The sequence below is a fragment of the Armigeres subalbatus genome, chromosome 2 (assembly GCF_024139115.2).
Source record: "Armigeres subalbatus isolate Guangzhou_Male chromosome 2, GZ_Asu_2, whole genome shotgun sequence".
Lineage (NCBI taxonomy): Eukaryota > Metazoa > Arthropoda > Insecta > Diptera > Culicidae > Armigeres > Armigeres subalbatus.
In genome coordinates, this window is record NC_085140.1 from 447,329,209 (window position 1) to 447,401,297 (window position 72,089).

The window sequence follows — 72,089 nt, forward strand, 5'->3', positions numbered from 1 at the left end:
CGATAACGTTGGTTTCCTAGTAGCAAAGTGATACGGACATCGATACACTGACATTGCTTTGTACGACATCATGAAACATAAAACAAGGAACGGATAGTCAAGACACTGCCAACGAGTCCGGTCATCGTTTGTCATTATGTCCGTGACGATGATCAAACGACGGAGGAAAAAAAATCTGACCATCGAAAATTGAAGCTAATATCAATTCAAGCTTTAGTACCGGTCTGCAAAGCATTGGTCGCGAATTTCGTTTCGGTCGTGATGTTTTCACCATTTGCTTATGCCCCAAACCTTCGCATCCATACCACATACAGCGGTCAGAAGACCCTCCGACCTCCATTCGCTATCGCTCCATCTATGACGATGATGGTTTTGGTGATTTGTTTATTGGCAGGTTTGTGCTCCGAATGTGTGCGGAAGATTGACTGTCATGCAAACCAAACAGCATTCAATGAATAAAATTCATTCATTCGCTCATTCGCTGCCCGGTTTCGTTTTGTTTCGTCGAGAGCATGAACCAGCTACGGAGACCAACCAACCGACGCGACGATGGACCACCACAAGTTGGAAGAGCAAGGAAGCGTAAAGAGATGCTGATGTGATTTTTGATTCTCGGTACTTTCGTGGGTTGGCCTTTTGCTTTTCTCACCCATTTGGGTGGGTGCTCTGAAAGGCAATAGACTCAGTTACAACCACCTACCGAACGCACTGTGTTTCAATTATTTCATCGTTCATATTCTGTTCCAATTGAACTTTTTCGGCATAAAATGTATCTCATTTTATTGTCTCAGTCGGTTCTTTGGCTTATTTGAGGTCAACTTTCCCGAAGAACCCATATTTTTTGAAGCCTCCAAATATTGAAAAAATCGAAAACAAAAACCGAAAAGTGCTGCACGTTTGAACCGCTCTGAAAAATTCACCCGATGTTTGTTTCGATTTTTTTGTTTTAAATTAAAAAATACTCATAATTTAATTTAAATTAATACTTATTCTAAATACTACATAAAAAAATATGGGTTTTTGGGAAGATAACCTCAAATAAATTAAAGAATATATTGAGCAAATAATTTTTTTTAACGGGATTAGTTAATTCAGTTTCAGACTAGAGGACTTTTATGTACTGTTCTATTCTTATTTGTATTTAATTATTTATTAGAAAATTGTACAATTTCATAAACTTCCTTTGGTACTTTCAAATTCATTATTAAGGGTTTAATATTTCTGTAATAAAATACTTAAACACTAGAAAAGCTGATTCTAGGTCACTAGGTGGATGATTTTGGGTTTTATATTTTTTGTTGTTTATTTCTTTTAGGTGTTTTTTTTTTCACGATACTAACTAAATGCTATTAGCTCGTTCGCATACGTTCGCTCACACAGAAGAAATATAAATGGTACATGATTGGTTGGAATCAAATAAATGTCAATGTGTTATTATTCATTGGGAAGTTAACCTAAATATTTTAGGAACTCTAATCCACAGGCTGGTACAAATACGACCAAACACAGGATACTGACCTTTTTCATTATCTTATACATCCAACATTCCACGTGAAAACTGCTGACCTGACTCGAATTGATAGGATCTGCACGGGGATCGCAGTTCGCCCAAGCACACCAGCCAGCGCCTCATAATCCAAATAGAAGGAGTCGAGATTTTGTTTGATTGTTTGTCCCATGTACACACATCAAATTAAAATGTATTCAATAACATAGGAATGGAAAGAAGCATAGAGCAATAATAGTACGTACAGGGAACTTTTGCCTCACCGAACCGCTTCCTTCCCCCCTTTATCCAGCGTTGACTGCATCGGTAGTAGGGAACCAAGGATTGTTGAGTTTTTGTTTGGTGCCTGAATAAATTAAAGTGTGTCCTGTCCTTCGGCAAGCGCCACGCCGTCACCTCGACGACCGGTGAGAAATATGAGCCACTTTTGAACGAAAAGCGCTATTCAAATATTTTTTTTCCTCCCAAAAGCATTAGGCTTATAAAGACAAACTTTGCCGACGCTGGGGGTGCCGGATAGAGAAATTTTCGATTCTACCGATCTCTCTACCTGGGAAAACTGGCCATGTGAGTTACGTCGCCTTACGATAGATGGCGCTAATTAAATTATCAGATGCTTTCTGATTTGTTTGTGTTTTTGCTTTCTTCAAGTTCCATAGTAAATACATTTTCTGTCAATAAGTATTGAAATTCGAAGGAAATTAATGACTTCGTTTTTCATCAGATTGCAACCACGGATGACCAAAACTTTCCGACGAATCCAATTCGTTCGAAAAAAATTTTCGATTGAACCATTGAAATTTATTTATTTATTTAATCAGACTAAGGCCGAAGTGGCCTGTGCGGTATATAAGAGTCTTCTCCATTCGGCTCGGTCCATGGCTACACGTCGCCAACCACGCAGTCTACGGAGGGTCCGCAAGTCATCTTCCACCTGATCGATCCACCTTGCCCGCTGTGCACCTCGCCTTCTTGTTCCCGTCGGATCGTTGTCGAGAACCATTTTCACCGGATTACTGTCCGACATTCTGGCTACGTGCCCGGCCCACCGCAGTCTTCCGATTTTCGCGGTGTGAACGATGGATGGTTCTCCCAACAGCTGATGCAATTCGTGGTTCATTCGCCTCCTCCACGTACCGTCCGCCATCTGCACCCCACCATAGATGGTACGCAGCACTTTCCTTTCGAAAACTCCAAGTGCGCGTTGGTCCTCCACGAGCATCGTCCAGGTCTCGTGTCCGTAGAGGACTACCGGTCTAATTAGCGTTTTGTAGATTGTCAGTTTGGTACGGCGGCGAACTCTATTCGATCGGAGCGGAGTCCAAAGTACGTACGATTTCCAGCCACTATGCGTCTCCGAATTTCTCTGCTGGTGTCATTTTCGGCAGTCACCAGTGAGCCCAAGTACACAAATTCTTCTACCACCTCGATTTCGTCACCACCGATGCAAACTCGCGGTGGGTGGCTCACATTGTCTTCTCTTGAACCTCTTCCTATCATGTACTTCGTCTTCGACGTGTTGATGACTAGTCCGATCCGCGTAGCTTCCCTCTTCAGTCTGATGTAGGCTTCCTCCATCTTCTCAAAGTTACGTGCCATAATATCTATGTCGTCGGCGAAACCAAATAGCTGGACGGACTTATTGAAAATTGTACCACTCGTGTTAATCCCTGCTCTTCGTATTACCCCTTCCAAAGCGATGTTGAATAGCAAACACGAAAGACCATCACCTTGCCGTAACCCTCTGCGGGTTTCGAAGGGACTCGAGAATGCCCCTGAAACTCGAACTACGCATATCACCCGATCCATCGTCGCTTTGATCAACCGTGTCAGTTTATCCGGAAAACCGTGTTCGTGCATTAGCTGCCATAGCTGGTCCCGATCGATTGTATCATATGCGGCTTTGAAGTCGATGAATAGATGATGTGTGGGCACGTTGTATTCGCGGCATTTCTGCAGTACTTGGCGAATGGCGAACACCTGGTCCGTGGTGGAGCGTTCGCCCATAAAACCCGCCTGGTACTGCCCCACGAACTCCCTTGCAGTTGGTGCTAGTCGACGGCATAAAATTTGGGAGAGTACCTTGTAGGCGGCGTTCAGCAATGTGATTGCGCGGTAGTTGCTACAATCCAGCTTATCGCCCTTTTTGTAGATGGGACACACGACACCTTCCATCCACTCCTGCGGCAAAACTTCCTCCTCCCAAATCTTGGTAATGACCCAGTGCAGCGCTCTAGCCAGTGCCTCACCACCGTGTTTAAATAGCTCTCCTGGTAGTTGGTCAACCCCAGGGGCTTTGTTGTTCTTCAGCCGGCCAATCTCCTCCTGGATTTCCTGGAGATCCGGAGCCGGTAGAATTATATCCTGCGCGCGTTCTCCCAGGTCCATCACCATACCGCCATCTTCGTCTGCCACATCGCCATTCAGGTGTTCTTCGTAGTGCTGCCGCCACCTTTGGATCACCTCACGCTCGTTCGTAAGAAGGTTCCCGTTTATGTCCTTACACATATCAGGCTGTGGCACGTGGCCCTTACGTGAACGGTTTAACTTCTCATAGAACTTTCGTGTGTTATTAGCGCGGTACAGTTGCTCCGTTTCTTCACGGTCTCGATCTTCCTGCTGGCGCTTTTCCTCCGGAAAATCGAGTTTTGTCTGTTCCGCGCCTGTTTATATCGTGCCTCGTTCGCCCTCGTGCGGTGTTGCAGCAATCTCGCCCATGCTGCATTCTTCTCTTCCACTAACTGCTCACATTCGCCGTCATACCCGTCGCTTCTCTGATCCGGGGGCACCGTGCCAAGTGCAGCGGTTGCGGTGCTACCAATGGCGGATCGAATATCTCTCCAGCCATCTTCAAGAGACGCTGCGCCTAGCTGCTCTTCCGTTGGAAGTGCCACTTCCAGCTGCTGCGCGTATTCTTGGGCTAGTCTACCATCTTGTGGCCGCCCAATGTTAAGCCGCGGCGTCCGACTTCGACGCGTGTTGTACACCGTCGAGAGTTTTGAGCGCAGGCATACTGCAACGAGGTAGTGGTCGGATTCAATATTCGCACTGCGGTAAGTGCGGACGTTCGTGATGTCGGAGAAGAATTTACCGTCGATTAGAACGTGGTCGATTTGGTTTTCCGTTTCTTGGTTAGGTGATCTCCATGTGGCCTTGTGGATATTTTTGCGGGGAAAGAAGGTGCTTCGGACTACCATTGAAATTTAGCAAAACCGAAAATGCACGAACAATCGAACGTCAACAAGAATACATGTTATAGAGCTGTAGAGTATCTATGTTAGCAACATTGACGATTCTACCACGTAATTAACAAATGGTTTCTCTTCCACATTCATCACATTTACTATTCCGTTACCGGTTTCCGTCACACCGCGCTGAAAGTAAGCATTTTCCAAACTATTCCCGTATTATTACGGTTCAATTGACAGGCCATTGTAAAACGAGGCCCCGTCAGGCAACAGTTCCATTAATTATCTCTCACTTAGATGACGACAGCGGAAAAGTCCGACCCACCTTAATGATGGTGGAAATACTTCCACAGTTCTAATTTTATTAAGCTTGTCCGGTGCCAATTTGCGATCCACCCTTTCCCAACGCCCCGCGTCCTCTCGTACATTGACAGAATATCCGGAACTGGAAAACCACCTGTTCATCGAAGATATCCGACAGTACGGACCCGTACAAAGAATCGCACATACACGGACACACACATACACTACCGACGCAGAGGGCAGAGCATTTTCCGATTTTCTCGCCCGTACCCGTCGTTGGATTGATAGGAACCCAACTCATCCCCCATTCGCGGCTGGCGGACCGGACCGAATGCGTATCCATGGGGCTGCGGAGAGGCGTTTTTCGGGGCGAGGCGGTAAAAGTACGGGAAGCAACGTAAAACCCGGTCATTTTGATGTCCACGTCCATTTTCATTATTGGCGGGATCGGTAAGGTTGTGTTTGTGCGTAAATGTGCTCCGTTTGTAGCTCGAATGGTTATTTTCAATCAATAAAGCCATTCTTCATTTATTACTAAAATAGGTAGGTTCTGTTTTCCACCTCCTCTGCTTTCCCATTTCCACACGAACGACGGGTGGCCCCGTCTGCAAAGCCGTTATTTCCCCGTTTATGCCGAACTGAGTGCGATCGATCGTTATCAGCCTCAACCCTTTTCCCGTTAAAAGCAAACAGCTTCGAAATGTGTCGTTTTAACAATCAAGTAGCCCGGAAAAGAGTGCCATGACGTTTGAAAAGTTACGGTTTTGGGTTAGTTGGGTTAGACTCAGAATCCTGTACCTAGATAGTGGCCTCAATAGAAGAACGAATGAATGGGTATCGAAGGGTATTTAATTATTAAATATAACTTATGGGTAACAGGTCAAAGCGATGTTGCACACCTTTTAATTTGAACTGCACTAAACACTTTCGATAGATCGTTACGGGGGCTAAAATACCTATCCAGTAATGACTGCGAGTGTCACCAAAGATTTGACACCATTAGAACTCATCAAGTAGCCTTCCTTTATTTTGCCCAAATTCGGACCACTGAAGATGGTCTTAATACGTATCTGTGATGATTACTTGGTGGAATTAAATGCAATACATAATAATATACTCGTCTTATGGCCGGTGAAAACATTCCACTAAAAGAGTTTAATAATTTTCTTATCATTTTTTTTTCTCGCAATAATTGTTTTAAAGGGTCGTGACTGTGCGTATGTGTGTGCACTTCTCATCAACATGGACGGTATCCTCAACAAGGAAGGACTTGGCTGATTCGAGTGTGTGTAATTCAACGTCGCTTATTGAAACCATCCATTTAGTTTTTATAGGGGAGGAGAAGACCGTCAGCTGCCATCGAGAGAAAAAGTAGAATCATTGAAATTTCACACGGTATGGTACAGGAAATGAAGTATATTTTTGTTATAAAACAAAAATTAAAGATGTTTTTCAAACAAATCTTGGAGATAGAATGTTAAAAGCACACAAAATAGACATGATATCTCGATTTTTATATGTTTTTTTTTTTTTCAAAAAGGAGTTAATGCTTATAAGATTGTTGAATTTCTAACCCCATAAACTAAAAATTGTTTGTCTAAAAAAAATTATAACGTTCCAGAGGCATTTTAATCCTCATTTCCTATATCATGCCATGTCAATATTCCATGATTCTATTTTTTCTCGAAGCTTTTCCAGGTGGCAGCACTGATGAAGGAACCGGCCCCATTGCCCACACTTGCGACTCGTCTCGTGAGGGATCTCTGACTGATTGACTCGCTGCAACTGTGTGTCTTGTGGGTTGACTGCAACGATCTGTCATGTGACGGAGAAACAGAGATTTTTAAGCGTGTTCATGTCATAGGCCTGTCATTACATAGGCCAAGCCACACATCTTCCCCCTTAAAAAAAACTAACACCTTGAAGCTTTGTGATGAAAAATTTTAAATAACAATAACAAAATAGCATGTATTATGTGGTTACACTCTCACTATATAACAAAAGCATCTTGCAGCAAACGATTACTTCCAGCATATTATTGTATTTCATGCATTTCATTTCGTAATCGAGGGACACTTTGGACACAACACTATAAATGCTGAACCTCGTCCCGTAACGCCTGGTAAATAGCTTTACGTGGTGTGTTACGGAGTAAGATTTTACCATCATAACAATTCCAAAATCAAGAATCGAGATTTTTGATAACATTCTAGACAGGGAGTATCACTCACAAATGCCTAATCTACGAATTACTCCGTAACAACGCAAAATGCCGAACCTATATATGAAAGATTACTATATATGGGCTTCGTGGCCGTGCGGTTAGCGACGTCATTCGCCTAAGCGCAAGAGCTATGGAGTGTGGATTCGATTCCCGCCCTGGTAAGGAGAAAACTTTTCGTGATCGAAAAATTCTCCACTGGTCCACTGGGTGTTATGTGTCCTGTTCGTTGTCTCATGCTAGGTGTTAAGTGTTCAGTCTGTACGACCTCTGGTCGAAGGCGGTGTTCCTGTCTTTTTAGAAATATTACTCTGGCCACTACACTACAAAGATACTCCCGTACAATGGGCGCCTTGACTCGTCATTATTCTCGTAATGAGAGTAACATTCCCAATAACCCTAACCATGTGACTTGAATTACTAATGGTGATAACTGTGGGCATCCAACCAACGTAGGGGAGTAAACTTTTGAATACGGAAGTTTAACCACGTGGGCGCAGTAGAAGGAAATCATAAATGCGGGCGTCCCATCACGCAGAATTGTGATAATTTCGTTCCACCAAACTTTTAAAACCACTATTCTTCTTGCGGGCGTCCCACCAATGTAGAGGACGATATTCTTGGATGCAGGTGTCCCGTCGTGCAGAATTGTGTTCATTCCGATCCACAATAACACTATTCTTCATGCAAGCGTCCCACTAACGCAGAGGAAGAAACTTTTGAATGCTGGCGTCCAACCACGTGAAATTGTTATCAATCCAATCCCCAATAACATTATTATTTTCTTCCTTTTTCGGATTGTTTCTCGCAAATTTTATATCTATTTGTCCTTTCCGAAACATGTGCTGTGCATATGCACAGAGGAAAAAAAATCTCAAATACGGGCGTCCCATTACGCAGAGTTGTAATCGTTCAATAGTGTCGATCCACAATAACACAATTTTTGTTTGCAATGTCTCCCTAGTGAATGCGAGCGTATAACCACGATTATTCTCATTTTCATAACAGTAGACCAGCGGTTCTCAACCTGGGGTACCTTCACTGGCCGCAGGGGTTACCTCGGACAAAAATGCCCAATGGCGGGTTTAGCCATGATTTCACGGTGTTTACGCAATAATTTCATCTGAACAATTTGTTCCTCAATCATTTGAAACAAATTTTGCCTTCATGGGTAATAAAATGTTTTACTTCGAACGTCTCAATATTTAGCTGACTTGTTGAGCTGACTGATGCATTTACTATAAATTAATGCATTTACTACATAAATTAACTGACACGGGAATACTAGTATCCGACTTAGAACTAGAAGAAAAAACCATCGCGTTTTTATAAAGCCAGGTAAGAATATGAGAGATTTTAGAAGACTGAAACTATTTAAGAAATATTTCACTGTCATGAGACGAGTTTAGTACAGTTCCATTCAATTCCACCAAATCGTATTACTATTACATATACGTATTTCGACCTTAACTGTGCTCACTTAGTTTTTATTTCTGCAGCTCGGCAAAAATCCGCACAGCCGTACGCCAACAAAATAAAAAAGCTGATATTCCGGCAAAAATGATGTTTGTTAGCTGATATTTGGCAAATCATTTGCTGATTTTCAGCACTTTTGACAGAAATCTCGGCAAAAAACATGTTTGCTGGGGCACAGCTGTGCGAATTTTGGTAAAAGTTAACCATTTTGCTGAGATCCCGGTTAAACAAATTAAGTGTGTAAGATCGTCTCATACTTGACTCTACTCACGTCGAGACACTGAAGACGACCTTACAAGTCAACAGACTTGAGTCGAGTCAAGTACGAGACACTGAAGACGACCTTACAGTTGAGGTCGAAAAACGTATATGTAAAAGTAATACGATTTGGTGGAATTCAATGGAACTGTACTAAACTCGTCTCATGACAGTGAAATATTTCTTAAATAGTTTCAGTCTTCTAAAATCTTTCATTTTCTTACCTGGTTTTATGGAAACGCGATGGTTTATCTCTTCTAGTTCTAAATCGGATACTAGTATTCCCTGTGTCAGTTAATTTATGTAGTAAATACATTAATTTATGAAGTAAATGCATCTTAGTTCAACAAGTCAGTTAAATTGTTGAGGCGTTCCGAAGTGGGGCATATATGCTCTTTCCGTCTACCGTTCTCGGAAAAGGCGGGTTTCCTCGTGTGATCTAACCTTTCCCATTTTTTTCCAAATGGAACTCGTTTTCGTACCACTGCTTGAATCGAACTGGATGATGGTTGTATAACTGACAACAAATGATGCACATTGTTGTTTAAATGTTGGTTACTAGTCTTACTAACTACTAACTAGACAAAATTGTTTCAGCACGGTATTCTATGTTACCAACTATTATCATATTTAATAAAAGCAGAATCATCATACAGAGTGTAGTTACTTGTCTGTCATAGACAATATTCACACTTTAGTATGATTAGAAGATTGAAGTGCAATAATTCTGTAATTTGAATACTGTATTGTGGGTGTATTGTCTATTTTGTCATTGACATTAGAACAATATTATGTCTAACACCCTTTGTTATTTTTATTTTTTTCTATTATTCAAAGAATAGGTTTTAGGTTATAGTTGGTTGAGGTTGCAAATTGCATATTTGATGATAATTTATTTGGATGTAATCAGGAGGAAATTCACGGTATATATGGTTGCATATTAGTGAAATATCGAACGCAAAAATCATTAAATTTGTTACTGCTATAACTTTCGATTCCCTAGATGAAATATTTTGAAATTTTCATAGCAAACGCCTGGATATTATATCTTTCGAAAGGCGAGTTCAGAATGGATGGACTTTTTTTTTTCGTTAATAACCGTCACAGGCACACCGTGAATTCCAACAAAAACTTATTGATAAAGTTTTGAAAAAAGTTATTTTTTTTGTTCGATAACCTTGTATTGTATTGTCATGACGATCATCAAAACCTAATTAATCTTGCCTACCAGCATAGTGTATCAATCATTCCCAGTGCGGCATTGGACTGAGTCAGACGCATATAGTTTACAGTTTGTATCTCTTCACGCGAATTACTCGAAAAGGGCGCTTTTGTTATTCGGCGCGGTGTGTCTTTTTTGTCGAGTTTCGCAAGGTGAAATCCTGCCGGCTAGAGGGAAGCGGGCTGCATTTGGTAAATCACCAACCGGTGATCAGTGCAGCGCCGTGAATATTTTTGGATTGGCTTCCATCATCATACGAGGACGGTCGTAGGTAGCAGCGAAGCAGCGACGAAAAGGCTAAGTACCTAAACGCTTTTCATTGTTCGCACATCATACCACGCTTCTGTTCACACAGCGTGGAGTTGGCTTCACTTTTTCTCGAACAGAAATAATCGGCCAGTGCAGAAAGAGTGGGCATTAGCCTGGTTCAAAAAATTGTTTTTTTTTTTCTTAAATAAATTTATTTAAGTTTTTTTTTCTTCGCATACATGGACGAAGCGAGTGGAGGCGATTCGCCTTCAACAGACAATGTTGTTCGCACGCGATTTTACCAGGCCACATCACCTGGTCCCTGGGTTGTTTATTTCCGGCAGAAAGCGAAAAGCCTTGATTTTCTAGGCATCAAGCGTGATTTGACGCGTCGTTTTCCGAAAACTGATTTTCATCAGATTAATCGGAACAAACTACGTGTAACCGCACCTACATATCAGGATGCAAATGCAATCGCAAAAGACCAACTGTATAATGTAGAATATTTAGTTTATGTGCCCTCGCGAGAGGTCGAAATTGAAGGTGTCATAAACGCAGCGAGCCTGACTTGCAAGGATGTACTTGCAGGAAAAGGTCGTTTAAAGAATGCCCTGCTATCTACTGTGGATATTCTGGATTGCAAGGAGTTGCATTCAGCTACCATGGTAGATGGTAAAAAGTATTTTCTAAGTCTGGTTCGCTTCGGGTGACGTTCGCCGGTTCGATTCTCCCAAAATATGTAGATATTGAAAATATGTTATTTCCGGTGCGGCTTTTGTGCCAAGGGTGTTTAATTGTACCAACTGCAAACAGTTGGGGCACACTGCCGAGTTTTTGCGACAACAAGCCCCGTTGTGGCAAATGTTTTGAGAAGCATAGGAGGAGGCCTGCCAACAACAAGCAACAAAATGTGCTTATTGTGCTTTGGATCCTCCCCATGGTTTGCAAGAATGCCCGGTGTACAGAAAGCGCACCCAAAAAGTGAAGCGCTCGTTGGTACAGCGCTCCAAGCAGTCGTATGCGGAAATGGTAAAGTCGCAAGACACATCCGCAACTGTCAACGCAACGGCTGCTGTTTCAGCCGCCGTTCAAGTTAGTGATTTTTATGATGTCATTTCCATTGACGAATCGGACTCTGACGTAGCCGATATGGTTGATTCTGCGGAGGTACACGTACCCGAAAAGAGGAAGAAACTGTCTTCCCTGGATTGCGCCGTAAGAAAACAAAATCATCCCTAGAAGCTTGCCGAAATCTGATGGTAATGGGGATTATTTAAAATTCCGAAGCAGCCTGTCTATACTGCTCCTTTTGACCCATGTTGCAGTAAGACATTCCCGCCATTGCCTAAAACTGATGTTACAAAGAAACATCAGCGAGGATTGATATCCTTTAAGGACCTTGTGGATCGTATTTTGAACTTATTCAATATTCCGAATTCATTGAGGCCAATCATTGACCTCTTTATTCCAACAGTTGAAAGTTATCTGAAGCAATTGACTGTTTCATGGCCCCTTCTTGCAGGACTTGTATCTTTCGATGGATAATACGACCATACAAGATACAATCACTGTTCTGCAGTGGAACTGTCATAGTCTGAAACATAAATTGGACGTGTTTAAGTTTTTAATTCGCAACTCCGATTGCGATATATTTGCACTCTGTGAAACATGGCTTTCTTCTGAAGATGAAATCAACTTCCACGATTTTAACATTATTCGCCAAGATCGGAATGATCATTATGGTGGCGTTCTTTTGGGAATCAAAAAATGTCACACTTTCTACAGAATTCCATTCCGACTGTTAATGGTTTAGAAATCGTCGCTTGCCAAGTAAATGTAAAGAATAAAGACCTTTGCATAGCTTCAGTGTATATTCCCCAAATGCCTCACTTAATCGTCGGCATCTTTGGAGCGCAGTCTCTCTTTATCATCCCCAGTTTTAATACTGGGGGTATGAATGCACATGGTATTGCATGGGGCGAAACTAGAGACGATAATAGAGCGCCTATTTTCTATGATTTGTGCGACGATTTCAACTTGAATATTTTGAACACAGGCGAAGTAACTCGAATAGGACCTCAAGGTCAGGAAAGTCGAATAGATCTGTCTTTATGCTCTAATTCACTATCATTAGATTGCACGTGGAAGGTAATCCAAGATCCCCATGGTAGTGACCACATGCCGATAGTCACCACAATCAAAAGTGGCTATCAACGATCAGTGCCAGTAAATGTTCCTTTCGACCTCACGAAAAACATTGACTGGCAAAAATTTGCATCGGCGGTAAAAATTGGTATTGAATCAACTGATATTCTTCCTCCACTGGATGAGTATCGATTCCTTACCGAATTGATTCATAAAAGCGCACTAGAAGCTCAGAAACGACGCGTTCCAAGTACATCTGTCATAAGAAGACCAGCCACCCCTGGATGGGATGATGAATGTACTAAGTTGTATTCCGAGAAATCTGATGCCTTCAAGGCTTTCCGTAAACACGGAAGGTCTGAGCTTTTCGAAGAGTATTTGAGGCTTGAAAGAAAGCTCAAAAATCTTCTCAAGGCTAAAAACGTAGCTACTGGCGACGTTTTGTCGAGGGACTATCACGAGAAACCTCAATGACAACACTTTGGAAAACGGCCCGCAACATGCGGAACCGCATTTCCACCAACGAGAGTGAAGAATACTCCAATCGATGGATATTCAACTTCGCAAAAAGGTCTGTCCAGATTCCGTACCAGCAGAACCGCTATTTCGAGAATCAGTAGCTGATCCCGGTTCTTTGGGTGGGCCATTTTCAATGCTGGAACTATCTATGTCTCTTCTGTCATCGAATAATTCTTCCCCGGGATGCGATAACATTAAATTCAACCTTCTGAAAAACCTCCCTGATATCGCTAAAGACGATTACTTGACCTGTACAACTGTTTCATGGAGTACAACATCGTACCCCAGAATGGCGACAGGTCAAAGTAATAGCTATTCAAAAGCCTGGGAAACCAGCGTCTAATCACAATTCATACCGACCGATTGCCATGCTATCATGCATGAGAAAATTATTGGAGAAAATGATCCTTTCAAGAATCGACCATTGGGTCGAGCAAAATGCATTACTGTCAAATACTCAGTTCGGTTTTCGAAAAGGTAAAGGAACAAATGATTGTCTAGCGTTGCTCTCTTCAGATATACAGCTGGCCTATGCGCACAAGGAGCAACTGGCTTCAGTTTTCTTGGATATTAAGGGCGCTTTTGATTCAGTTTCCATAGAAGTACTGTCGGAAAACCTGCACAGTAGTGGAATACCAGTCATTTTAAATAATTTTTGTACAATTTGTTGTCAGTTAAACATATGAATTTTACTCTCGGCACCCTGACAACTTCCAGAAATAGCTACATGGGCCTTCCCCAAGGATCATGTTTAAGTCCCTTGCTTTATAATTTCTATGTTAAAGATATTGACAATTGTTTGGAAGAACAATGCACGCTCAGACAACTTGCAGATGATGCCGTGATCTCTCTAAGAGGTCCATGTGCAGCTGTCTTGCAAGGACCATTGCAAAGTACCCTAGATAATCTGACTGTTTGGGCCAGACATTTAGGGATCGAGTTTTCACCGCAAAAAACTCAATTGGTTGTGTTTACTAGAAAGCGGAACCCAGCTCAACTGAAACTAAAGCTGTTGAATGATGACATCAACCAATCTTTATCTTCTAAATACCTTGGGGTCTGGTTTGATTCCAAATGTACCTGGAAAACCCATATTGATTATTTGATAGATAAATGCCGGAAAAGAATACATTTTCTACGTTCTATATCCGGAACGTGGTGGGGTGCTCACCCGGAAGACCTCATCAAACTCTATAGAACGATAAGAAAATTATTTTGAGCTTTTTAGTGGAATGCTTTCACCTGTCATAAGACGAGTTTAAACAATCCCATTGAATTCCACCAATTAAGTGGTGGAATTCAATGGGATTGTTTAAACTCGTCTTATGACAGGTCTATAGAACGACTATTCTCTCTGTTTTAGAGTACGGCTCTTTCTGCTTCCTCTCAGCAGCTGATTGCCACCTAATTAAATTGGAACGTATTCAATATCGTTGTTTGCGTATTGCTCTCGGCTGTATGCATTCAACGCATAACATGAGCCTGGAGGTGCTTGCTGGAGTCACTCCTTTAAAGCACCGTTACTGGGAACTCTCACTTAGAATACTGATCAAATGTGGGACAAGTAACACACTTGTCTTAGAAAACTTCGATAATATGCTTGACCTGGTTCGTCAGTCAAGATTCCTGAGGGTCTACCTCAACTACATATCGTCAGATCTTTGTCTTCCATGTTATAATCCACCTCGAGCTAACTTCATCAACGACAGTTCCTCCATTGAATACGATCTGTCCATGAAACACGCTATTCAAGGAATACCAGATCATCTTCGACAAATATCTATTCCCTCCATTTTTTCTGAAAAATATGAACATGTCAATTGCAACAACAGATATTTCACTGATGGTTCTCGCATCAACGGATCCACTGGCTTCGGTGTCTTCAATGTAAATTCAACCACCTTCCGAAAACTTCAGGAACCGTGTTCGGTTTATGTTGCTGAGCTGGCAGCAATTAACTTCGCTTTGGGGATTATTTCCGATCAGCCCGTAGACCATTATTTCATCTTCTCGGATAGTCTTAGTTCTATCGAGGCACTCCGGTCGATGAAACCAGTTAAGCACGCATCTTACTTTCTTTCAAAAATAAGAGAGCAGATGCGTAATTTGGTCGAAAGATCATTCAAGATTACCTTTGTATGGGTCCCGTCCCATTGCTTAATCTATGGCAATGAGAAGGCGGACTCGCTAGCAAAGGTGGGCGCACAGGAAGGTGAAGTTTATGATAGACAAATCTCGAATAACGAGTTTTTCCCATTAGTCCGTCAGAGTACTCTTCAAAATTGGCAAATGAATTGGTCACACAACGAACTTGGACGGTGGCTATTTTCTATAGTTCCTAAAGTTTCTGCGCGAGCGTGGTTCAGAGGTGAGGACTTGAGTCGAGGCTTCATTCGCGTGATGTCAAGGCTTATGTCCAATCACTATTCACTAAACGCACATCTCTACAGAATAAACCTTGTCGATAGCAACTTATGTAGGTGCGGAGCCGGTTACGATGACATCGATCACGTAGTTTGGTTCTGCTCGGAGAATGACGCCTCCAGAGAGCAACTATTGGATACCCTTGTGGCCCGAGGTAAACAACCCTTCAGGGAAATAAGAGGTGTTTTGGGAGATCGCGATGTGGTGTATTTGCAGTCCATCTATGCCTTTCTTTGCTCGGCTGATATCAAAGTCTAATGCCCGTGTTTATCTCTTTCTCAGTTTTTTTTCTCTTGTTCGATTCTGTTCTTCTGTCCCGTGTATCACGAAGCCCTGGCCATCCGGAAGATGTTCCCTGCTGAATTAAAATCGAGCACGACGCCATGCAAAACCGTCTTCAACGCAAACGCCCGGATGAGCAGCTGGAATAACCTAAATCCAAATCCTTACCCCGTCCATCCTGAATTAAGTAAAATATAACCTTGAGTCACCACGAGTATTATGGTCTATGTCCCTTCCCTACTAACGGTTAATGATAAGATGATACAAATTATAAAGATATCATACTTAAGAATTGCGGCTCCGCAAAGTGTCACACACGACTGAGCCTACCAAATAAATGAAATGGTTAAAAAAAAAAAATAGTGTATCAAGGGCTGTAGGACAAAAGATCAAAAACATACAAAACGACGAAAGAACAAATTTGGAAAATGTTTAATGTCAGATAGATGATGAGGACAAAAAAATGAATGGTATGATAAGAATATACTTCTGATCTAAAATCTACAATTTGAAGTTTCGGAAGGATTCGAAAGGCTTTAAGGACTTTTCTTTGAAAAACTGAGTAGCTCCGTTACAGGAGACATGGAAGCCGTAAGCCTCCTTTCAAAAGACTCGAAAGTCTCCTTTTAAGAGACTTGGAAGCCTTCTTTTAAGCGGTTAGGAAGCCATTTTTTTTTCAAAGTCTACTTTCCATTTCAATGACCAAAAAGCTTGCTGTCAAGGATGTGAACAAGATAAGATAAATAGTTTATAAATTAATTGCCTTAAGCCCAGCCAGCAATGGCTTCGAAAAGTGTAGATCTCTTTCAACCTTTTGCTTAAATCTAGGAAGGCGTGAAACTGCTATGCTGCTATAGGGCCCCATGCACGCTCTGACATGTTGTACAACTTTGACTCCGCCCCCAGGAAATTTGGTTCATTCGGAGTAAAGTCGTCTCTGTGGACAAGTTATACTGTCGACTTTATTCCGACAGAACCTGATTTCCTGGGGGCGGAGTCAAGGTTGTACAACATGTCCAACCGTGTGTGAAACCCCTAATAAGCAATAAAAACAATTATTGTTCTTCAAGGTTTCCTGCAGGAAAAAACACTTAAGCTCGTTCATTTTCGCTCGCACTAGAGGAGTAGAATTATCGCGGTTTTTGAGTTGGCCGCTAAAAAGTTAGAGGTTTTCAAAAGTGGAACGTGTGCACCTTCAAGGTAGTCGAAGGTAGATTGAGAACAGTGGTTTCAAAAAATGGAGTGTTGTGAAGTAAATCTAATGGTGTCTTCCAGATTGAGCTCGTTGTCTTTAGTGCGTCTGACGATTTCGTGATACTACTTCGTTTTCCAGAGTAATTGTTCACACTAAACTCGCGAACTATTCTTGATGACGGTGCACCAAAGTTTGGAACCCTCACAATGGGAACTTGGGGCGGACAATTCGACCGGTTTATACAAGTTTTCCAAAACGAGAAGAGAGTGTGAGCTGTACACAATAACGTACACTGACCATCGCTTGACCAATACCACTTACTGGCAGGTTAATACGATTGCGCTTCAAACCCAACTTCTGACACAAAGACTCTGACATGAAGTTTGATTGGGATCCACTGTCGAGCAAAGCTCTCGCATAGTGATCAATCCCATCAGCATCCTGTACTCGTACCACAGCTGTGGACAAGAACACCATCGCTTCCTTTGTATTGTTTGTTGGAATGGATGCCGTCGTGCAGTCGTTAGAGCAAGGAAGTGGTTCGTTTGATTCGGAACGACGGTACGATATATTCGACGACGAGAAAGGGGGGCTACTCAGGGCGAACGATTGCGGAGACGACGCAATGACCGACGACGACGACGACGAGTTTGCCTGTGGTGAAGCACACGAAGACACCACCGGTGGTGCTACCGATAACGAGAATTTCGCTTGATGAAGAGTACTTCTAGTTGCACCAATAGCTGTGCAAGTTGTTGTGGTTGTTGACTCTTCGTCCACCAAGCTTGAGGGGATGTAATAGGTGGAAGGTGGAGTAGAGTATGGTGTCGCTTCGAACAAGTTTTGCAAAGGCAGCTGCGACAGTCTTTTGCTAGATGTCCTCTACGCAGGCAGTTGATACAGAGTTGATTCCTTTTGACGAAATCCAAACGATGTTTAGGCGTCAGCTTCAAAACGATTCGCACTGAGATATAGCATGAGCCTGTTTACAGTTGGGGCATTTAACGACGTTTTCCGAAACAACGTGAGAGGAGGATCTCATTCTTACAGGTTTGGACGGAATAGCTGTGTATGGACCTTGCGAAGGTTTACACATCTGTAGTGTTCGTGATCGTTTGAGAATGTAGTTTAGCAAATCCTTGTACTGCGGAACCTGATTGTCGTCACACTGAGCTTCCCAATCCATCAACGATTTCTCATCCAACAAACTGCTGAGGCGCTCTACTAGGAACGAATTCCAATGGGCCTCGGCTGGTTCAAGCTTGTCCAGAATGCCCACATGCCGGTTGAATTCGTCGGCTAATTCTGCCAGTGCAGAAGCTGATTCCCGTTTGATGAGCAGAATTTTCAAAATTGCAGACATGTGTTGTTTAACAAGGAAATTCTTATTCTCGTACCGATCACAAATCACCTTCCATGCTAGGAGGTAATTATCCGAGGTAATTGCGAACGAGGATACCAAACGAGACGCTTCACCTTTCAGTGCACTACGTAAATAGTGAAGCTTTTGTACCGCGGAAATTTGGGGGTTAGCGTGTACTAACGATTTGAAAAGGTCACGGAACTCTATCCATTCATCCGTTCTCCCTTCAAACTCTGGAATTCTTATTTCTGGAAGCCTTACCGAAGCGACTTGACTAGCAGTAGGTGGAGTCGGCATTACCGATCGTGGGCTAGGGGACGCAGGGTTAGCCGTTGTGGAGCAAGGGAGTTTGCTAACAAGTGATGCCTTGAGTTCAAAATATAGAGTTTGAAACTCCTCTCGAGTTCCCGAGAATCCTGTTTCTTGGTCTTCCAATGCTTCGATTTCATCCTCGGTATCCTCAAATTTCTCCCACAGCCCATCCAAACGTTCGATTCGTATCGCGACTTGATTTATTTGGCTTTCGTCGAATTCTTCGTCGAACCGCTGTATTAGCTTTGCCGATCCAAGGATACTATCCCTTTTACGGTGAAGACCCTTCAAATGCAGAACATTTTTCCGCAAACTCGACTTTTTCGGCAAACTCATTCTTCCAGAATGCATACACCAACCTTCAAAGGCAGCGTCACTTACACTTCCCACGTGAATATTGTAACCTCAACTTTTGCACACCGCGCGTTCTGGAGCCAGCAATCTTCCAGAGTTCGTCTCCCGGACGATGAGTAGAGCACGTACGATGTAGAATTTGGCCGTTTTCTTGACCAACACTAGCGACAGTATGCAATCTGGGCACGTATCCGACAGAATTGCTACGACAATACACAATGTGCTCTATCACCCGCGGCGACCGATAACTCTTTCTCAACGCTCCAACGACGATTGGGAATTCCTCCCGGGTTTCGGCACCATTTACTGTTCACACTAAACTCGCGAACTATTCTTGATGACGGTGCACCAAAGTTTGGAACCCTCACAATGGGAACTTGGGGCGGACAATTCGGGCTTGTGTGACTTGTTTTCGCTGCTCACCATCAAAAACATTCCACACCACTTACAGTTAGCAGACCCCAAATTTAATGTCAGTCGTGGGGTCGACATGATAATTGGGGCCGAATTGTTTTTCTCGCTACTGGAATCGCATCAAATGGTATTAGCTGAAAATCTTCCCGTACTACAAAAGACTGTGTTGGGTTACGTGGTGTGTGGCAAGTATTCCAATTACACAATGGCAACAGTATCCTGCCATGTTGTCACTGAACAGGATTTGAACGCCCAATTGGAGAGAATGTGGGAGGTGGAAAACTTGGATGTTGGAAAAGCGTTAACCCAAGTAGAACAAGATGTCGAAAATCACTTTCTTCAGACCGTATCTCGTGATTCTACTGGCCGTTATACTGTTCGTTTGCCATTCCGTGAAGAATTGAACTGCCTGCTGAATGATTCTTATGACCAAGCATTACGGCGCTTTTTTCTTATGGAGAAAAGGTTCATTCGTGATAAGAGATTGCGTGACGAGTATGTGAAATTCATGGACGATTATCAACAATTAGGGCATATGGAAGTAGGTTCTCGCGTCGCGGGCCCACAATATTTTCTCCCTCATCATGCTGTCCACCGTCCAGAAAGCAGCACAACCAAAACACGCATTGTCTTCGATGCCAGCAGCAAGGGTTCTGGCGTCCTTTCTCTGAACGACATTCTACATACTGGTCCCACTGTCCAACCACCTCTGCTGATTCATCTAATCAATTTTCGAATGCCACAGTACGTTTTCACTGCGGACGCAGAAAAAATGTTCCGCCAAATGTGGGTGCATCCCGATGACCGCCGGTTTTTGAAGATCATCTGGCGGAGAGATCCCTCAATGCCGCTGCAAATATACAGGGGATGGACAAAATAATTAGGATAGGCAAATTTTGGGTAAAATTAGATGTGTTGAAACTATCTTAGTTATCATCCGATTTTGACAATTCAGGCATGCCCGAACTAGAAAATTAATGCAGTTTGACGGTACGTCCATGGAACCGACTATGGATTCCGGATTCCGGAGATATTCCGGGTTTTTCGGAGGTAGGTTCAAAACCGTAAATTTGAGGTGGATATTAGGAGAAGTTGTGGTTAAAAATTGAATAATATTAGTAACCACAAATGAAGTAGGGCTCTTGCTGATTGGAACCATATATTGAGATTTGGAATCGGACCAGAATCAAGTGAGATATGGCCATTTCTTTAAAATCTGTTCCGATCGATACTTATCAAAGGGGTCAGGCCACAACTTCATTTGAATCTCGCTTTTTGATAGATCGTCCACTATGATTTTATTCTAGAAGGCCTCTAATGTGTCCAGAATGAAAAACCAATTGAATAAACGGATCCGGGAGTCGCTGGGATGTCCCCGGGGAACCTGTGAACTGGACATTTTAGTTTTACCACCAAAACCAGTCGTTCGACGGCTCTTTTTTCATGGTTTTTGATCAGGAAGCGAAGCATGAATATAAAATGATCAATTTACGGTTCTGACCGCTTCCAGGACCTACGGATTGGCCCCGGGGAACCTGTGGAAGGGGACATTTTAGTTTTACCACCAGTCGTTCGACGGCTCTTTTTTCATGGTTTTCGATCAGGAAGCGAAGTATGAATATAAAATGGTCCATTGACGGCTCTGACCGCTTCCAGGATCTACGGATTGGACCCCGGGGAGTTGAAGGAGACATTTCAGTTTTACCACCAAAACCAGTCGTTCGACGGCTCTTTTTTCATGGTTTTCGATCAGGAAGCGAAGTATGAATATAAAATGGTCAATTTACGGTTCTGACAGCTTCCAGGACCTACGGATTGGCCCCAGGGAACCTGTGGAAGGGGACATTTTAGGTTTACCACCAAAACCAGTCGTTCGTCGGCTCTTTTTTCATGGTTTTCGATCAGGAAGCGAAGTATGAATATAAAATGGTCCATTGTCGGCTCTAACCGCTTTCAGGATCTACGGATTGGCCCCGGGGAACCTGTTGAAGGGGACATTTTAGTTTTACCACCAAAATCAGTCATTCGACGGCTCTTTTTTCATGGTTTTCGATCAGAAAAGAGCCGTCGAATGACCGGTTTTGGTGCTAGAAATTAAATGGACCATTCCATATTCATACTTCGCTTCCTGATCGAAAACCATGAAAAAAGAGCCGTAGAATGACTGGTTTTGGTGGTAAAACTAAAATGTTCCCTTCCATAGGTTCCCCGGGGCCAATCCGTAGATCTTAAAAGCGGTCAGGGTCGTCAATGGATTATTTTATATTCATGCTTCGCTTCCTGATCGAAAACCATGAGAAAAGAGCCTTCGAATGATTTGTTTTGGTGCTAAAACCAAAATGTCCCCTTCCCCAGGTTCCCCGGGGCCAATCCGTAGATCCTGGAAGCGGTCAGAGCCATCAATGAACCATTTTATATTCATACTTCGCTTCCTGATCGAAAACCATGAAAAAAGAGCCGTCGAATGACTGGTTTTGGTGCTTAAACTAAAATGTCCCCTTCCACAGGTTCCCCGGGGCCGATCCGTAGGTCCTGGAAGCGGTCAGAACCGTAAATTGACCATTTTATATTCATACTTTGCTTCCTGATCGAAAACCATGAAAAAAAGAGCCGTCGAATGACTGGTTTTGGTGCTAAAAATTAAATGTCCTCTTCCACAGGTTCCTCGGAGGCAACCAGTAGGCCCTGGAAGCAATCAGAGCCGTCATTGGACCATTTTATATTCATACTTCGCTTCCTGATCGAAAACCATGAAAAAAGAGCCGTCGAATGACTGGTTTTGGTGTTAAAACTAAAATGTCCCCTTCCACAGGTTCCCCGGGGCCAATCCGTAGATCCTGGAAGCGGTCAGAGCCATCAATGGACCATTTTATATTCATACTTCGCTTCCTGATCGAAAACCATGAAAAAAGAGCCGCCGAATGACTGGTTTTGGTGGTAAAACTAAAATGTCCCCTTCCACAGGTTCCCCGGGGCCAATCCGTAGGTCCTGGAAGCGGTCAGAGCCATCAATGGACCATTTTCTATTCATACTTCGCTTCCTGACCGAAAAACATGAAAAAAGAGCCGTCGAATGACTGGTTTTGGTGGTAAAGCTAAAACGTTCCCTTCCACAGGTTCCCCGGGGCCAATCCGTAGGTCTTAAAAGCGGTCAGGGCCGTCAATGGATTATTTTATATTCATGCTTCGCTTCCTGATCGAAAACCATGAGAAAAGAGCCTTCGAATGATTTGTTTTGGTGCTAAAACTAAAATGTCCCCTTCCACAGGTTCCCCGGGGCCAATCCGTAGATCCTGGAAGCGGTCAGAGCCATCAATGGACCATTTTATATTCATACTTCGCTTCCTGATCGAAAACCATAAAAAAAGAGCCGTCGAATGACTGGTTTTGGTGGTAAAACTAAAATGTCCCCTTCCACAGGTTCCCCGGGGCCAATCCGTAGATGCTGGAAGCGGTCAGAGCCATCAATGGACCATTTTATATTCATACTTCGCTTCCTGATCGAAAACCATAAAAAAAGAGCCGTCGAATGACTGGTTTTGATGGTAAAACTAAATGTTCCACAGGTTCCCCGGGGCCAATCTGTAGGTCCTGGAAGCGGTCAGAGCCGCCAATGGACAATTTTCTATTCATACTCCGCTTCCTGACCGAAAACCATGAAAAAAGAGCCGTCGAATGACTGATTTTGGTGCTAAAACTTAAATGTCCCCATTCACAGGTTCCCCGGGGACATCCCAGCGACTCCAGGATTCGTTTATTCAATTGGTTTTTCATTCTGGACACATTAGAGGCCATCTAGAATAAAATCATAGTGGACGATCTATCAAAAAGCGAGATTCAAATGAAGTTGTGGCCTGACCCCTTTGATAAGTATCGATCGAAACCGATTTTGAAGAAATGGCCATATTTCACTTGATTCTGGTCCGATTCCAAATCTCAATATATGGTTCCAATCAGCAAGAGCCCTGCTTCATTTGTGGTTACTAATATTATTCAATTTTTAACTACAACTTCTCCTAATATCCACCCCAAATTTACGGTTTTGAACCTACCTCCGAAAAACCCGGAATATCTCCGGAATCCGGGGCCATAGTCGGTTCCATGGACATACCGTCAAACTGCATTAATTTTCTAGTTCGGGCATGCCTGAATTGTCAAAATCGGATGATAACTAAGGTAGTTACAACACATCTAATTTTACCTAAAATTTGCCTATCCTAATTATTTTGTCCATCCCCTGTATCAGTTAAAAACTGTGACTTATGGATTAGCTTGCTCACCATATCAAGCAGCAAGAGTGCTCGTGAAGCTTACTGAGGACGAGGGTCACAAATACCCCCTAGCTTCGGTGGTTGTGAAGAAACGAATCTACGTAGACGACGTGTTAGCGGGAAGTGATGACCGCGATGAAGCTGCTGAAACTTGTCGTCAACTTCGAGAACTGCTTGGTGCAGGGGGATTTTCGTTACGCAAGTGGAGTAGCAATAATCCAGATGTTTTGAAATACATTCCAACCGATCTGTGGGAAAATGCTCCGAAAATGGAAATTTGTCGTTCGACGGTTACCGCCCTGGGACTTCTGTGGAATCCAACAGCCGACTACTTTGAGTTCAGGATTCCGCCAATTCCAGAGATCTCCAAGGTAACAAAACGCATTGTAGTATCTGAAACCGCGCAATTGTTTGACCCACTTGGTCTCCTCGGGTCGGTGGTTATCAGCGCCAAAACTTTCGTTCAGCGACTTTGGGCGAAAAATATACCATGGGATGAAGAACTTTCGAAGGAAGAGAACGCCTGGTGGCTCAACTTTAGAAGCGAGATAAAACTGCTACAGCAACTTTCCATTCCTCGTCGGGTTTTGTCGAACGTCGATCGCAACTATCATCTTCATTGTTTTTGTGACGCTTCTGAAAAAGGCTACGGTTGTTGTGTGTATGTAGTGGGTCCAGATACAAGCAAGCAAATCATCAGCCACCTTTTAATTACGAAGTCTCGAGTGCGGATTGTCCATACCACGACTAGAGTTGAGTGCGGCAGTATTAGGTAGCCAACTGGTACACAAATTACGAATGACATCGGACTTCACTGGATTAGTTACGTATTGGACGGATTCTACGGTAGTATTATACTGGCTTCGTGCACCACCGACCGATTGGAAGGTGTTTGTATCCAACCGCATCTCCGAAGTACAACGCCTCACTAAAGGATGTCAATGGAGACATGTTCCGTCTGAACAAAACCCAGCTGACCGAGTATCTCGAGGAGTTCGCCCCAGTCAAATTTTAAATGATAATCTATGGTGGCATGGGCCACAATTTCTCGCGAAACCAGCTTTATACTGGCCTAATTCATTCTCTAACATTGCAACAAAAAATTCGGATATGGAGAGTGAAAGGCGACAAGTCATTTCTTTAAGCTGCGTAGAAGAGGTCGACGATTCGATTTTTTCTAAATTTTCCGAATTGGGAAAATTATTGAAGGTGGTCGCCTGGTGCAAGAGGTTTTGCTTCAACGTTCGAAGTCGGGTGGAGGAACGAGTTATTGGCAAGCTAGATCATAGTGAAAAAGAAGGTGCTTTAAAATCAATCATCTACCAGGCACAAGCTAAGTACATCTTTCACCAACGAAATTCGACAACTAATGCTAAACAAGCTGCAACCGGACAAGAATGTCGTCTATGACTCCCACTCACCATTCAAGAATCTTAACGTTTTTCTCGACAACAACAGCTTGGTTCGCCTTAACAGCCGTTTGAGCAATAAAGAAGGGCCGTATGACACAAGGTTTCCCTTAGTGCTACCTGCAAAACATCGTTTGAGTTGGTTGATTGCTCGCTCTCTTCATCTGCGGACCACACACTCGGGTCCATCTTTATTATTATCAACGTTACGACAACGATTTTGGCCAATACAAGGAAGGCAACTTGTGCGTCGGATTGTTCGGGCTTGTGTGACTTGTTTTCGCTGCTCACCATCAAGTATAAATCAACAAATGGCACCTCTTCCATCAGTACGAGTAACTCCTGCTCGTGTATTCTCTAAGTCTGGGCTGGATTATTGCGGGCCGTTTAATGTGCGCCCGTTGTATGGGAGAGGGGCTAGCGTCAAAATGTACGTCGCAGTGTTTGTGTGCCTGTCGGTGAAGGCCGTACACGTTGAAATCGTTCCCGATCTATCGTCCAGTGCGTGTATAAATGCGATAAAGCGGTTCGTAGCCCGACGCGGTCGGTTAATCGAGCTCCGGTGCGACAACGCTACAGCATTCGTCGGGGCTGATCGGGAAATGCGCGAGCTCCGACGTCGGTACAAGCAGCAGTTTGATACTGCCGAATGGAACAAATACTGCCTTGATTCGGGGATCACATTCAAATTCATCCCGGCACGATCTCCACACTTCGGGGGATTGCGGGAGGCCGGGGTGAAATCATTCAAATACCACTTTCGACGAATCTTCGGTAGTTCATCGTATACGGTCGACGAGCTAACAACTGCTGCTGCACATATAGAAAGCATCCTCAACTCCCGGCCTCTCACACCCCTTACGGATCATCCTGACGACCTCTCTGTGTTAACGCCTGGACATTTTATTATCGGTGAGCCAATGTTTTCGATATCGGAGCCCGATGTATCGAATGTCACCGTATCCAGACTTTCCCGTCTCCAGGAAATGCGTCGAGCCGTCCAAAATTTTTGGAAATGCTGGTCCAGAGACTACTTGAGCTTTCTCCACCAGCGTTCAAAGTGGAGGAAAGCGACAAAAAACATCGAACCTGGAATGATCGTACTTCTTAAGCAGGAAAACTATCCTCCGTTTACTTGGCCCCTGGGACAAGTCTCTGAGACATTCATTGGGCCTGACGGATTAGTACGTGTCGTCGTGGTACGAACTTGTCGTGGTCTCTATAAGCGAGCTGTATCGAAGATCTGTCCGTTGCCAATCGAGAAGGAGCAAGATGCTATTCAGAACGGTCATGCCATCGAAGACAACGAATCGCATCAACTAGGGTAGTTGAACCCCACTGGTTCAACGTGGCCCGGAATGTTCTTAGTTAAGTTAAGTCATCTGAACTTGTAACTCCCAATTTGAATTCACAAAAAAACCAAGTTTCAAACAAATGAATTAAATGAATATATGTAAATTTGCGTTTGCTATTTCCTTTCCCCTTTTGCCACAAATACATATTTGGATAATTAAAATCATCGTTTTTTGTGAACAAACCAGTATGAATATAGAGGTCAAGGAAATCACATCGTAGTTGATTTTGGTATCCGAAATACAAGAAGTTCCGTCGCGTGTAAAATTGTATAAACCGGTCGAATTGTCCGCCCCAAGTTCCCATTGTGAGGGTTCCAAACTTTGGTGCACCGTCATCAAGAATAGTTCGCGAGTTTAGTGTGAACAGTAATTATTTTAAAAAATGGAAATTAAATAGTTTTCAATAGTGCTGCAGACTAACGTTTGCCATTTGCGTTGGACTTCCAGCGCAAAGACTATTTTTTGGACGGGCTGGAAATTCGAAAGCGACCAGCGGAGTCAATTTGGGGTTCCCTTACAATTTCATTGTGGGTCGCAGAGTGACCATTCGGGCTCGTGTGTCCGCTAAGGCCTACCTTTCGAGGTAGCTAAACGGAGAGGAGTGAAGTTCGCCAGTCATTTGAGCGAAACTCACCCTACAGTCGCAAAAAACTGTTGTAGAACCACCTGTACGCTACAACCCCCGGTGGTCATGATCTGAGTGCACGGCCCCCGTACGTCGCTTATTATCGTACGTTGGACCGAACCCGAACCGAGAGTTAGTAGCTTTCGTTTAGTCTGTGCCCGGTGAATCGGAAAGGTACGTGAAGCCGGATCTTAAGAGAAAGTGCGCTACTAGCTCGAGGGAACGGTATTCCGGATGCACTCCCTCCGCACCTTTAATTCGGCCGTTTTGCGCACGAGCTCACACCGCTATCTTGCGGAGCAGCGATCGCCCACTGGCAAGCCTCCGGTAATTCGACACTCCGATGACAACAACGTCATTAACACGGGCGAATGCTCGTCGTCCTCATCACCCTCATCACCAATACAAGGGTCACACGGGATAAGGAGGTAGAGTTTGGTTTTCGCAGTTTTGGCAGGTGGTTTGAAATATTCAGCCAGTAACCGTTCGAGGGTTTACCCTCAGGTATTGTCTCAAGAAAATCGGGTAAATCAACAGACTGTTGGTCTCACGCACGCGACAGTGGCGCTAAATCCACCAAAATTATACAAAACCTCATACGATTTTGCGAAAGTTTACAGTGATAAGTGCTTAGCGAGAAGTAAGATGTGAGAAGTTAGAAGTGAGAAGTGAGTAGTGACCAATAAGAAAAAAAGTGAAAAATAAAAAATTAAAGTGAGAAGTAAAATGTTAGAAGGGAGAAATTCGGAGTGAGAAGTGGGAAGTGAAAGAGAGAAGTGATAAATGAGAAGTTACAGCTGAGAAGTGATAAATGAGAAGTTAAAAGTAAGATCGCAGAAGTGAGTAATGAGCAATGAGCAATGAGAAGTGAGAATTGAAAAGAAGGAAGTGAAAAAAGAGTAGTGAGTAGTGATCAATGATAGAAAGGTGTGCCAAGAGAACTCCGTAAACCTATACTGGGTTCCGGGACACCGTGGCATTGAAGGTAATGAAAAGGCAGACGAGCTTGCGAAACAAGGTTCAAACATACAGTTCATTGGCCCAGAACCTTTCTGTGGTATATCATACTGTACCGTAAAAACGGAATTGAAATCCTGGGAAGCACAAAGGTTGATGACCAACTGGATGGCCGCCAAAAAGTGTGCTCAATCAAAGAGATTTATAATTCCAAATGTTTCAATAACCAACAAGCTTTTGGAGCTCAATAAGAGGGCTCTTTGTACCTTTACTGGCCTAATAACCGGACGCTGCCCGAGTAGATATCATTTGAAAAATATTGGCCAGGTTCAGAATGATATCTGACGTTTCTGTAACATGGAACATGAAACCTCGGAACATCTGCTTTGCAGTTGTTATGCATTGTACAAATGTAGATCCAAATTTCTAAATAGTGGCTTTATGCAACCAGGTGAAATTTGGAACGCAAATCCTGGAAAGGTAGTGAGTTTTATTAATTCAATTTTGCCGGACTGGGAACAGACGCGTCTTAGGTTGTTTACTTGAGAAATGGTGATCAACCTACAAGATGCGTAGTTAATAGCAAATAGGGGTATACCACAAAAGTTCAACTCAATGGACGCAGTGGTCCTACGCCCCATGCGGTAAGATGCGCGGCTACAAAGCAAGACCATGCCGAGGGTGGCTGAGTTCGATTCCCGAAGCCCGTCTTGGTAATTTTCGGCTTGGAAATTGTCTCGACTTCGCTGGGCATAAAAGTATTATCGTGTTTGCCTCATGATAATACGAATGCAGAAATCGTAATTTGGCTTAGAAACCTCGCCCTTAATAACTGTGGAAGTGCTTAATGAACACTAAGCTGCGAGGCGGTGATGTCCCAGTGGGGGATGTAATGCCAATGAAGAAGAAGAAGAAGATACCTCAGCACACACTGCTCACTTCTAAACATCTCACGTCTTACTTCCCAATTATCATCTCTCACTTCTCACCTCTTGCTACTGTTTTCTTCAACACTCACTTCCTACTTCTCCCTGCGTAACGGTTGCATCTCACTTTTCACTTCTCAATAGTTCTCATTCTTTCTTTGTTTCCACTACACATTTCTTACTGCACACATCTCACTATTCAGTACTCACTTCTCACTACTCTGTACTTACTTCAAACATCTCATTTCTCACATCTCAGTTCTCACTTTTCACTATTCACTACAAACATCTTACTTCTAACTTCAATTGACACAAAAACAATTTTAACTCTCCGCCCGAACGGCATTCGGCCAAATGACCCTTCCAGCCAAAAAGCATTCGGTCAAATGATCCTAAACCATATTTTTATATGCTAAGAAAAGTGTTTGTACAATCTTGCTACTCGTCACAATTATCGTAAAGGTTTGCATCTGGAGGTTCGTATACTCGAATCACTTCCATCCCTTTTCGCTTAGCAGTGATTTGCAACCAGATAAAGGGTTTGTTCTCTGATTGCATTAGCGAGATGTTACTTCAATTTTGGTTTTTGTTACAGTTTGAAGGAAAACGCAATTCTAATCAATTCATGCAACTCGCAAAAGTTTGAAATAATTTGTTTTCTTTTCGAGAATGGTGTCAATCTCCAGAAATGCCACTGAATATAAAGATGTACAATATTTGGATGAATTTTTCCTCAGCCTTTCTCAGCATTTCCTTAACGAAGACGTGGAGTATCTCGATGATGAAAGTGAAATCGTTCATTATTCTGATTATAATAATATATTTTCGATTAATACATCCTTTGCAAAACCAATGCATTGTGTAAATGAATCTGCGTTTATATAACAGCAATGGCATGTCAATACTGGAATTTAATTACTTTCATCGAACGCATTGCCAAATTTTCTTAAAAGCATGTGCTTATATATTTATTCTAATTCTGTAGTCAGTATTTGTTAGTGCTGCTTATCCACTAAAATGCATCCCACCTGCATTAGGAGGGATTATTCCGAGCCAATATTAACGATAACCCAATAGCAGTAATGCGAATTGACTGCCGCGGAATTTCTCGCTTATCGGAATCCAGACCAACAGACTAACGACGGTTTTGATGGATTCGTTGAATGCCTCTGCTTACCTTGTACATATGTCGTTTTGATGATGCTCTAACTCTGGTGCGCTTCTACGCTCAAACGCACCGCATCCTCTCGGCGAGCCGGTGGGCTCCATGGGCACAGGCCGTTCCACAGACAGGATCCGTGAAATGCTTTTAGCTTTATAAATACAATTAAAATGGAATTAAATTTTAATGGTTTGGTAATTATTTTAATTATTTCGCAGTGAAAGCAGATGCGTTCTGCTGCCAGGCGAATGTTTTTTTCTTTCGTGTGTCTAACTGCGGTAGCAAACCATGTGTTGACCCCGAATGAAGACGAAATAAAAACTGTTTCATCTACATATTTCTACTTCTAACACTGGAACTGGGAGAGATGAACATGTGACCTACTATTTAGTGATGGAGGCGAGATTCGTCCCAGAAATTACTTTTTAATTATATGGATGTAGTATCCGCGAAGAACATCATGTGCAATGTAAAACTAGCGTCTCTTTACAGGTTACACGATTCTACGAATATTCGCCGACCTCGGTGAAAACGTTGGTTACCATGGACTATAAATATGACGTGATTTTTAATATACCGTGGTGAAGTTTCAGTAATCTCGTCGCCGTCGAAAAATGTGAGCAACATTCTAGAGATGTGAAGCTATATTTAAAGCGATTGATCGGGGGCCCCATACCTGCTTCTGGCTCCTTCCTTAACCGTGCGGCTACAAAGCAACACCACACTGTTTGATCACCAATCACCAATCTAAGACATTCTCTTGACTTTCGACTTAGAAACCCTGACGTTAATAACTGTGGAAGTGCTTGATAAAAACAAAGCTAAGATATGCCATTTTTCATGTAAGCACCCTCATAAAGCTGATACCATTTTTTCTTCGTTAAGTATCGTTCTGTCAAAAAAGAGTATCTTTCAAGGATTATAATTACCATTATATGTTTAAGCTTTACAATTACTATGGTATGTCATCTATGGGCAGCGCAGCCTGCCCGTGCTTCAGCACACCGGGCGGTCGCGAGTAGCCTGCAGATACAATTCAAATCCGATTCAGTTCGGAGCTCCTTGATAAATGAAATGGAAATCGCATCGAGAATCATTACGATTTACTTCAATATTGTCACGGGTCCGTTTTGCACCCTTCCACAAAATTTCACAATCACTGCTGCGGCTAATGGCTTCTATGTTCATGCTGATTGAAGCGCTGCAGCAGCGATGGCGAGAGCGCAAAACCGTAACCATTTACATTATTAACTGCCTGTCATCGACACGAAATGGAGGCCACGAACGGAAATCTACTCCTTTCTACCTGGTGGACGGTAATGGCCTATCAACCAGAACGAGCGTAGGTACGATGGAAACTTGAATTTCGCTTTGTCTCTCGCCTCATAACGCAGAGGCCTACATGGGCTGGCTGGGGCAGGGATGACTGACTAGGAGTACCACAGTCGAGCCCTTTCGACCTGCTCTTATTCGGACTATCATGACCAGAACCGCACCGGACGGCACTACATAGTGATAGCAGCCAGCAACAGTGTGCAGTAAAACTCTATGAAGTTGTTCAGGCCGACTTCAGATTTAACTGACCAAAGGAAGTGAGCGCGATGAAAGGGCCGGGATGTTGAGCATCAAGAGCTGAAGGGGTCTTCAGCTGTAAAATTTGATTTCACATTCAAACTCTTTCAAGGCTTAGGACGGCAATCAGCACATTTTGTGTAAATGTTCATTCAGCGTAAATTACGTACAATATTTTGCATAAATGAAGATAAAGTGTACTGAACCGAAACTCCACTTTAGTGTGCACAAAATAGTGAATATATAGCAACAATAGCTTGTCTCATTAGCTGGAGACAAATATGAATGTAATTTCTTTTTACCAGTGAATTGGTTCCGACAATAGATACATAGGTATAAAAATTTAAGATTGCTAATGATGCCATAAATAACTCTTGTGATCAACGTGTTCTGTTCAAACGCGGCACTTTATGTGTCAGATGTCCTTGTTTTTCATTATAGTAGCCTCATTTATTAGCTTGAACAAGCAAAGTAAATAATAAATTTCACATTCATGGTACCTATTTTCCTATAAAACTCTTAATAGGAAATGCGGGTTACTATGGTTGAATTATGTTGATCACAATATCTGTATCCAGTGTTGTCCTACACTTAGTGCAAAAAAAAACTGCTCTTTGATGTTCTTCTTCTTCTTCTTATTGGCATAACATCCCCACACTGGGACAGAGCCGCCTCGCAGCTTAGTGTTCATTAAGCACTTCACTTACACAGTTATTAATTGCGAGGTTTCTAAGCCAAGTTACCATTTTTGCAATCATATATCATGAGGCTAGCACGATGATACTTTTATGCATATGGAAGTCGAGATAATTTCCAATCCGAAAATTGCCTAGACCGGCACCGGGAATCGAACCCAGCCACCCTCAGCATGGTCTTGCCTTGTAGCCGCGCATCTTACCGCACGGCTAAGGAGGGCCCCTAGCTTTGATGTTACTCCATCTAAACAATTTTATAGTCTTAACTAAGTAAGTTCAAATGTTTGATGGATATTCGGATTTTCTAAATGTCATGACGAGAGGTGAGCCAGTCAAGGGCTGAAAACCTCTTTAATAAAGACGATAATAATGTCATGTCAAACTTAAAAAAAAAACAGATTAATCCACCTAGCAGTGATGATGCCTTTCTCGTGCATTATAAAATATATTGAAAGAATCACATTAGAAAGGTCAAAAAAGCTCTTTAGGAGAATAGATCACATTTTTTCGATCATTTTGCATGTTTTTGCATTAGGATTTGTGGGACAATGATTTTTCAATAATTCCGAAATGCAATGTCCGATCGAGCCAATAGCAAACAATGGGACCGCATTCCCCGTCGAATGCAACTTGTTGCGAGTAAATCGGATAATGCTAAGTTCCAAAAAGTGTGTCTACAAAATTTGTACACATACACACATACACACACACACATACATACATACACACATACAGACATCACCTCAGTTCGTCGAGCTGAGTTGATCGGTATATAACACTATGGGTCTCCGGGCCTTCTATCAAAAGTTCTTTTTTGAAGCAATCATATAGCCTTCGGTACAACTTTGTTTTACGAGAAAGGCAAAAAGCAGACCAGGAGCGCCCGCACTGAAAATATTATCATATCTAGATTTTTCCATTTTATATAAACTCTCAGTACAGGGTCAACTGAAATAAAAAAGCACAAAAAACAATAACATAGTTCATCCGTAGATCACATTACTTATTTGTATTAGTATGTTTGACCGCGTTTGGTCATAATTTTGGGACGCAAGAAACAGTCGGGTCAATTTTCAATGGCAAATAATATGTTTGTAACATGTTAGAACAGGGCTGTCCAACGGCCGCATGCGGCCCTCGGCTCCATTTTTTGTGGCCCGCGGCGCGTAAGAAAAATAAACTCAGATTCGGCCCGCCAGTTTTTCTAGCTGTCTTGGGAAGCTCTTTTTTATTATTCATTATTTCATACGTAAGTTTTAAATCAAAGCTTGAAACGTTTCCAATACAGATTTCCACGAGTAGTTTACGTTCACTTGGAAAAAAGGAAGACCGGTTTGCTCAATTTGCTCAGAAAGTTTTGCTATATTGAAAGAATAACATCTGAATCCAAGCATTCTATGAAATATGATATTTGAGAAGGCTTAGGTACGAAACACAAGTTGGTAGAACTTCAAAGGTAGGGCGCTCAATCAATTATACAAACAACAACTCTCTTTACTCAAGAAAATACGAAGTCAGAAAATGCTGTACGGGCCAGTTTTGCTGTTAGTAGAATTTTGGCAACTGCTCTGATTCTTCCGGTTGCTTTATACGGCCATGAAACATGGACGTTAAAGGAGGCTGATCGGAGAGCTTTCGGAGTGTTTGAGCGTAAGGTGCTGAGGACAATATGTACTCGGCGGTAAACAAGAGAACGGTATCTGGCGGCGTCGCATGAATCACGAATTGTACCAGGTATATAAAGGGCTGGATATTATTAAGCAACACGGCAGACTATGGTAAGCTGGTCACGTTGTTCGTATGCCAGAAGAACGTCAAGCGAAGATAATATTTGGTAGAGAACCCGGAAGAGGCCGCAGGCTTCGTGGAAGGCCGCGTACACGATGGCTTTTTACAGTTGAAGAGGACCTGAGGGCGCTCAATGTTCAGGGCGACTGGAAGCGACTGACCCAGGATCGAGTCCAGTGGAGAAGAATACTCTATTCGGCGTAGGTTCATCGAAGAGCTGTAGTCCATCAAGTATCAAGTAAGTAAGAATTTTGGCAAAACGGACTTTTGGCTCTCCAGGACGGAGAGCTTGTTAATGACAATGTTAATTTATTTATTTATTTATTTGCTTGATCACCTTCATCTGATCTATGTCTTAATGAAGTAAAAACTAATCCAAATTAAATTACAAAAATATTCGGTACAATCATAAATCATGGAATCAGTCAAAATACATCGTCATTAAAAACAAACAAACAGTTAAGCCAATAATGTTGTCAGAAGGATCATTATATAAATAACACAAAACATTCATGATCAGTATACGGTAACCTAGCCTAGGTAACAATGTTGAATTGCTGGAACCTTTCGTTGAACCTGGATACCATAAACCTAATGGGGTCATGTTGTCCATATCGGGTGTTGCGAGCGTCCGTCAGCAGGAAGTTTCGCCGCCTCAAGGATCTCTCCGGGACATAAATATTTATCTCAGAGTGAATAGCTGGAGCATCGAGCTCACCTCTCCGATAAAATCGGCTTGCATTACAGATCTCCTGCTTTCCAGCGATGCCAGGCCAATTAAGTTGCATCGATGTTCATAAGGAGGAAGACGCACAGGATCACGTCAGGGAAGGTTCCGGAGCGCCAGTCGAACAAATTTTCTCTGAACAGCCTCAATACGGTCAATCCAATTCTTATTGTATGGGCACCACACCAGTACGGCAGATTCCAAAATGGCACGAACTAAAGCACTTCTTCTTCTTCGTTGGCATTGCATCCCCCACTGGGACATTGCCGCCTCGCAGCTTAGTGTTCATTAAGCACTTCCACAGTTATTAACTGCGAGGTTTCTAAGCCAAGTTACCATTTCTGCATTCGTATATCATGAGACTAACACGATGATACTTTGTGCCCAGGGAAGTCGAGACAATTTCCAATCCGAAAATTGTCTAGACCGGCACCGGGAATCGAACCCAGCCACCCTCAGCATGGTCTTGCTTTGTAGCCGCGCATCTTACCGCACGGCTAAGGAGGGCCTCGAACTAAAGCACAGTAGAGTGATTTGAGGCAGAGAGGATCACTATTCACTATTCTTTTAAATCGAAATAAATTTAAACTGTGCTTGCTTGTAAAGTTCGGTCAAATTTAATTGAAAATTTAATGTTAATTCGTTTGATGGAATAAGCTGCAATTTTACACGTCGTTGAATTTTAAAAATTATTTGCTGTGCAAGCTGCTTGTGCGCCCTCGAAATCACATCTTCATAGTGAGACCGAAATGTCAGCTTCTTATCCATTATTACACTGAGATCTTTAACTTCAGTTTTACGCTGAAGTACTTCGCCAGACAGAGAGGAGTCGAATATAATCGGGCGCCGCAATCTACAGAAAGTAATGGTGTTGCACTTTTCCACGCAGAGATCCAAACCATTCCGTTTGCTCCAGCTCTCAAAAGAATCCAAGGTAGCCTGCAATTCCAGACAATCATCTCTGCTTGTTCTAGAGTAAGTTGTGTAGATAGAATGCAATCATCGAGCCAAGTTAAGGGTTAACCCTTAAAAGGCCGGGACGACAGTCACCTCCTTCAAAGTGCTCGTTCTCAGTAAAGCGTTGACCAAATTCCATGACCCCGGGCTTTTCTCAAAGGGGATTAGTAGAGCTTTCTTTTGACGTAGGTTCCAGTTCATCCAAAATATCCGTGAGTTCAGGTCTTGAATTCTACCATAGAAGCGAAAGATAATGTGCACATAAGAATACTCAGAGTACATCCTACTCAGTTCAAAGATATCAAATGACTCATGGGAAACTTTTCTGCGTGTCCCATAGTGACATTCTAGAATGCGCGAAACTCACGGACTCACGAATGAACTCACGGATATTTTGGATGAACTGGAATGTTCCAAAATAGTATCTTCAATACATAAAATTGATTACACATATATCTACAGTCTTTTTGTGATATTTGTACCTCCTGTCTGGTTTATTTCGTGATCAGATTTTAACAAATATGACCATAAATCTTAGATCAGGGATATGGCTTTCAATATCGGTAATTACAGTAATCATATAAATTGGAAACGTTCAAAATCACTTCTACTTGATCTATTTCATGTATCTTCTTTATTTTATGACGCCAGAACTTTATTGCACATGATTACTGAAGAAATTTGGCCATCATAGCAAAAAATAAGGAAAAAAACACAGACATTTTCGATACTCATGAACGCGGGGAGGGGTCTAGCGAGGCGGCACCTATGTCAAAAGAAAGCTCTACTAATCCCCTTTGAGAAAAGCCCGGGGTCATGGAATTTGGTCAACGCTTCACTGAGAACGAGCACTTTGAAGGAGGTGACTGTCGTCCCGGCCTTTTAAGGGTTAACCCGATGATGATGATGATGTTTAACGATGACATCATATTTCGAATCTGAAGCTGCCAAAAAGAATGAGTCGATCTTAGTACGGAGACCCCTCACATTTTGGTAATAAACGCGCAGCTCGGATAGCGGGGCAGTGGACATAATGTTGCGAATAGGTTGTTGGGAGCTGCTTGAACGAAGAACAGCACCAGCTCGAGTTGAACCTGAAGTCACCGCAGGTGCCAAAAAGGCCATGGTACTGAATTGTGAAGCTGCTGGACAACTGAAAACAGGTAACTTATCAGGAGGTGGCCTGTTCGCTTTGAGATCGTACTTGCCTAAGCATGGCTGTTGGAAGGTCCCTTCACCTGCCTCAAACACAGGGCCGGGACTGCTGAAGAAGGCAGGCTGGATTGGCTCGACTGTGATGAGCGGATAGGGACCTTCCACAAGGCTGGAGGCAAGTGTGCGTCCCGGGGTCCGATGAAGAGAATTGATGTTAATGACAATGACGACCGACGGTTGATCAAAGGGTACAGTAGTTTCAACAAAACGTTACACTTCGTCACAGTCTTGTCATCTTGTTGCCTGAGAATAAGCTTGCTGTCGAGGGTCAAGCCAAGGTAACCGGCCTCAGTGGTCCATTCCACAGTCGTGCCATTGAGGATGACTTTACAGTCCCCAGGCGGAACATGTTTAGGGGATTTAGAGTGGGGGAAAATGATGATCTGGGTCTTCGCCGGGTTGATACAGATCTTCCAGCTGGTGAGGTACTTTGTCAGGGCATCCAGGCCTCGTTGGAGTTTTGCTACTAGCGCTCTGATCACTCTACCGTTGTAGACGATGGAGGTGTCATCTGCGAACAGAGACAGAATGCCGCCTTCTGGAGGTTCTGGCATGTCGGAGGTGAAAGACTGGAAAGCAGGGGCCCGATGATACTGCCCTACTGGATGCTCTCTACTGTTTTGGATATAGCACCGGGGATTTTTTCGGCTTTGCAGTCACTTCAGCAATTAAAACGAATGTTTTTTCTTTACCCAAGAAAAAACATTCGTTTTAATTGCTGAAGTGACTGCAAAGCCGAAAAAATCCCCGGTGCGATGATACTGCCCTGCGGGACGCCTGCGGCGATGTTGTGCGCATTGGAACTCGTTCCGCTCCGATTGAGACCCGGAATGTCCTTGCCGACAGGTAATTGTTGATGATTTTCACCAGGTAGCTGGGAAGATTGTAGCGTTGTAGTTTGTACACCAGCCCATCACACCATACATTGTCAAATGCCTTCGCGACATCGAGTAAGGCCATGGCGGATGTTTTTGAGATAAACCGTCTGAGGACGTTGGTAACTCGAGTCAGTTGGTGTACAGTTGACCGACCGCGTCGGAAACCAAACTGTTCCTCGAGCAAGATGTTGAGATTTTCAGCAGATTCAAGTAACCGGTGATGAATAGCTTTTTCGAATAGCTTGGATAATCCTGAGAGAAGGCTGATGGGACGATAACTTTTGGGGAAGGAAGGATCCTTCCCAGGCTTCCAGATGGGGATGACTTTCGCTGACTTCCAGGACTATGGGAAGTAGCTGAGCCGGAGACACTGATTAAAGATCGGCGAGAGGTGTTCAAAGAACGGAGCACTCATGTGTTTGAGCTCGAGATTCAGGACGCTGTCGAAGCTTGGGGCCTTTATGTTCTTCGATGATTTGATATAGGCCGTCAACTCGCCAGCTGAGATCTCCAACTCCTCCGAGAAGTCGTTGGGAATCAAATGGATGTTGTTAGCATGCTCGTTGACGGCTGCTTCGTGTGGACTGATGATGTTCTGCCCAAGATTGTGTGAGCTGACGAAGTGACGACCTATTTCAGCGACCTTCTCTGCAGGAGTTATCAAGCGATCCTTAGAGCCATTATTGTCTAGTGGGATCAAAGGTGGAATGGGCCGAGGCTTGGATTTTAGTATATTGGTCATTTTCCAGAACGGCTTTGCATAATCTGGGAGAGTGCGGATCTTATTCGAGAAACCTTTATTTTTGAGGTTCACCATTCTGGCTTGGATAATTTTGGTGATTCGATTGCAGCGTGCCTTGAGCTCAGGCAATCCAGTTCGCTGAAACTGCCTGCGAGTGATATTCCGCAATCGAATCAAATCTTTGATGAGTGTATCGATGTTTAGGGAGTTGCTTACCTGCCGAGCCGTCGGGACATGCTGCTCTCTGGCCACCGAGATTGCCTCTTCGATGGCGCACTGCTTGCGGTCGATACTTTCTGGCGTCTCTGGACGCACCTCGTAATCGATGGTGTTGTCGACACACTGCTGGAACCGCTGCCAGTTCACTCGATGATAGTTTCTTCTGGAGAGTTGGTGGCGGTTGATCGAAGAGCCGATTTCGGCCACCACCGGATAGTGATCGGAGCTCAGCTCCTGATAGACAACCGGGTGTGATATGTGGTTATCCATGTTCGTGATGAACAGATCGAGCGTCGAATGTACCCCGGATCTGCTCAACCGGGTGAGTTCAAGATGGTGTAATGGCCTTCTTCTAGATCGCTACTCCATATCATGCCGTTTCGATTGCTTCTTGAGTTTACCCAGGCTTGATGTCTTGCATTCAGATCGCCGGCGATGATGTACTGCCCTTGACGCCGCGTTAGTTTGACGATGTCTCTGCGGAGGGCGGCCGATGTCCCATCGGTCTCCTTGGCTTGCGTTGGGCAGTATGCCACGATGATGGTGATGACGCCGACGGAAGTAGTAATTTCTACCCCAATGGCCCCGATGAACTTGAGATGGAGACTTGGTATCAGACGACAATTGATGTTGCTTCTCAGCGCGATGGCCACACCTCCTCCCCTGGAGTTTGGTCGATCCAGTCGCACCACACGGAAGTCCATAATATATACGCTCACCTCGGGCTTCAGGTGTGTTTCCGTGATGAAAGCCACGTCGATCTCCCTCTCGTCGAGGAAACCAACTTGCTCAATAGTTTTGCTCTTAAGTGAGCAAGCGTTCCAATTGACCATACCCACCCTAGCAGCCATTTTCGATGACGAACATGCCCAGGGTGAAGATCTGGTCGAAGCGTGTTTTGCACCCGCGTAGTCGCGATGCCAGTTGTGTGAAAAATTGGAACAAGCTGCTCCGATGTGTAGAGCGGTGGGTCACCTTATGCTAGAAGAGGCTCGTTGTCCTGGTGATGAAATCCAGGCGGAGGAAGTGGGGGAGCTGGGCCACTAGCTGGGAGCCGATGGTACTTGGGAATCGGGTTCCGCGGATGGAACCGATGCAGCGGCAGCAACAAGCCGTTTGTGTGGCTGTAGCGGTGGAAGGACCGGGATCGGTCGACGGAGAGGCGTAATGGCTGGAAAATTCCTCTCATTCAGCGCCGGGGTGGAACTGCTCGACGCATAGGCTGATTTTTGGTGGAAGCCCTCTTCCGGATCTCCACGAACTCGACGCGCTTGGGACAGTCCTTCGTTGTGGAAGATGTTTTGCCCCACAGTTGGCACACTTGAGGTCCAACACTCCTCCAACACTCGGTCACACTCCTCCGTGCTGTGGTTTTTGCCACACTCGTTGCAGCGAGTAGCCATGAAGCAGTTTCGGGTACCGTGGCCGAACTGAAAACAGTTCATGCACTGCGTGACGTCGCGATGCACGGGCTTGTATTTTGTACACTCGATAACGGTACTGTTGACCACCTTAATCGCCTTCAGGTCCTTGAGCGAGGTGGATGCATGCTCAAGATGGACGAGGTGTTTGGAGGTCCAGTAGCGTAAGCGGCTACACGTTCGCCTTTCAAGCGAATGGTCATGGGTTCGATTCCCAGCCCCTCCACCAAAACCCTCGTCAGTCGCCGGATGCGCAGCCTATGCGGTGGCGTATTGGGGTGCTTGGTGTTCTTCTCGGAGGCATTCCTCCAACGTAACCCGGATAAATGGCAACCGGACAATGCAACGATTATTGGAACACGACATGGAAAAAAACGAACACAATGGACTCATGACGAGATGGATCAGCAACGACAACAACGATGAATAATGGAAAAATCTAAAAATAGATTCTGTGTGGATTCTGGCTGCAGAATACCACAGTAGATCTCGGCACATTAGCGGTTAAGTAACACAGAGTGCCTATCAGATAAATAAAGGAATAAAAAAAATGGACGAGGTGCCGCGCGATTTTGTGAACCGCTACTGGTTGCAGTCCGCAACGCTTCAACTCCTCAACGAGCTCCTGCTCCTCCATATCGTCGAGACCGCGTAGCACTACCTTTAGTGGTTTAGTACCGGGGAAGTCGTGGGTGTAGTACTCCCATTCCTTCCTCTTCATATACTGCACCACGAAATCGAATGAGGCCTTGTTGGAGACCATGAGCTTCACCCCCTCTGAGCACAACCGAAAAGTGCCAAGGATGTACTTGTTCGAGATCATGTCTCGAATGGCTGGCAACAGATTCGGCGTGTCTCCTTTAACGAAGATTGGGGAGCATCGTTCCTTACGGTCGGAAAGCTGATCGTGTTGCTGTTGGGCAACCGTCTTTTTCTGGTTCTTCTTCTTCACTAGCGGGTCACCGGCATCGCCATCCTTTAAGCCGTAGTAGGCGTGATTCGATAGCAGCTTCTTTGCTGCATAGACTAACGCAAAATGAACTCCGCCAAGAAATTATGACGTTTGAGCGGGTCGCATAATGAACGCAAAATGAACTTTTGTTCGAGAAAACGACTCGCTCAAATGTCAAAATCCATCGGGTGAGTGAATTCGATGAACCCCTGCATAAGTCTATTGCTTACCGCTTCCTCGTCGTCACTCGCGGTACGCTTCGATGCGCTGATCGCAACCGAGTTGGTTGCCGTGTCACCCATATCGGGGCTGAAAACCGTACGCGACAATGTGCGCCACACTCCAATACGACCGAATAAACAAAACTTGCGAAAGTAAGAGCCAAAAACGTGTCCGATCACGTCGCTCGATCAAAACTGCTCCTCGATGATTGTATTGCTGACCAAACACTCGTGGCGTGCGCCACATTTATAATCAAATTTGTTGCGTTGGCACCGACACGGTTGGCACCTAAGCTCCGCCTCGTCATCATCGTCGTCATCATGATGCTCGGCTCGAACACAAGGGCGTTGCTTGCATCGCCGGAAGACTGGGGATTAAGACTGATGGCTGCTTCGCAACAAGTGGGTTTCAGCGTGAACAATACAAATCCCTATTCCTGCAGTCGATGACTTAAAAAAATATCACTCAGTTGGTAAAACTCAATTGATTGGTAAAATACAACTATCGAATGTTTATTCTTGGAAGAGTCCTATTTCCTGTAAGATAAAGGGTGAAAGAATTGTTTTTAATCGAATTAGTTTTAAACAAGTAGTATTTGTTAGTAAAAGTATCACTGTTTTTCAGCCGACACTGTATTTTTTCATCGAATTCGAAACATTGCCTTGTTATACATGGGTGTTGTAACTACGTTCAATAATTAGCCACACGCCAAAAAAATATGAATATTACAAGTGACTTATGTGAATAAAAACCACAAAACAAACAAAACAAACCACAAAACCACATGACATAAAATGAATCGCATATTTTTCAATGTTAGATGATTTAAAATTACATGCCATGGAACCCAAACACAGCACCCGATGCAACGCACCTAACGCTCTAGCAGTCGATGACTTGATGCAGTGAAATACTTGTTCAGTGCAAATCGTGAAACAAGCTTTACTTCGATCACCCCTCTTTCAAGAGACGAAGATAGCTGAGTGGTAACGTGTTGAGCTCTCACTCAGCGGGCTTATGTTCGATTCTCGTTCTAATCCTTCATTTTTTGTCAATAAAGTTGTGATGTAAAATTAAAGTATAACCTAATTTTACGTCAAAAGTGACGCTCGTATATGTCGTTGTCGCAGCACCTAAAATTACATGATTATTTTTAGGTGTGTGCATAGTTACCTCACAGAGAAACAGACGTCTTACTCAACAAATGTTCCATCGTTCACCTTTTTAGCGGTTGATTTATTTTTTTGTAGGTTGTATAACTGTTGGGAGCGAGGGCACACCGTAACGCTGGGTAGACACCTTTGCGTGGTGTGTTACGGTCTAAGATTGTCAGCTACCGGCAAATCCTGACCCAATGAATACCTTCCGCAACATCCAACTCCGTGGTACTTATGATGGTGTCGCTGAGTCGGGTGCCCTTCCACTAAGTAAGTACTACATCAACACTTCCTCCCCCGCATAAGTTACGGTGAAGATGGCCGTGGTCAGGAGTAGTCATCCTCATGCTTTTGTGATTTTTGTTCGAAATTGGGAACCACACCAAAATTGATTTCAGATAGTAATCTGAATGGAGATTTCAGAGAAAAAAAAGCCAGTATCACTAGTGTAAATAATAGAACCGATCAGCTGCATGTCCTACCAAGGGATGTAATCATGCTCTGTTTTCACATAACTTTTAGAAATCTAGGCTTATCCGAAACGCTAATAAGCTCCAATCTAAACAATATCAACAGTTGGGTACATCTTTCCAAGCTTGTTATTTTGTATTCACAGATTTTAGTTCAACATATTCCATTAATCTGTGCTGTAAATGTTCCCATGGAAATAATCGCAAGTCGCCGTACGTCCCAACGAAATCAACATTCATCATCTGGGCTAATCACGGCCGGCATAGTGTGACGTCTTTGCGCGCTCATCGTTAGAATTTATTGCCCCACCTACTTGACATTAAAATGCACATATTTCAATCCACGTGTGCCCATTATTTCAGGCCGGTTCGATTTCCATGGAGCTGGGCCGACTCGGGCGAATCCATCAGCCCAGGCAGCTGTTCCCAACAGCAGTTCAGTCAGTCAGTGGTCATTACATTCAGCAAATTTGACCACATTTCCAGTCGAGAGCGATAATGACAAACGATCTGCTGGGAGACGGGTTTGGCCACCGGTTATCCTCAGGAGTGGAGACACCCACGTTCGTTAGTCCCGGTCCGGCAAAGCGGCGGTGTTCGAGTTTGGATTTGGAATATTTGCGTGCATCATCATCGTTTGTTTCGCTTCCGTAAACAGCGCGCTCGGCGGATGATGGTCCTGCTGTGGCACTGGGTATGTAATCAGTCTGTAATCCGACCTGTGTCCAACCTGGGAGAATGGATGGATGGATGGACGGACAGCGCGACCACACCAGAGCTGTTGCTCCGACCAACCACCGTTCGTTGAAAGCGAGGAAACATCGTGCGGAGTTTGTTCTTCCATTCATAATTTTCTACTTTCCACCATCACCGCTGGGTGAGCGAAAAATGCTGTTTTAGCATTTCAGTGTGCCATATTTCACCAACTGTGAACCAGAAAATTCTGTTGAATACACTGGGAAGGACTTTGTTGGTGGTGCTCATAGTCGCGGAAAATATGGGTACATTAATTCGGCATTTAGTAGACCGGTAGGGCTATAATCAATGTGCTACGTGGTTCCGTAGCACTATTCTAATTATTTCAGACGTTTGTCCTACTGAAGAATAACATGATTCATTCTGCACGCGGGTTACGACATCGACATCATTGATCATTGTGCTGGCGAAATTTGAATCAACGTTGCAACTCGAAATCATAAAGGTCTTATTGATATTAATAACCAATTAAAATTTTCACGTATTCCTCGATAAACGCAGAAGGGAAATTAATTTTATTGAATTATTTGCTATTAATCAAGTGATTTTGAGCTTTCCCAAATATAAATCAAATACAGTGAATCTTCCTCATTTGATCTTTTTTGACTTTATGTAATTTAATCATGTGAAGTAGATTCCAAAATTAACTTCTACAGTCGGATCTCATTTCGTACTCAATGATTATTCAATATCGTTTTTCAAGGAGTTTACTGTGTTGCATTATTTCATTATCGTATTCATCCAGTGCAGTATACTGCCGTTATACACATAACTGTAATATGTACAAAGGAATCCCAGCAAACATGGGACAAATATGCATATGATGACAGTGTGGAAAATGTCCACTTCTCAGAGACTGTCGATAAAGATGATAAAATAAACAAATAAAAAAGCGCCCGAATTAATCCAGCTGATGGCATCGAACTCGTAAAAAACAAAAAAGCGAGAAAGATGTAAAAGAAAATCATGTCAGTACCTATCATTGTGACGATACTTATATTCGGTTACATACATTATATTACATATTCTTGTAAATTCATATTTTTGCGCAATATTCAATCAGCGACCTCAGCGAGAGTGAGTAAATTAAATGCTGCGCGATCGGACGTGTTTCAGATAGGATGCAGAACATTCACGTAATTCAAGTTTGTGGTTGTGCTTAGTTCGGTCAGTGAGTAGAGTGAGCGATTGGACGTGTTCGTATTAGGACGCGGAATAGTCGTGAATACCGGGTTTGTGCCACGTGCGGTCGGTGAGTAGGGAAAAAGGCCCCATAACGCCCCACCCCGAGGCAAAACGACTTTTGGGTGTTCACTTATATTTACCATGTTTGAGATAGACCGAAATTTTCCACATTTTGATGAAACATCCAACATTTTGGCGAGGCAAAGCGCCCTAGTGGAACTAACTTACAATGTACTACGCGTCTCCACGCACTGTCCATACTGTCCATAGAATGCTGATTCGCCGACGCATGGTACGTTGTACCCTAAGAGCTGTCGACAAAAAGGCGTTTTGCCTCACGAGTTTTCCGGCAACGAAATAGGGTTTCTTACCCCATTCCCGGCCTAACATGCTCACGACTGCATTATTTAAATGATATTTATGACTAGGAGCTACTTTTCCTGAATTTTGTGGGCCGTGTAATATTGCGATGGGGTTCACCTCTTTTGCTTACTTGCTTATGGATCCTGTACATCTCCGGTGGTGCAAAGGGCCGACTTGAAAGATCTCCATCCTGAGCGATGCCCGGCTATCGCTTTAACCTGTTGCCAGGTTAGATTTCGGTCGACTTCTTTTATTTCTTTATTGAGGCTTCTCCGCCATGAGCCTCTGGGTCTGCCTCTGCTGCGATGTCCCGCTGGGTTCCAGTCTAATGCTTGCTTACAGATTTCGTTTCCGCCCCTACGTAGAGTGTGGCCGACCCAGCCCCACTTCCGATCCCGAATTTCTGTTGTTATCGGCCTCTGGTGACAACGACGGTGGAGCTCTTTGTTTGAGATCCAGTTGTGAGGCCACCAGGCCCGAATTATATACCGCAGGCATCTGTTAATGAACACCTGCAGCCGTTGAGTGTTCTCCACTGATACACACCATGTTTCGCTAGCGTATAACAGCACAGATTTCACGTTAGAGTTGAAAATTCGTATTTTGGTGCGTTCACTTATCTGCCTGTTTTTCCAGATATTTCTTAAACTCGCAAAGGCAGCCCTTGCTTTCTTGATCCGTGCGCCTATGTCGATCTTGGTACCGCCATCTGACGCCATTTGGCTACCAAGATATTGGAAGCTTTCAACATTCTCCACTGGTTGCCCGGCTACTGTGAAACTGGAAGGAGTCACCGTGTTTACATCCAACGATTTGGTTTTGTTGACGTTGATGACTAAACCTGCCGAGGAGGAGCGATCGGCAAGGTCGTTGAGCTTACTCTGCATATCAGAGCGCCGTTGCGCGAGTAGTGCAACGTCATCCGCCAATTCGAAGTCGTTTAGGTGCTCCATGGTTATAGGCTGCCATAACAGCCCGCGGTTTGGTTCACGGTCAATCGCATCTACCAGAATCTCATCGATTACGATGAGGAACAGTAACGGTGATAGAATACATCCTTGCCTCACACCAGCTACGACCCGGATAGGGTCGGACAGGACCCCATTGTGCAGCACTCTACACGAAAAGGCCTCGTACTGTGCTTCGATGAGGCCGATGATTTTCTCAGGAACCCCCTTGCGTCTCAGGGCGCCCCACATATTCTCGTGATTGAGACGGTCGAAAGCTTTTTCGTAGTCAATGAATACCAAGTAAAGGGACTCTTGGAATTCGTTGACCTGCTCCAGAATGATGCGGAGCGTGACAATATGGTCCACACAGGATCTTTCGGCACGGAATCCGGCTTGCTGCCGCCGGAGAGTCGCATCGATCTTCTGGGGCTTTATTCGATTTCATGCTTTGAATGGCTGTTTGAATCTCTAGCAGTGATGGAGCTTCGGTATTGACGCGTGTTATACGTCGGATCCTAGGCAGATCATGCCGAGGTGGTGATGGCCTGGCTGGCACTTGAAAAAGTTGTTCGAAGTGCTCGAACCAGCGTTTCAGATGGTCAGTTGGGTCGGTCAATAACTGATCATTCGCGTCTTTCACAGGCATCGTTGCATTCATCTTCGCCTCGCTTAAGCGTCGTGAGATATCGTAGAGGAGGCGAATGTCCCCGGTTGCGGTGGCTCTCTCTCCTTCGTCGGCCAGAGAGTCTGCCTTCGCTCGCTTGTCCCGTCGACATGAGCGTTTTACTTCCTTCTCAAGAGCCGTGTATCGTTGACGGGCTGACCTCTGGGGGTTCACCTCTGCTTAAAAAAAATAGTTATTCTTGCTAAAAACCGCTCGAAAAAGCTTTTATTTGATTTAAATTAACATGCACTCAAAATAATTTTCACTTAGAAGCTACTTGAAATCATATGCAGATATTTTCCATGTAGATTCGGATGTAAAAGTTAAATGATTCATTAGTGATGGCACTCATTATTTTTAATTCACTAGAAAATAAAATCAAATTTAAGTGAATTTTTGTTTGGCCAAGTACTTAAATGTTAAGTGAAACTTCGATAATGTTTATCTATTTATTTATCATCAGACTAAGGCCGGAGTGGCCTGTGCTGCACATAAAAGACTTCTCCATTCAGCTCGGTTCATGGCTGCACTTCGCCAACCACGCAGTCTGCGGAGGGTCCGCAAATCGTCCTCCACCTGATCGATCCACCTTGCCCGCTGTGCACCTCGCCTTCTTGTTCCCGTCGGATCGTTGTCGAGAACCATTTTCACCGGATTACTGTCCGACATTCTGGCTACGTGCCCGGCCCATCGCAGTCTTCCGATTTTCGCGGTGTGAACGATGGATGGTTCTCCCAACAGCTGATGCAACTCGTGGTTCATTCGCCTCCTCCACGTACCATCCGCCATCTGCAACCCACTATAGATGGTACGCAACACTTTCCTTTCGAAAACTCCCAGTGCGCGTTGGTCCTCCACGAGCATCGTCCAGGTCTCGTGTCCGTAGAGGACTACCGGTCTTATAAGCGTTTTGTAGATAGTCAGTTTGGTACGGCGGCGAACTCTATTCGATCGAAGCGTCTTGCGGAGTCCAAAGTACGTACGATTTCCAGCCACTATGCGTCTCAAAAATTTCTCGGCTGGTATCGTTATCGGCGGTCACCAGTGAGCCCAAGTACACGAATTCTTCAACCACCTCGATTTCGTCACCACCGATAGAAACTCGTGATGGGTGGCTCACATTGACCTCTCTTGAACCTCTTCCTATCGTGTACTTCGTCTTCGACGTGTTGATGACTAGTCCAATCTTTTTAGCTTCGCTTTTCAGTCTGATGTAGGCTTCCTCCATCCTCTCAAAGTTACGTGCCATGATATCAATGTCGTCGGCGAAACCAAATAACTGGACGGACTTCGTGAAAATCGTACCACTCGTGTCAATCCCTGCCCTTCGTATTACTCCCTCCAATGTTGAATAGCAGACACGAAAGACCATCACCTTGCCGTAACCCTCTACGGGTTTCGAAGGGACTCGAGAATGTCCCTGAAACTCGAACTACGCACATTACCCGATCCATCGTCGCCTTGATCAACCGTATCAGTTTATCCGGAAATCCGTTTTCGTGCATTAGCTGCCATAGCTGGCTGGTTGAAGTCGATAAATAGATGATGTGTGGGCACGTTGTATTCGCGGCATTTCTGCAATACCTGACGTATGGCGAACACCTGGTCTATGGTAGAGCGTTCACCCATAAATCCCGCCTGGTACTGCCCCACGAACTCTCTTGCAATTGGTGTTAGTCGACGGCATACAATTTGGGAGAGTACCTTGTAGGCGGCGTTCAGCAATGTGATTGCGCGGTAGTTGCTACAATCCAGCTTATCGCCCTTTTTGTAGATGAGACACACGACACCTTCCATCCACTCCTGCGGCAGAACCTCATCCTCCCAAACCTTGGTAATCACCCAGTGCAGCGCTCTAGCCAGTGCCTCACCACCGTGTTTAAACAGCTCTCCCTGTAGTTGGTCAACTCCAGGGGCTTTGTTGTTTGGGAGGGTATGTCCATCGCATCTTTCTGTTGGCGAAAGGAGCGCAACGGTTGTTGGTTCGGTTGGCTCGCCCATTTACGGATCCTCGAAGTCGTCTTCATCGTTGTCCGAATTTTATTCATCTCCGACAGGATCTGGTATCGCTGGCTCGCCAGTCACTTCATCATCTTCCCCCTCTTGATCGTACGATGGTAGCACTACTAACGGTTTCTCATCTCTGCTTTCAGAAGCGAACGGAAAACATGTTCGGTCGAAACGGATATCACGAGCAATCAATTTTCTTGCTCCATAAGCAGTATGTATAGGGAGCGTAGCCGATTATGACAACCTCCTGACTCTTGGCATCCAACTTTTTGCGGAGTTGGCTGAGGACCCACGCGTGTGCCTTGCATTCAAACACGCGTAGCTTCGACAGATCCGGCTTGGATCCAATCCAACATTCCGCCGTGTGATACCTAGGGATCCTGCAACGGGATTTAGCAACGCTGTTACTTTTGTTAGCAAACGCTTCAAGCACTTGCCGCAGCGCAAAATGTTGAAGCTTGTATATGACTTTGCATTTGATAACAATTTGGAATATCTTTGTCTGTCCATTAACAGTGTTTAAATAAGCATTAATAAAACAATCAGCATGGTCCTCGATTTTTCCACCAGCGTCCGATTGAATAGGTCGCTTCGACCTGGATGCCCTTCTTTGTGTAGAAGGTTTTCTGCCCGCGGTCGCCAGTGCTACTCACCTTGATATCAAGCTCGTACAGGTTGCTCTTCATCGGAGCAGTAGCGATGATATTGCCATCTTTCTTCAGTACCATTTTGTCCTTGAGGAACGACACTTCAACGTCAGCAGCTGATAGCTTTTTTACAGACAGAAGGTTATCACGAAGGTCCGTGATGTACAGCACCTTCTGCACATTCAAGAGCACGCCATGATTGCTAACCATTTATCTCGCCCACTTCATTCGCCACCAGATCCGCTCCATCCTTGGCCGCATTATGACCAATGGTCACTTGTGTCCGAATTCTGCTTGAAATGGATGACGCCACCGTTTGACGTGAACGGCTGATAACGGTTTACCATGAAACTCTCCCCTTTCTGGCTCACGACACCATGCACTTCCGGCCTGTTGTCGACGGTCTCGTCCATGCGATCCGCACGTTTTGCTCTTCCGCGATCAGCCGTTGCTTGACCAAATCCAAATTGAGGTCGACTTCCTGAATGTTCTCCAGCTCCGTTACGATGGGATCGTACGAGTCCGGCAAACTTAGGAACAGCTAGGACATGATATCTCCATCCCCCAGCTTCGCAACGGCCGTTTTGAGTTGCCTTACCAAATCGTCGAACGCCAAAAGGTGGGACAACATCGATGCTCCTTCCTTCATCCGTAGGCGTCCAAGCTGTTTCCGCAGGAGCGTTTGACTGGCCACTTGTTTTTTGGTTTTTCTAATTCCATTCTTATTTTGCAGTGCAACACTGCCACCTGAAAACGTTTTCACTTTTGCGAGCGAAAAATTCGATAGTGCTGCACTAGCAAGCGCAATTTTGTTTTTGCGCTTAGAAGTCACACAATCAGGGATGCCAGATACATTTTTTATAAGTCTGTATCAATCTCTGCTAAATGTATATATTTGTCTGTATGAACTTTAGAAAGTACAGGAATAAGAATTATTTCAAAATCATGCACTTTTGACAACGTCGAATATCGAGGTTTCAATAATCAAAAAGTCGGTGTATGACTTAGTCGAGGCTAGTACGAGATACAAAAGACAAGTAAGTTTGCTGTTGAGTTCGAATATTTGGAAATGACTCTAAAGTTGAAATCAAGTGGTGGAATTAAATGGGATAATACACTACACTACAAAGCTCTGAATAATGTTCTAAATTGATAATATTTACGCAACTTTCTAACTGAAAATCCGTTGGGAAGTCCAGAAGAGTTCAGTTCGGAGGAGAGACACAGAAGGAATAAATCTGTTTGGAAACCCAAAGAACAGAACGGACATCTTTTGGGTTTACAAATAGAGAATCTTTGGTCTTTCGAACTTGTTTGGGCTTCCGAACGGAACTCTTTTTACGCTTTTGAACAAAATCGTTTTGGCTTCCGAACGGAATCTTTTAAGGCTTTGGAATCTCAAAAGGATGTCCCTTTTACAGAAACAGGAAAAACATTATTCAGAAGCCCAAATAGCTCCACTCGGAAATCCAAATGTATTCCTTTCGAAAGTTTAAAAGGAATCCGTTTGAAAGTCCAAACCCAAGTAGCAAAATTAATTTTATGATGCACTTGAAGCACACTTCTAGACTTGTGCCTTAAAACCACATTTAAAGCCAATTGTCCTACAAGCTAGCTCCTAGACAGCCATAAAACCACTATAAGACGAAAGAGGCCCACTCTTGAGAAGGTTTTCAAGACCATTTTCCAAGGTTCGCTTAAAACTTGTTAGTTTTATCAAAGTGAGCTTATGATGGCATGAAGGATCAGCATAAAACCCTGTTAGGATTACTAAGGAATTTGACAGCATGTGTTTTCGTTATCTAGATCCGCTGATGTTTATACTTGTTTATATTGAATTTTGTCTGAACCAAATCGAACAGTATCTCATAATGATGAAAATTGTTATGGATACGTTGAAAAAATTAAACTTAATTGCATTGTGATCGTGTAATTCCACATGCCACAACCACTTTGTCGATGCTTTTCCGAATAAATGTAACAAATATGGAATGCGCCTTATTTATATTGCAAGATATAGTATTATTTTGAAAAAATATTTTCATTTAAAAAATTGTACATACCCAAAAAAATAAATTTTGCTCTACTTTTTATTTCGCAGATGTAACAATATTTTGGTTTATGCCCCAATCTATGAAATGGCATATGCATGTATAATGAAAACAAATAGTTTTCAGCAAGGTTTTCAGCGTTCATATAGAAATGGCTTCCATCAAGAAATTTGACCCAGACGATAATCCGCCATGATTTCAATAGTTTTATCGAAAACCATCATGAGATTGGATTAAAACCACTTTATCTCATACAAAACCTGTTAGGTTTATGCAGGAGCATGATAAATTGAAATAGATTTATCGCAATCTTGACGAAGCTTAGTTTGTCTTGAATAAAACTAACTAGTACTGGTCAAAACTAAGAAGTTTTATTGAAGAGCGTTATAAGTTTGGTGCTTTCATTATAACATGTTGTTTACATATCCATTGAAAACAAGTCGTTCATTTGAGAAGAGTTCGCCGTTAAATATTTACTAAACTGAAAATCTGCACAAAATGCTGAATTAAATTAAAACTCAATAGGGTTACTGCTCTTCGGGTTCATAAAATCCTATCTATATCAATAACAATCGAGAACAAAGAATTGGAGCGCAAAATGTTTCGATTTCCATGTTTGCAATAAAAAAACGACACAGATTGAGCAGAAATCATCCATTTTGCGAATATTGTCATATAATAACATGCAATTCACCTGAAAAAGAAATGCTTATTTGTTAACCTGTTAGTTACACATCTATAGGCTTATTTTTAATCAAAAAGTAAATAGTTAATACTTCTTTATTAAAAATTAATCAGCTTCGAAATACGAGTAGAGTTGATAGTTCGATAATGATTTTTGGTCGAGATTTTGCGAGAAAATGCGAGAAAATGTATTTTGAGGAAAATTGATCGATCATATGATAAATGGGAGGATATGAAATCTACCTGGTATTGGAAGATCAAGACAGCTGGTGGTAAATTTGATCCCATAGAAAGAAAACTACCGCTGATGATCCGATAGAAAGAAAACTCTGATAGAAAAAAAATAGATGCTTGCGCAAATAGAGTTTCCATATATGGAATAAATTTACATTATTTTTGCCTTTCATCCACTTGTTTTTAATTTATATACTTATTTGCGTCCAATTTGACATTATATTTTGTTTGTTTTGATGTATTCTTCAACAAGAGCACTTTCTCCCAATTAAAACCACACAGTTTTAAGGAAGTTTTATAAGGGCATTTCCAAGATCGTTCTTTCTTAATAAAGAGTACCATAAAACTTTCTCAAAACTATTTGGTTTCAATTGGGATAGAGTACTCTTGCTGCTTAATTTATCAAAACAAACAGCTTAAGATGGACCTGGAGCATATCATAAAACTATTATAAGAGAATTTAGCTTTGAGGTAACTTGGACTAGATGAAAACTATGATAAAACTCTACAGTTTATGCGAATCCTTGATAAAACTGCGATAAAACTTGAATAAATCCAAATAGAATTCAAAATGTTACTTGGGAAATAATTTCGTTCAGAAATCCACAAGAATTTCGTCCAGAAATATAAAAGAATTTCTTCCAGAATCCCAAATAATTTTGTTCTGAAACCCCCAAAAAGACCTTATTTTGGGTTTACAAGCCGAGTTTTTTTTGGTTTTCTGAACTAAGCTCTTTTCGGCTTTCGGAAAGAACTCTTCTGGGTTTTCGAATCGATTCCTTTTGCACTTCCTAACCAAATCTTGTTAGAGCTTCGGTAGGAAATCCTATAAGTATTCTAATCAGAATCTCTTGTCCAGAAGCAGAAGTAGATTCCGTTCGAAAGACCAAAAGTTCGGAATTCTAGAATTCTAGATTGTTCAGAATCCTATCAATTCCGTTTGGAAGTCCAAAAAAAAATCTTTAGGAAGCCCAGAGTGATTCCTTTCAAAACCCCAAAAGAAATTCGTTTAAAAAATCAAAGGGAATCCTATGATGAACTCAGAAGGATTACGTTCGGAATTCTGTACTAAAATCCGCACGAACGGATACTTTTTGGGCACCCTAATGGATTTTTTGAGCTTTACATACATTGAGGCATACAACACTGATTTCACGTTTGAGCTGAGTATTCTAATTTTGCTACCTTGACTAATTTGATTAGATTGGCAAATATTTTGTAAAGGCAGTCCTAGCCTTTTTGATCCATACTCCAGTGTCGAAGTTATTTTCGCCGTCCGACGTTGAATGGCTTCCATGATATTATAAATTTTCGATCGGCGCGGCTGCTATAAAGTGGGAGGGGGGTTTTGATTCGTGTTGTCATCTAACATTTTGGTCCTGCTGACATTTTCGACTTACCGTACAAAATTCGAGGTCATCATCAATATCGCCCTTTTTCAATTAAAAATCAATCTATTGAAATCTTCAAATAAATCTAAATCACATGTCAGCTATAAATATTACCTACCCATTTAAAATGCTGTATTTCCTAGGTGTAACATTTTCCACAGTTCAATTGTGATATTGTTGAATCAACTCGAACGAACAACACAAATGTATGAAAAGTGATAGTACAAAAAGATCAATAGCTAAATAAAGCAGATTGAAAATGGCATCTCATTTGCGCGATTGAAATCCATTGAAACTTACAAAGTCAATATTTATCAATTCATTATCGCAGTGTGTCCCGCGTCATTGCCTGAATCCAATCCGCTCGCACTGCTTGCATTGCTTGTTGCATTTTTACATAAACATCCACTTTATGCGCACACACCCCGCTGCAAGTATGTAATGAAACGGAAGGCTTTCAATTTTCCCAGCGCCATTAACGTTTCGGTCAACAGCATCATCAGATTGATCATCGCGGCCACGGGTATTGGATTTCTGGCCTTGGGGTTTGGCGAGCGGCCTACCATCCATTGCATTGCTGCGTTCCCGGTGCAGTTGCTGGTACTGGTATTGCCCGAAATATCGCCACCGTATTATCGTCATCAACATCAACAGGAGAGAGAGCATGGTCGACTGACTGACTGACTGCCTTCCTGATGGGTGGAATCGGCTGACCGAGCCCCGAGGACATTTCACCACAATGGACATACGGGGACCATGCGTGCTCGCGTGCGTATTAATTTTTGAACAAACTTCTCGCCACACTATGGAACCCTTTTAATTTTGATTAATTAATATTTTCCGATAAACACTTTTGAATACCTCGTGCGTCTGTCTCGTACCGCTCGCCGGATGCCTCCCCGCACAGCTTTTCGTGCGTCTGTCACACGTCAGCAGTGGTTTCGTTTTTCCGGGAAAATGCCATCATTTGTGTGGACTGATATCAAATTTCCCATTCAAACCATGGTCCAGCCCGGTTGGAAGTCAGCGGGTTGCGATAAATAGCGCTTAAAAATGTTGTTTTTCAGTGGGGCGAGGTTCAGAGATCCATCAAGTAAGGACAGGAGGAAAATAAGGGTACAAATGGAAGCCTATGGTAAAAAGGTTTGAATTAAAAATTCATTACATTTGGCCCGCGGTGTGTCCCCTCAGGACGGACGTTCATATTGACGTTTGACGGACGTACACTGGAAGGCTTTTTAACTAATATAGATTTTGCAGAACGCAGCTAAAGTAATCCTATTTCTTAGCCTAGCGTAAATTTCCTCCATATTTTAATGTTACGTGTCATAACATCAATGTCATCAACAAAGCCAATAAGTTAAATGTGTCAATCCCCTCTTCTCATGTTAATCCTCTAAAATAATGCTCAAAAACAGGCAATAAATCTCTCCCGTAATCATCTTTTCGTTTCGAAGGGGCTGTTGAGTGCTTCCAAGAACGTCACCAGGTATTCTTCACTTATGGATCTTGAGTACCTTTGGACGTACATTGGGCCAACGTTAAAATCTCAACTCTCAAAATCTCCATATTTTGAACTAATTTCAAAGAAAAAAATATCTAATTACCAAAACTTTCTATTTGAAATGTTTTAAGCATTCGCACCCAAAAAGCGTTCCAGTGTGTGCCAAAAATACAACCAATAGCAACCGCAGCAGGCCGCTGCTCGGTTGGCCCCGAAAGTGACACAGTCACGCAGAATAGCTTCCGTTAGGAGTCCGATGTGATGGACACGCCGGCCACCCCCGGGGAGTTTCGGTTTTCGGTCGGTCGAAGCCAAAAGCCAAAAATGTGCAGAACATGGCCCCGCTAGAATGAGGAAGTAGTCGAACAACTCAGCCTCAGCCCATACGGAGGAGTTTTAACTTTTTCGATGGACGGCGGCGGCGATGGCGGTGGAGGTCGACCGGTTGTTGCGGGTGCAGAGTGATGAGCGCCAGCAAATTGAATCCTACCCAAAGTCAACCCACATTGTGAAATCTGCCCGAGAATGCCGGGCGGAAGCGCCAGCCGAGCAACCGTGCGAGAACTGGTTGCTCAATTTTATCCGTAATGGTTTTATTTTTATGATAGATTTTGGGCCCTGTTTGATGTGTGCCATTGTTGTTTGATTCGCGTATGTCCCGGGCGGGGACGGTGGACAGGGAATGCAATCGATCATATGCTGTGCCCTTTGTTTTCCCATGTCAAATTATTAAATAGAAAGCTCCGGTACAATCAAATTTATTCAATACTAGTTGGTTGTTAAATATTATTGGAAGTCATTGGAAATTGGACGGAAGCCAACGTGCATGAAGTTCGGGTGCTTTTTGTTTTTCAAATTGAGCCGGTTTCCTGCTGTTTCTGGTTCTGGTTTGATTGGATCGTTTGATGTGTGACAGATTGGGTTTGGAATGCATTTGGTGGATTGATCTCGACAGACAGAGAGAGAAGGAACACAGGTTGCAAAGGGAGCGATACCGGATGAGTGTAATTTAACCGAGCTCCAGCTATTATGGGCTTTTGTTAGCTTTCTGATTGGGTTGTTGAATTTGTCATCCGAGGTTCGATCTAATTTTAATGATTGAAATGTCGAGTGCTCTCTATTCATGGGTCTCGCTTCGAGTATATTAAATAGAATATGTGACTGACTATTTGAAATATTGAAAAAAAAACTGGTTTGCTCATGTGTTAACTACATTTACGATTGTTGATAACAAATTGATATTGCTGAAAAGTCAATAGAAGTACTTTCACATCCGCATATCTAAAATAATAACTTTCGAACGTTGACAAGACAACGGCTGTTTAATGATGTTACAATATTTTCATGTTGATGATGATGATGATGATGATGATGATACTACCATCTATTGTAGCAAGGCACCTGCCGATAGCACTGACCATATCTGACAAACGATTTGATCATGATTATACTCTTGTTTGTATTTCATCAGACTTCTGTATGAAGGGCCAAAAATGGGTGGGGTGGTTCCATAAGCAGAGACACTTATGCGAATCCACGGGATGAATAGAGAATCTCCTTCCAGAAGAAAGTTCGTACATACAATGTTATAATCTAGCCCTCGTTCCCCAGATTGACCCAATAGATGGGGAGAAGAGCCCGCCCTTTATCCACGAGATGTTAACAATAGGAAGTTGGCGATTCCACTCTTCCTATCCAAATCGCTTCAATCGGGTGCCCTGATGGTTTTTTTATGGTATACCTATAATCATATAGTTTCAATATAATATGTTACAATATTTTCATATAATAATAAAATCATCTGTGTGAAATGAGTTCGGTACTTAATAGAGGAAAGGAGCTTTATATGAAAATTGTAAACGAATTTTTGTACCTTTGAACTCTAAGTGACGTGCGATAATGATGTTACCCGTGAAGTAAAAAGGCATATTGCAGCAGCAAATATGGCTTGTTAGAGACTTCAGAACCAGATCAAGTCTCGAAGTCAGCGAACGAAGGCGATATTTGCGCTATATACTGCTCTGATTCTTCTGATGGCTTTATACGGCTGTGACTATACGATAATAAGCTGAAAAGGCGAAAGCTTCAAGAAAAAGCTGATAAGGCTAGACAACAGAGGGAACGAAGAAAACAACAACTCGCTCGTATTAGCGGTCAACCACCCGCAAACGGCAAAGATCATATGCTGCAAGGACACATTGGTAAAAACAAGGAGCTGCTGGCTATTGAGCAGCAGGGACTATGTCCAAGGGCTTTACGACCCCACCCCACGAGCCGCCTCTGCGTGATAGGGGACGTGCCTAGGACGTGGTGGGGCTTGGTAGTGAGCTCTGTTAAACCTCTACCAAAAACTGCATGTGTCCGCAAGCAGGCCCTATATCAAAGCGACCGTGTGCTGCTCAAAGCGCATAGGAGCCCAGCGAGTACCAATTGGCACATCATGTTCAATAACAGTGAGATCCTGATAATGGCATCCTGGCCGCGTGTTAACGGACAATGTTGAATATTGTAAAATTGTGAAAGCGAGGGCTGGCTGTCTGACATTATACTCTCCTAGTTAGCTGAAACGGCGAAGTGGGCTAATGGCTAGGCTGTCTTCCGTCCTTTAAAACCGTGGCGGGCCTTGTAGCACGCGGTCCAATCCTGTCACCTAAGCTGGGTGGGAGTAGGCTCAGATACCCTTTCCTGACTTGCGCTGATTTGGCTCTGAACACATAAGTGTCAACCCTTGCATGGCCTCCCTGCATGCAAAGATACCCTTGGGCACATTAAAGGCGACTACTCCAACAGGATTCGACGACAGTCACAAGGGGGACCCAACCCAACAATAATGAGTGGTTCAAAAAAAATAATTCTTTTGACGATGCGTTTGCTATGGAAGTGATACACCCCCTGGCCAAAGAGGGTTTAGCGAGGTCTCCTTCCAGGGAGTCGGAGAGCGAAGTGACGGAGGCTGCCACTAACAGCACCAGACTCTCTTATGCAGTGATGGGGTGGGTGGTCGGTTGTGGGTGTTCACCGAGCAATTCGATAATATCGAGTTCACGGGCGCAAGGCAGAATATCAGTAAGCAACCGAAACAGAATATTCGGATGCTCGCAAGACAAGAACAGGGTGCGTTTATCACGCGGGTTGTGGGAAGAGAGAAGGAGGTGCCCAAACCGATGCCTACTCCTTCCTTGGAGGAGCGAACATGGCTCAAGAGGCGATTGATTTCGCCCTGACGACACGCAAAAAAAGCGTTCATGAATTCGTGAACTAACGAGTTCACGGTGTATTTTTTTGGGAACAAGAGTCACGGATTCGGGAATACAGTCACATTTGGGCCAATGAGAAAAAGACTGCGCCTAACTTGAAATGGCTCAGACAGCAATCCGGCAAAGGCGCTCAGAGTAACTCTTCTTTCGCTAGAGTTACTAGAGGCGCTAGGGCTAGCGAAGCAGAGCCAAACGACGTGCGATGATAAAGGCCAAACGTCGTCTGGACAGATCGGGGTGCAGAGAAGCCCGTATGGCGTTGACTTCTCGGTCCAAAAAAGCGGAAGGTATCAACCAGGCGCAAGTCGCCGGGCCGCAAGAGGCCGGCCGGTGCCATCGGTACAAAAGACCGACAATCCCTGGCAGCTTGTCAGTAGGGCAAAGCGGAAGTCGAGCGCAACTCGACCCGCAAAGAAAGCAAAGGACAGAGGCGAGGCCTTGTTGGTGAAAACTGATAAGCATGAGTACGCTGAAGTCCTTAAATCGGCTTTCGGCGCTGGGTCAGAACGTGTGAAGCGTCAGACGCACCAAGACCTGAGAAAAGATCTTGGTACTGAAACGCGGAGCGCAAGGACGGATTACTGGCCCAAGTGGTCTTGAGGAACGGCGCCGAGGTGAGGTCGTTGGGGGCGGAGGTGACCCTCCAGTGCAAGCAATTGGACGAGATCACGAACGCGGACGACGACGCCACTGCCGTCAAAGAACATTGAGGTACAGAGATCAACAAGACCTCTGGTGTTTTTGGCATGCAGGTAGCTTACCTTAAGTTACCGGTTGCGGAAGCCAACAAAGTAATGGAGTGAGGGAAGTTGGAGATCGGATGGTCAGTATGCCCAGTAAGCAAACTCCAACTCCAGGTACTATCGGTGCTTAGAGTCGGCGCACAAGTTCCACAACTGTAAGAGCCCAGACCGTAACAACCTGTATCCTCGTTATGAGGCAAGGCACAAGGCGCAGGAATGCGATAAAGCACCAAAGTGCTTCAGCTGCGCCAGCAAAAAGCAAGCCTGTAACCACGTTATGGGTAGAACTTCGTCTCCCATCGGATAGACAAACAAGAAGAACACGTGCAAGTAACACAGCTGATTCTTAACCATTGTGCAACTGCCCAGCAGCTGTTGTGGCAGTCGGTCTCGGACTCGAGGACTGACGTCGCCCTCCTGTCCGACCCGTACAACGTCCCTGTCGATAACGGCAATTGGGTGGCGGACGGGTCTAGGATGGCGGCTATTTGCACGTCGGGATGGTACCCGATCCAAGAGGTGGTACACTCCTCTGCTAAGGGTGTCGAGATAACTGAAATCAATGGTGTGTTCGATTGTAGCTGCTGTAGCTGTAGGCTATCGTCTGAATTAGTGGGTCTTAAGCCGGTCGTCATAGCAGGCGATTTGAACGCTTGGGCAGTGGAGTGGGGCAGCCGCTGCACCAATCGAAGGGGTCAAGCGTTACTAGAGGCGCTAGCGGAGCTCGACGCAGTGCTAGCGAATGATGGTTCCGCTAGCACGTTCAGAAGGAACGGGGTCGAGTCATGAATTGACGCAACGTTTGTAAGTCCTGGTCTGGCACCAGACTTGGACTGGAGGGTGGACGAGGGTTACACCCATAGTGATCATCTAGCAATTCTCTTTAAGATCAACCAAGGCGTGCAACATCCAAGGTCCAGGGATCCCTGTCAGGTCCATGGAAGGAGAACCAATCACTTCGACAGCGAAGTTTTCACCGCGGCCCTTGGACTGGAAGCCAACACTGAAGGTCTAAGCGGGGATGCGTTGGTTGCAGTCCTATAACGCGCGTTTGACGCCACCATGCCGAGGATAGCCCTGCCGAGAAATGGCAGACGGCCGGTATACTGGTGGAGTCCCAAGATTGCGGCCCTTCGATCAACCTGCCTCAAGGCTAGGCGAAGGATGCAACGTGCCCGCACCGAAGATGAAAGAGCGGACGTGGGGTGACGGCTATAGGATAGTGATGGCCAAGACCAAAGGGAGCTCTTCATCCCCCGAACGGTCCCCGGATAGGTTGGTGAGGATTATCGAGATATTATTCCCGTCTCGAGCCACAAGTCCTTGGCCTCCTGCACTACAAGGCAATATGGGTGCGGCCGAAATGGTGTCTCCGATGACGAACGAAGAGTTACTCGCGGTGGCCAAATCCCTGGTAACGAACAAAGCTCCAGGGCCTGATGGAGTTCCGAACAGCGCTCTCAAGGCAGCAATCATAACGAACTCGAACATGTTCAGGCTAGCTATGCAAAGATGCCTAGATGAGTGTAGATTCCCCGAAAGATGGTAAAGACAGAAACTGGTGTTGTTGCCGAAGGCCGGGAAGCCGCCGGGCGACTCATCGGCGCATAGACCAATCTACCTTATAGATACGACGGGCAAGTTGCTAGAGCGGATCATCCTCAACCCCGTACCAGTTCGGTTTTCGCAAGGGTAAGTCCACGTTGGACGCTATTAACTCGGTGGTAAAGACCGCCGAGATAGCGATCCAACAGAAAAGACGAGGTATTCGATACTGTGCGTAAGTGACACTTGATGTGAAGAACGCATTCAACAGCGCAAGCTGAGATGCCATCGCGCTCTCGTTATACCGGCTTAGCCTGCCGGTGGGCTTGTACCGGATTTTGGAAAGCTATTTCCAGAACATGTACTATTATACGAGACCAGGGTTCTGAAGCTAAAGTTCCCTCCTGGTGTTAAGATCATCGGTTTCGCAAATGACGTAACCTTGGAGGTCTACGGGAAGTCAATTTCCGAGGTAGAACTGACCTCAGCACACGCGATCAGCACGGTTGAGGATTGGTTGAGCGCTAGAGGCCTACAGCTCGCTCAACATAAGACGGAGGTGGTTATCGTCAACAACCGCAAGTAGGTTCAACATGCAGTGATTCACGTGGGTGAAGTCGCGATCGCATCAAAGCGGAGATTGAAGCTCCTTGGGGTCGTAATAGAAGACAAGCTGACCTTCGCCAGCCATGTCGACTATGCGTGCAAGAGGGCTTCGACTGCTGGTGCAGCACTATCGAGGATGATGGCCAACAGTTCCAAGGTGTGTGCCAGTAGACGTAGGCTACTAGTAGACGTTGCCGTATCTGTCCTCAGGTACGGCGGCAGAAGAGTGACCCCATAGGTGTTAGTATGGACTCTCGCTATCGACACCTCGAGGCATGGCAGAGGAGAGTAGAGTGAGCACCCAAGTCAGACTCGCATGGCATGTCAGAAGTGAGAACCTAAGTAAGTCCCACATGGTGTGTCAGAGCGTGTGTCAGGAGGAGTTGCAGGGTGTGCTAGAGTGAGCACCCAAATAAGTCTCAGATTTGTGTGCTAGCGCGTGAATCAGGTGGTAGGGTATGCATCCAAGATAGTCTCACATTGTGCGTAAAGGGTGAGCATTCAAGTAAGACTCATATGGTGCGTCAGAAAGAGTGTCAGGGTGTGTCAGAGGGTATGTTAGAGGAATCTATGACAAAAGGTCGAAAGACAAAAGGTCGAAAGGACAAAAGGTCTAAAAGACAAAAGGTCGAAAAGACAAAAGGACGAAAGGACAAAAGGTCGAAAAGACAAAACGTCGAAAGGGACAATTAGTCGAAAGGACAAAATGTCAAAAGGCACAAATGGTCAAAAAGAACATAAGGTCGAAAAGGACAAAATGTCGATCAAGAACAAGTTGATAACAAGTTGGGTGTGTTCCAAAGGAATTTGTGAAATGCATTTAATTTCAAGCAGAAATAATACACTCATGTCATTAACCTAAGTTGAAGAATGAGCAATTTTCAAATGAGGAGTAATTACTATTAAACAATATTATGAATATCTTGCTTTTTTTTTTTTTTTTTTTTTTTAATCTTTATTTCTGTGTTTTTTTAATCTACAGATTAAGTTCAACACCAACGAATATCTTGCGTTAAAATAGCTTGCTGATTCAGGAAATGAATAAAACTTGTATTGTGCGAGACAGAGTTTTCCTACACAGTTGGCAAACAAATTGCTATTTCATTTTTTACTACTTCCGACTTTCAAAAATGATGATAAATTCAGCAATAAAATTAATAATAAATTACACTACAACATTGCCAAAGACACCATATTTAAAAATCGTTTAATAAAGAAGTTACATTTTGCAGCGCCACCTGTGGCGAAAATTGGAACTACAACTTTTCGTCATTCGATGCGCCATATTTTTGTAAAATTTATTCCCGAAGACACCGATGCCAAAAAATAACACCCTGAAGTGGTAAAAAAAAAGTTCACGATTTTTGCCAAACGCACCACTGTGCGATCTGCGCATTTGTATCCCCGATGACAATCTTCACATCGTGTGTTGGGCACTCTCCGTAAGCCTTGTCAAGGGTCTTATAGAACTTATCCTTCGCGTCATCTGGTTTATCGTTCGTTGGGGCATCGATGCTGATCAGGCTATAGCTGAAAAATTTGCCCTTCATTCTCAACACGCAAATGCGGTCGCTTATCGGCTTCCACCGGATAACACGCTTCATGTGCTTCCCGATCACCATGAAGCCAACTCGTCATTCTGCTCTGTGACCGCCGCTATAGTAGTTGTGGTACTTGTGGTAAGGTATCCCGGGGCAAGTGAAAATACGGGGTAAGTGGGTACTATGGCTGCCGATGAATCGATGAACGTTTTTAATGGTAACAATGTTCTAGAAAGATGAAGCAGGACTATCAACGAATCCACCCAACACAAAAATATTTGTAATCAAAACCATTTGAGGCACCATGCTAATGCTATTGCTTGATCATGACTTTAAACTACCGGGAAAAGCTAAGCTTTTATTTTTATTCAATGGATTTCCAACAGAATAGTCGTTTTTAAATTTGTCATTGATGTGGAAGGCGAATAGTTTAAGCAATTGAATAATTGTGTGACATCGAAAACGATTTAAAAAAATTAATTAAAGCCAAAATTTGCAATTTTTTCTTGCCCTTGAGTTTTAACATACATGGGGCAAGTGGGACATATTTGAACAACATTTTCGATAGAACAATTTTAACTGATTTTAGATCTTTGTCTAGTGAAAAATAACTTCGACATTCATATATCATACGGATCTAAATCAGATGCGGTTTGATATCGTTGGTTTCGTTGTTAAAAAGTATTGAACAGTAACTGTTCATTAATTGATGTGTATTTTACATTTTAAAAATTATCTCCCGAATAAGAAGAGCAATCGTTATGACTATACGATATTTTGCGTCTACAGTGCAAATAATTAATTTATTCTACATAAGGTCAGCAGGTTTTGTTTTGTGTTTTGTTATTTTCAAACTTTGCATCAGATTTAGAGATTTTCAGATAAATAAAGTGCTTAACATATTAATTGGTAATTTCGTTCTATTACAAATTTAGAACACATTGTCTGAATAAAAACGTTTCTTTTGAAGTTTTGATTTATGTAATAATTCGTGTTTTGTATAGAGAAATATAAATCGAATGGTGAATAAAGATGTGCTAATCCTTTCCACCCAAAATATTTGGTACAAAAGTAATCTAATGGAAAGCAAGACAAGAAACAGTTAAACAGTAATTCGGCTGTTGTCTTGTTTTCATTACAACATTGAAACATTATTAGCAACAAGAAAGCTAAAACACAAGTCCGACAAGCAACCAACCTCCATCCATGATCTAAAAATACTACGACTCAGAAATAATATGAATATTATATACACATTCCTTTAATTAGTTTCGTTCGATAGTATAAAGCAGAATAGGTCCCACTTGCCCCGTTTGAAGGGGTAAGTGGGTCCTACAAGTGAATTTATTTCTTTCACTACCAATATTTTTTGTAATTGAATAAATGGCTTCCAACACGTCTACACTTCAACAAAGGAAGCATATAATGATGTATCCGTGGTTATTGTTCTGAAAAACTCTGTTTTCTAAGTATGCGTTAACAATTTCGCTGAACTAGCGTTTTTTTAGGTCCCACTTGCCCCGGGGTACCTTACTTGAATGGAGTGCTCGCTATGGGATCCACCGCCCGGAATTCACGTTCTCCACTTCTTGGCCACTGTATTTCCTGGATTGCTGCTACACTCACGCCAACCTTCTGCCGCACACGAAGCAGGAGCCCAGCACGTGCGGGTTCATTCAAAGTTCTCACGTTCCAAGAAACGACTTTCCAATCGTTGCTTTTTATTCGTTGTCGGGTTTGTTACCGTTGAATCAAACCGTTTGCTCTACTTTTGCCTTTCTTGGTAACTGTAGAATCTTCGGTAGGCTACCTTATCAGGGTTGCGCTACCTGCATCGCGTTGAAGGGGCGCCTTCTCGATGCTGACACGATGCAGCATGATGTGCACAGTTAGAGTCCCTCGCTGGCACTCGGACCATGATCAACCGCCCCTAACATGGGGAACAGACGCTGTTGTGAGCCGCTCCTAACATGGAGAACAGACGGAGAGAAGCAAATCCCCCCTTCCCTGTCAGCATACGACCATAGTACCCACCGGGGTTGGTTACCCGATCTTCCCTAAAGTTGCTCGTATCCCGGCCAGCGCCACGAGGAGGTAGGGATAAGAGTTGCTGGGTAAGAGGCCAAGGACCACAAAATGGGGTCTATTTTATTCCTTCAGGTACGCGAAGTACCAATGGTACTCTCTACCCATCATTTGCCGTGCCTCCTCCAACGTTACCCGTTATAAAAAAATGGCAAACATGTTTGGGTAAAACATATTGAATTACTTCAACGTTTTCACACCCACTCAAGATATCAACGCAAAATATGCCAGACGAGCTTGAGGCTAAATTTAAGTAAATGATCATTTTATATAATGTTGACGAAGATTGCAGGTTCGGGTCCTGTCATCCTGTTAAATACGTACTAACTCTTCTTCTGGTTAACAATGGTAGTGAGAGGAACACACGGAAGTTCTTATTACTGAACAAATTCTCTTGCTTGAAATGGTCTTGTAGACAGAGCTAAATCCCGGGTTTGTAGCTTTACTGGTGATATTCTAGAAGCAAGACAAGGATGTGGCTAGGGCTCCGATGCATGGCCAAAAACAGTATTACTGTTCTGTTTTCTCAAGACAGGATTGATTTCCTATTGATAAGGGGCGCGCCTTCAATGGGATTGCTCTCTGTGAAGGGTCTAAATAGCGGGACCTTGTCATGGTGCACTTGAGAAAACAAAACAACAACTGTATCGAAACCGATACTGCATTGCTTATCAATAGTAATGGAGTAATTCGACATGCACTTAAACACTAAGGATACGGGTAACGCTACAATAGATCTAATAACTGGTCGCAGTGGAACACCCGAACAGGAAAAAAAAAAAAAAACTTGCTAATAGCTTTTCTCACAAGTCATTTAAAATTATGTTTTTCATACAAACATGTAGCCCTTAAAGGACCCGAAAACTTTTTTTAACAGGTAATTTATCTAAATATGATGTTGGTGGCGTGAGAGCCGAATTAGTGTCAAATGACATTAATGTCATGACATTTCGTGACATTTTTTAAATCTCGTTTTCATGGCTCACACTTTGTATTTAGAACAATGATCTGTTCGACAAAGTTCTAGGACCCTTTAAGTACTACATGTTAATCGAAAAATCCGAACTGTAAATGACTTTTGAAAAAAGTTATAAGGAAATTAGTAATAGCAATGCCATGACATTTTTTTGACATTTCCCATCACTGGTTATGCTTACTAGCAGAGCGACAGTGGACCATTCAAGGTTATGGTTGAAAAAAAAGGAAGAGAACGCGAATTTCGATATCAACAAAATTTCGGTCGGATCAGTTTTGAAGCAAAACGGTTTCGCAAAGTCGGTTATCGACATAAAAAAGATCGGTCGTTCGCGAGTGATGGTGTACATCTCCGAATGGCAAGAAGCGAATAGATTAATAAGTTCCAAAACCTGAAATTGAAAAAAACTTAGTGCATACATTCCTAGAGGATTCGTCACGGTGAAAGGTGTTATTGCGGGCATCCCGGAAGAAATGGAGGATAATGAGGTGATCGAGGACATGGAGACCAACCTGGAGGTAGTGGAAGCATTCCGCATGCATCGCACAACAAAAGATGGTAAGAAAGTTCCGACTATGAAGATGAGAGTTGTGTTCCGTAGCAACAGGCTACCGGACTCCGTACGAGTTTTCTCAGTTAAAGTGAAAGTGGAGCCGTATGTTACAAAGGTGGTTATGTGCAATGCCTGCTTGAGGTATGGGCACATAGCAAAGTACTGCAAGGGCCGGAAAAGATGCATGAACTGCGGAACAACGACAAATCCACGACGAGCATTGTCCTGAGAGTAGCAGGTTAACTCCGGACTCGGCTACAGGAAACAAAGATGCAGACGGCTTTGAGCTGGTGCGACAGAAAAAGAGGAAAACCGACAATGCCGAAAAGGAAGAAGCCAACAGAATTTCGATGCAACAGCACCTCGAGCTCCGTAAACGATGGGACGATAAGTTGAAGGAACTTGCGGGACAAAGAGAAGAGTTAAAAACCAAGGTCAACGAGACCTACAATGAATTGTACCTGGCACTGAACACAAAGGATGAAGATACGCATCGAAAACTGCTTGGAGTTCTCAACAATCTGGGCCAGACATTAGGGTTCATGGCTGAAGAACGAAATAACCCAGAAGACATAAACGGCTAATTTAAAAATACTACAGAACAATGTCCAAAGTTTGAAGAAAAACAAACACGAATTAGCCTACGAGCTTCAGCAAAGAGGAATTGATGTAGCATTATTGTCGGAAATATGGGCCGACGATAATAATTTAGAATACCTTAATATTTCCAACTATCACAAAATATTGAAACCGCGACAACATTTTGGAGGAGGAGTTGGTATATATCTCCGTGATGTATACAATTTTATTCAATTAGACCTCACCTCAAACGTGATGTTTGAGGTTATAAGAATTAATATTCCTTTACATAATCTGACTTTGGTATCAGTCTACATAAATCCGCGTATTTCGGCCACAGACTTGACCACAGGATTAAATACCCTAGAAGCGGAGACTACAAGATATCCAAAATTGGTAATCGGAGGAGATTTCAACTCGCATAACACTTTGTGGGGATGCGACATTACCAACAGCAAAGGAAATATAATTTGGGACTTCATTAGCGGCTGCAATATGGTGCTACTAAATGATGGATCCAAAACATTTAGACCAGCAACGTTGAGTTACAGACCAAGTGCAATTGATCTCACCTCATGCTCCACGAGCATATTCAATGATATCTCCTGGACAGTCAACGAACACTGGGTGGATCCGGACACCTGATTATAGAGATGGAAATGCGGACTATTCTCCCTAGTAACATTTTGGTTTTATGCTGGTTTTATAACACTCTTGTAGAGTAAATTATGGTCTTCAAGAGCGTTATAAAACTTAAAATGTTCTCCGCAAGAAGGAACGAGGAATACTCAACCGAAAACAGATCAACGAGGATGTAAGTCACATTATTCCAGAAGAATTCAGCTCAATAAGGGATCTTAGCAGTATCATTTAAACATCGATAAAGCGTAACACCACACCACACCACGTAACTACCCATACTCCAAAATACTATTGGAGACCGGAGCTTGGAGAATTGTATAAGGCGAAAGCGGAATGTAGGAAAAACTTTAATCGACAATCGAATGAACAGAACTTGATTAAAATGAATCAAGCAAATGCTCGTTTTACGACAAAAAAAGATCTTGATGAAAGACAGGCTCAGTGCAATAACAAAGGATTAGATCCTCGTGACACCAAAGCAAATTGGCAATTGGTCCGTATATTACGATACAGCCGGAGAAATGAGACAAGAAGTAACGTAATACTCACTTCTAAGGAGACAGCGCAGGAGTTTCTCAAGGAAAACTTTGGACAATCACAAGATGAATTGGTCGACCAAGTCACGTCGAACGGGGTAGCAGAAAGAAGACAACTTCTAACAGAGGAATCGTGGAACGAGATAATAAGGAAGAAGAAAATACGGTCTGCACCTGGCAGTGATCGGTTGACGTATGAAATGCTACGTAACCTATCTATCGATGCACAGGTAAAAATCGTAGATGAGGTAAACGAGTTTTTTTAGTCGAGAATTCCTTCCGAGCTACCCAAAGTAAATACGAATAGTACCTATAGAAAAACCAGAAAATAATCCAGGAAGTGTGAAGTCATATCGACCAATTACTTGCCTACCTACAATTGTCAATGCAATTCGGTAAACATCGGAAAACTCACAAATATTCTAAATGAAGCAGCGTTTCCAGAGGACACCATCATATGAGCTTGAGCTTGAGCATGATTGACTGCTCGTAGTTGCTACTCCATTATGACCAGATCAGCTGTTCTTGCACAGGGAACCAACAGATGTTTGCTTGGGACTAGCACACATCTTCAATGTACAAGTACTGGTGATCTCATTTGTTAGGTCATACTGGCGCCTGCCACGTCAGAATGCAAGTCAATGTAGGGAAGGGGGAGGAAATGATGATGCAATCACTCGCCCACTGCAAGCCGAATATACCTCTGCACTTGCCACGAGTTCACGCGGAATTGGTTGGAATTTATGGGTTAGGTTGGAGAGGCAGATATCCGTCTTGGTTAACGAGCTGCCAATGTGATAGATAGGAGAAGGTAACTGATGGAATTTCTAATTGGATGTAGGAAACGAGCTATATAAGTTCATTTCCGATTCTAGCAGATTACTGTTAGAATACTCAAGTTGAAGGTATAGGAATAGTAATGGAAACGGTATGGAAGTCCATTTCCAGTTCTAGCGATTGTTAGAACATGAGAAATATTGAGAAAGATACAAAGTAGGAGAATGGAACGGACCTGGGATTTAACCCACGATCTCCTGCGTATGAGGCAGAAGCAGTAGCCATATGACTACCAAGCCCGCTTCGAAACGAGTACCACGCACTGAACTGATTAATTTTATTACCGGCCGCGCAATGCAGAACCCAATAATTCGGCCGACCGCGCGATCGTTCTGCTGTCCGAAACATGAGAGATCACGCACTGAACTCCGTTTCCAGAGGACACCATCATATGGATGAGAAACTTCTTATGCAACTGCCGATTGATAGTTAATACTGAACAAGGGACGACAAGCACACTGGTCTCAAAGGGACTGCCGCAAGGAGACGTGTTGTCCCCCGCATTATTCAACGTATACACGAAAAGTCTACACAGCACAGATCCAGATCAAGAAGGCATAGTCACACTCCAATTCGCGGATGATTTCGTTAAAATCATCCAAGCAGAAACCCTGGAGGAAGCGAAACGGATTGCGCAGCAGGTTATCGAGAGATTTGCAGCAGCAAGCAGCTGCCTAGATCTAGAGCTAAATGGCAACAAAACAAAAGCGATATTATTTCAACCCAAAGACATCGAACTCGGACTCACAGTGCCTATAGAAAACGTCCGGTACCACAAATATCTAGTGTGGTGATCCACCACTACATTGTCCTTTACCAACTACCCGTCGAGGTAGTTTAGGATGATAAAAACAGGCAGCTCATCGACGGGTAAATAATTATGAATATTTACCTATCGATAGTTACCTGACAATGTATATATAGCCCGTAATTAGAATTAATAAATTAGAGTTAAGGTAGAGCTTCTTCTTCTCTCCACCGACCATATCACATTCCCTAGGAGCTGGAGATGGCTGAGGCCACTCCAGAGAGGACTCGGCTCGCTTCACTAGGGATATGCCTAGACCAAAACCTGAACTTTGGCACATAGAAAAAATATGTTGAAAATTATAGGAAGTATTAGAAAGGGAGCCACACCGAAAGTTATGGTTCTATTTCACAAAGCTCTATATAGCAATTTCCTGGCCTATGGGAGCTCACTTTATGGTAGAGCATCAAAAACATATCAAGAATCGTTAGAGGTAACTAACAGAAAATGTCAAAGAATCGCTACAGGTTGTTCGAGAACCACTCCTGTGAACACACTGGCTGCGCTGGCAAATGAAGAACCCCTAAAACTGAAACGTTATTACCTAACTAAAAAGAAGATAACCCTACATTTCGGGAAAAAGGACGCCATATGCCATCAACTTTTGAGCTTGGACAAGCATAAGGAAGCAGATCCTAGAAAAACATACCTATATGGAAATCGTATACTTGAAAAACGAAAAAGAAGCAGAACAAGTATATGGCTGCTTCTATGCCAAGGGGAGATTTGACGTAGCAATCTATGAGAATATTGACGGTATACCCATAAATAAAAAAAAAAAAAGATGCTACCTACAACTATGCGACAAATATCCTTGGACCATATCAACAAAAACTATGGACTATGGAGAAAAATATACACGGACGCCTCACGTTCAGAGGACGCGTGTGGCATCGGTATACATTAGGAGGAGTCAAACATCAATATCAGTTTGAAGCTTGAAACGAAGTCCAGCATAATGACAGCAGAACTTCTTGGAATCAAAACAGCATTAGAGGAGATCAGTAAACTACCAAAAGCAAGAACGGTCATATTCACCGACTCGCAATCGGGCTGCAAACTTCTAAAAACTCATCAGATACTGAAGGTATGGGATGAATTAACTGGTAAGATTTGCTCGGAGTTGCAAGCGACTGACACTGTCCTGCAGTGGGTACCAGGACACGTCGGATTAAAAGGGAACGAACAAGCGCATCAGTTAGCGAAGCAAGGGCTAACCAGCAACGCAATTGTGGTTAATAAATTACTATGGACTGACATAACCAGAACCTACAAGCAACAACTAGCAAACGTTACTAATAACTGGTGCAGAGAAATAATCTTGGAAGCAGGAAAGGGGAGAAAATTCTTCGGTATATGCGAAGAAAATTACCCCAAAAAACCCTGGTACTGGACGAGTGACCTTAACGGAGAAGAAATCAGAATGCTGAACCGAATACTTTATCTGGACACGATTTTTCGGATTTCTGGTTAGCCAAAATGAAAATCAAAGAATTCGGTGATTGCGAACTGTGTGATCAACCAAATACTACAGAACACGCATTAATAAAATGCATTAAATACAGTCACGTGAGAAACCATTTTGATTGGGAAAATTACGAGAACATAAACACCCTTCTCTGCGGTGGCGGAAAAGAATTGAGCGACACGGAATTGAGAAATGTAGTGAAATTTATTCACATGGCACGTTACCGTCTACTACCGACAAAAAAAAAGTGGAATGGCGTATATGAGGCAACTGCTCCTCAAGCCAATAAAATTAAACTCCAACAACAACAACGATATTTCAG

The 72,089-nt window shown here is 43.4% G+C and overlaps 1 protein-coding gene across 2 annotated transcripts; it reads left to right on the top strand.

The window, feature by feature from the left end:
• Positions 1–25,349: 25,349 nt before the first annotated feature.
• LOC134218158 (uncharacterized) lies at positions 25,350–26,570 on the top strand. Of its 2 annotated transcripts, none has more exons than XM_062697054.1 (2): positions 25,350–26,024; positions 26,080–26,570. In XM_062697054.1, exons 1-2 carry the CDS (start codon positions 25,424–25,426, stop codon positions 26,148–26,150), a joined length of 672 nt encoding a protein of 223 aa, XP_062553038.1. In that variant the 5' UTR covers positions 25,350–25,423; the 3' UTR covers positions 26,151–26,570. The 2 variants fall into 2 exon arrangements, with proteins under 2 accessions (XP_062553038.1, XP_062553037.1); XM_062697053.1 differs by having other exon boundaries at positions 26,096–26,570.
• The last annotated feature ends 45,519 nt before the right edge of the window (positions 26,571–72,089 follow it).

Excerpts from the sequence above, each read along its gene's own strand:
- LOC134218158 (XM_062697053.1), top strand. The coding sequence starts at position 25,424 with ATGGCACCTCTTCCATCAGTACGAGTAACTCCTGCTCGTGTATTCTCT. Across the intron at positions 26,025-26,095 it reads GCCTGGACATTTTATTATCG|GAAATGCGTCGAGCCGTCCA; the intron begins GTGAGCCAATGT and ends TCCCGTCTCCAG.